The sequence below is a fragment of the Macaca thibetana genome, chromosome 14, assembly GCF_024542745.1.
Source record: "Macaca thibetana thibetana isolate TM-01 chromosome 14, ASM2454274v1, whole genome shotgun sequence".
NCBI classification, from domain to species: Eukaryota; Metazoa; Chordata; class Mammalia; order Primates; family Cercopithecidae; genus Macaca; species Macaca thibetana.
In genome coordinates, this window is record NC_065591.1 from 78,157,495 (window position 1) to 78,224,738 (window position 67,244).

At 38.6% G+C, this 67,244-nt stretch overlaps 1 protein-coding gene across 1 annotated transcript; it reads left to right on the forward strand.

Annotated features, from left to right (window-relative positions):
* The first annotated feature begins 2,048 nt into the window (after positions 1-2,048).
* Positions 2,049-42,806, forward strand: HIKESHI (heat shock protein nuclear import factor hikeshi). Its single transcript, XM_050755908.1, has 5 exons — positions 2,049-2,286; positions 6,041-6,278; positions 34,439-34,590; positions 41,681-41,799; positions 42,727-42,806. Exons 1-5 carry the CDS (start codon positions 2,257-2,259, stop codon positions 42,779-42,781), a joined length of 594 nt encoding a protein of 197 aa, XP_050611865.1. The 5' UTR covers positions 2,049-2,256; the 3' UTR covers positions 42,782-42,806.
* The last annotated feature ends 24,438 nt before the right edge of the window (positions 42,807-67,244 follow it).

The following is a 67,244-nucleotide window of genomic DNA, read 5'->3' on the forward strand; positions in this document are numbered from 1 at the left end:
GGAAGTACCTCTGAAGTTTTCAGCCAATTTCCCGAATTTTCCGTAAGTCTCCTCAACAATGTAAGTGGATTTCAGCATTGGTTAAAATATCAATGTGAATGGGAGCATTCACTCTATTCCATGACTATCTATTCTTATTTCAGAGAGCTCTGATTATTGGAAAGATTTTTTCCCTGAAACATTTTTTCTTCACTTCTTCACACTGTATCTCGTTCTGCCCACAGAAGTTACAAAGAACTACTGTATGTACAAATAATATAGTTTGGTAGCTGGAATACTGGCTACTCTAGAGATATGATACTATACTCACTGCCTCTATGTACAATCTATAACTAAGACAGTTCACCAGCAAAATGGAGAAAAAGCTCAACTCTCACATAACAGAGATTGAGACAATTAATAAACAGCAACTGTAATTAAAAAAAAAATTCTAAGCTAGCTAGTTCTCAATCCATTAAATAAGATTGCTGGGTAGGAGAAGAAATGACTATCAGGTGGGTCATAGGAAGATTAGTGAAGAAAACTGAGAGGATATGTAAGAAATAACCAAGTGAATACTACAGGGAGATAAAACAAGTTGTATAAGCACATACAAATTTAAAAGTAGGAGTTGCTCAGAGAATTCAAAAGTATGGCTAGTGCACAAGGTGGGTATGAAGAAGACATGGAAAATTAGTTAGGAAAGGCAATAATGCTAAATATTAACATTTATTGAGTAAGCTACATTCTGGCCACTACTGGGTACTTTACATGTAAGAACCCTCGAAACAACTTTATGAGGTAGATACTATTATTACTTCATTTTAAAGATGGGGAAAAGGAGGTATGGGAGTGTTAGGTTAACTTGCCTAAGATTATGTAACTAATAAATGGCAGAGATGGGTTCTGAAGCCAGGTAGTGGGTGCCTTAATTTATGAAGTGGTCTTCATATGAATGGCCTTTTTATTCGGAAGGTTCTAGGACTTTTTAGGTAGCAAGTTGGAGACATTGGTAGATCCTTTCCTACCTCTTCATCTTTGGCTCAGCTATCTCAAAGGAGTATCAGTGATAAGATAGGTGATCAGTTTAGGGATCCACAGTGGAGGCCAGAAGACTGTTCCAAACACTGATCCCCCGTATATAAACTAAGGACAGGGAAGACAGACCTGCTTTATGGCTGGTGGCCAAGCTCAGATATTTAAATTGGACAGAGACCCTTTACTATCCTATTCAAGATGAAAAGAAATTGGAGCTGTGAAAGGGAGAGTATTGGTGGCAATCAGTACTTGATGCCAGTTTTTTTTTTTTTTTTTTTTTGGCTATTGTTTTGTATTTCCTATGAACCTTTTCTGCAAATGCATATAGAAAAAAAAATAGATATTTTTACAACAAAACTCCCACTAATTAAGCACAGCCAGGCACTATGCTAAGTGTTTTATACATATTAGCTCATTTAATCCTCACAGCAACCCTAGGAGATAGGCTCATTATTTTTCTTTTGCAAAGGAGGGACACTGAAGCACAAAGACATCTACAACTTTTCCACAATTGTACAGCAAATGAGCGTGACAACTAAGTGAAGCTGGAAAGAACTATAAACTGTAGACAAGTACAAAACAATTGGTTAAAGATTAGTACTTGTGAGATACTGTGTAGCAGAAAGAAACCCGGATTTGGATTAGGACTTGAAATCAGCCTCCAACATTTACTGCTGTGTAAAGATTTGAGGTTGCTCACTCCTATAAAATTTGGATTATAATACTTACCTCATAGGGTTTTTGTAAAGATCTAGTGACGTGATTATTGTAAAAGTGCACTATCTCTCAGATGTTACAGAAACGTTAGAAGTATCTCCTCCCAGGATTGTACATGGAAATGAGAGATCCACAGATGGTGTGGCTATAGAACACTCGGACTACCGATCCCAGTGTGCAAAGCCTCCGGGCTTACTTTCCCGGAAACCGGCGCAGTGCCCTCTGGGACTTGTTCTGGGACTTGTAGTCTTGACCGGCGCTGGCCCACCTTTCTTCCTCAGTGGGGAAACCGGGTGTAAGCCCCGGAAGTACTTGTTGCCTGAGCAGCGTGCTGCTTAGGAAGAGAAGGTCAGAGGTCGCGGGGCAGAGGCGTTCCAGCCGCTGGCCCAGTCACTATGTAGTGGAGGGGCAGACACCCTCTCACAAATTCTGGAAGGTTCTTAGTCTCGACTAGGGCAGTAGCCCCAGGACTCCTAGTCGCCGGCTTCAGGTCACTGCCGGCTGAACGGAGCTGCCGTCGCCATGTTTGGCTGCTTGGTGGCGGGGAGGCTGGTGAGGATGGGACCGAGTGGTATCAGGAAGGGGTCAGGATATCGAGGGCGAAGCCCTGCGGCGGGGAGGGTACGCAGGCTCTAGGGATGCGGGGAAGCCCACTTAACTGTATTTTGGCTGGGTATGTGAGGATGGAGCGTGGGAAGCTGGGTGCTCTCCTATGCCCAGCTCCGTTCAGATTCTTTCGAATAGTAGTCACAGTATTAGTTGGCGTTTATTAAGTGTGCATTTTGTACAAGTACTGGGCTAAGTGCAGTGTACGCCTTTGGTCACTCAGCCTTATGTGTGGCGCTTATTTGGCACTTTGAACTTAATCCTCATAACTCGTGAGATGGTCTTTATCTTTGACATTTTGCAGTTAAGGAACTAAGTTCAATCGCCAGTATAAATGCCTCCCTTATTACCGTGAGGTAGAGGTGAATTTGGGATTGAATCTGGTCTATAGCAAACGGTTTTTCAAAGATTAAGGTGCTCAGGCAGTGTATATCTGCTGGGTCCCTTTGGAAGAACCCCAGTAAAAATATGCTTAATTTAATTGGAAGTTGGCAGAAACTTAACGTGTGAACCGTATCTGAGATAACCAGAGAAGGATGCAAGTAGTGTGTTTCCTTATTGGTCAAAATAGATAACCTACATTGCCAAATTGTTAGAGTAAATGAGATCAGCACCTGGAATTCTTTAGGAATAATCTGGAAGGTGAATCTTTTTTGTTTCCTTAGAAACCACACAGACATCAATTTTCAGGCCTGACTCCTTTCCCCTAGAAGTATTTTTCCTTCTTTTTTCTTCTGGCTTTTTTAAATGTTGCAATCCCTTTGTTGAATTGTCTTTTTTTCTCATCAAGTTTTGATAATGTATTGTATTCTGTACATATAAAGTTCTAAGAAGCCAGAAAGATAAATTGGAGATGACTAGCCTCATAAAGTTTGTCTCTTGAATGACTGTGAGACCCCTGTGGTGATGGTGGTAATTCATAATCCTGGTGAGATAATTCTACCCTGCTCTTAATAGGGAAAAAGAAAGGACAACCCTGGAATGATTGTGTGACTCAGACGAGTGAGTGTTATTAATTAATGACATTAAAATTGTGTTTCTCAGAGAATAAAAAACCTATTTGGAATCCATGTATCTCTCATGTTGTCAACTAATTTGGAAGGAAATTCAATTATAGTAATACCTGTCTCTATATATTAGAGATACTTGGTCCTTTAATTATGGGGTATTAGGACATATCAAAGTGAAGGACAAATAGACCTAGTGGCATCTCAAAACTTAACTACATTACTCTGTTATAAGAAAAATTTACTTATCTAAACTTACGAACCCAGTTTTTATTTCTTGAGATTTTTTTCTTAAAGAGATAATACCTTTTCTTAATGTGAAAAATTAGAGTGTGATGATACAGATTTGCAGACTGTTCAGTACCCATACAAAGTTGACACTTAAGAAATACTTATTTTGCCTGGTGGTTATTTCAAGACTCACAAATAATAGTTTCCCACGCTTTTTAGGTTATATGCATGCCAAAGACTGGTGAAATTGAATTTAATACTAATACTGGCCATTTGGTTTATGTTCTTCCTTTGTTTTATTCTTTGTACTAAAGCTGGAGGATTTTAAATTGGGTCAGAATACTTCTGAAGAGGGAATCAGAATTTGACTTTAGGAACTCTCAGCCTTTGTATCTTGGGACTTAATTTAGGGCAGGCAGTTGATACTACTTTATAACTAATAGGTAGTTGAAATTACATAGCAGTATATTTTTCTTAAGTTTCTTTGTATCAGTAGATAGGATATTATAGAAGGAAAACTTACCTAACACACATATTTTCTCTGTAAGGCATGCCATGGCCTTCTTGCACTTAGGAAGGCTAGCCAGCACTTGAACTTGGTCATTTTAAACAGCACAATCACCAACAAAAATCACAAAAATGCTTTAAATAGATTAGACTGTGAAAAGGACACTTTTTCATATTATGAGGACTGAAACAAGATGGCATGTTCTACCTCAGCTGCCAGTGTGTGAGTTGCACACTTTTTTTTTTTTTTTTTTTGAGATGGAGTCTTACTCTGTCATCCAGACTGGAGTGCAATCGTATGATCTTGGCTCATTGTAACCTCCGCGTCCAGGTTCAAGCGATTCTTATGCCTCAGCCTCCTAAGTAGCTGAGACTACAGGCTTGTGCCCCCATGTTCAGCTAATATTTGTATTTTTAGTAGAGACCGCGTTTTGCCATGTTGGCCAGGCTGATCTGGAACTCCTGACCTTAGGTGATTCACCTGCCTTAGCCTCCCAAAGTGCTGGGATTACAGGCGTGAGCCTCCGTGCCAGGCCTACAACTCACATTTTTTGCTACTGTTCATATGAGTGTGTCCATGAATGACTGCAGAAATGCAGCAAGCATTGATTTGGGATTACAAATTTTAGTGAGTAGACGAATTCAGATAAAGGATTTGTGAATAAGGAGGATTGCCTAATTACTTCTGGATTGCTTACCTGTTTTAATTACCTGATATTCTTTCTTTTATTTATTTTTGGGACAGGGTCCCGCTCTGTCATCCAGGCTGGAGTGCAGTGGTGGGACCTCGGCTCACTGCAGCCTTGACATCCCAGGTTCAAGTGATTATCTGTCCTTAGCCTCCCGAGTAGCTGGGACCAAAGGTGCATGCCACTACCCCTGGCTAATTTTTGTATTTTTTGTAGAGATGGGATTTTGCTGTGTTGCCCTGGCTAGTCTCCAACTCCTGAACTCAAGCCAGCTGCCTGCCTCAGCCTCCCAAAGTGCTGGGATTACAGGCATGAGCCATCGTACCTGGCCCCTTTATCTTTAAACTGTAGGGTGAGAGCTTAGGTGATGTGTTTTGAATAACCTTTCATCTTTACAGCATTCTAAAGCTACAGTTATTTTTATTTATTTATTTTTTGAGACAGCGTTTAGTCCAGGCTGGAGTGCAATGGCGCGATCTCGGCTCACCACAACCTCCACCTCCCGGGTTCAAGTGATTCTCCTGCCTTAGCCTCCCGAGTACCTGGGATTATAGGCATGTGCCACCACACCTGGCTAATTTTGTATTTTTAGTAGAAATGGGGTTTCTCCATGTTGGCCAGACTGGTCTTGAACTCCTGACCTCAGGTGATCTGCCTGCCTTGGCCTCCCAAATTGCCAGGATTACAGGCGTGAGCTGGCACGCCTGGCCTTGTTATTTTTTATGTAAGTAGAATCCTTTCAGGGCACCTGTGAAATGATTTATTTTAATTTAATTTTTATTTTTTTAGACAGAGTTTCACTCTTGTTACCAGGCTGGAGTGCAGTGTGGTCTCAGCTCACTGCAACATCCGCCTCCTGGGTTCAAGCGATTCTCCTGCCTCAGCCTCCCAAGTAGCTGGGAATACTTGTGCATGAGCCACCATACCTGGCTAATTTTTGTATTTTTAGGAGAGATGGGGTTTGCCCTGTTGGCCAAGCTGGTTTTGAACTCCTGACCTCAGGTGATCTGCCCGCCTTGGCCTCCCAAAGTGCTGAGATTACAGATGTGAGCCACTGTGCTCGGCCTGAGTTATATTTTTAAAAGATTGCATTTAGTAGATTATGATTGTAAAACTAAGTATGTGTTTAAGACTATCAGGTTTAACATTTTATTTGGTAAAAAGACTACAATGAATTATGCTGGTAATATAACTTATAAACGATAGTGTTAAGAGTTACAGAAACTCATAGAACTATTGAACTAAGACAAGTTTCTTATTTTCTAGGTGCAAACAGCTGCACAGCAAGTGGCAGAGGATAAATTTGTTTTTGACTTACCTGATTATGAAAGTATCAACCATGTTGTGGTTTTTATGCTGGGAACAATCCCATTTCCTGAGGGAATGGGAGGATCTGTCTACTTTTCTTATCCTGATTCCAATGGAATGCCAGTATGGCAACTCCTAGGATTTGTCACGAATGGGAAACCAAGTGCCATCTTCAAAATTTCAGGTCTTAAATCTGGTAAGAATAATATGTTAAAGTAGTTTTATAATTAATCAAACCTTTTTCTTAAATAGCATAACATGGAATATGGCTTTTCCCCCTTTCGATTGTGTTTTTCTGGTTGTTGAAGTAATACAAAACATTATTTTTTATAAAAGACAATACAGAAACATTTGAAAAATAGTGAAAGACTTCATTGGTTCCTCACTCCTTCCTTCTCCCCCTAGAGAGAACCTAAGTCTTCGTTCTTTTTGTGTAGTATACACCTTCATAAAAATATTTTTTTTGGCCTGGCACGGTGTCTCACGCCTATAATCCGAGCACTTTGGGAGGCCGAGGTGGGCAGATCACGAGGTCAGGAGATCGAGACCATCCTGTCTAACAAGGTGAAACCCCGTCTCTACTAAAAAATACAAAAAAATTAGCCAAGTGTGGTGGTGGGTGCTTGTAGTCCCAGCTACTGGAGAGGCTGAGGCAGAAGAATGGTGTGAACCTGTGAGGCGGAGCTTGCAGTGAGCTGAGATTGTGCCACTGCTCTCCAACCTGAGGGACAGCAAGACTCTGTCACACACACACACACACATATATATATATATATATATATATTTTTTTTTTTTTGGTAGCCTGTGGGCATTTTAGCAAATAATGAGAGGAATCTTCTCATAATTTATAATATACACCTACATGTGTTAAGTGAGAAGATAAACCAGATAGACTTGTATAGCAAATAGAATGGAAGTACTTATTTTTTTCCTTTAAGATTGTTGAATTAGATTTGATCACCCCTCCAATGTTCTTCTTTTGGTTCTGTTGACATTTATTTATTTATTTATTTATTTTTTTATTTTTTATTATACTTTAAGTTCTAGGGTACATGTGCACAACGTGCAGGTTTGTTACATATGTATACATGTGCCATGTTAGTATGCTGCACCTGTTGACTTGTCATTTACTTAGGTATATCTCCTAATGCTATCCCTCCCCCTCTCCCCACCCCACAACAGGCCCCAGTGTGTGATGTTCCCATCCTAGGTCCAAGTGTTCTTGTTGTTCAATTCCCACCTATGAGTGAGAACATGCAGTGTTTGGTTACCTATCTTTGCAATAGTTTGCTCAGAATGATGGTTTCCACCTTCATCCATGTCCCTACAAAGGACATGAACTCATCTTTTTTTATGGCTGCATAGTATTCCATGGTGTGTATGTGCCACATTTTCTTAATCCAGTCTATCATTGATGGACATTTGGGTTGGTTCCAAGTCTTTGCTACTGTGAATAGTGCTGCAATAAACATACATGTGCATGTGTCTTTATAGCAGCATGATTTATAATCCTTTGGGAATATCCCCAGTAATGGGACTGCTGGGTCAAACGGTATTTCTAGTTCTAGATCCTTGAGGAATCGCCACACTGTCTTCCACAATGGTTCAACTAGTTTACAGTCCCACCAGCAGTGTAAAAGTGTTCCTGTTTCTCCACATCCTTTCCAGCACCTGTTGTTTCCTGACTTTTTAATGATCACCATTCTAACTGGTGTGAGATGGTATCTCATTGTGGTTTTGATTTGCATTTCTCTGATGGCCAGTGATGATGAGCATTTTTTCATGTGTCTGTTGGCTGCATAAATGGGATCTTCTTTTGAGAAGTGTCTGCTCATATCCTCTGCCCACTTTTTGATGGGGTTGATTTTTTCTTGTAAATTTGTTTAAGTTCTTTGTAGGTTCCGGATATTAGCCCTTTGTCAGATGGGTAGATGGTAAAAATTTTCTCCCATTCTGTAGGTTGCCTGTTCACACTGATGGTAGTTTCTTTTGCTGTGCAGAAGCTCTTTAGTTTAATTAGATCCCATTTGTCAATTTTGGCTTTTGTTGCCATTGCTTTTGGTGTTTTAGACATGAAGTCCTTGCCCATGCCTGTGTCCTGAATGGTATTGCCTAGATTTTCTTCTAGGGTTTTTATGGTTTTTAGTCTAGCATTTAAGTCTTTAATCCATCTTGAATTAATTTTTGTATGAGGTGTAAGGAAGGGATCCAGTATCAGCTTTCTACATATGGCTAGTCAGTTTTCCCAGCACCATTTATTAAACAGGGAATCCTTTCCCCATTTCTTGTTTTTGTCAGGTTTGTCAAAGATCAGATGGTTGTAGATGTGTGGTATTATTTCTGAGGGCTCTATTCTGTTCCATTGGTCTATATCTCTGTTTTGATACCAGTACCCTGCTGTTTTGGTTACAGTAGCCTTGTAGTATAGTTTGAAGTCAGGTAGCATGATGCCTCCAGCTTTGTTCTTTTTGCTTAGGATTGTTTTGGCAATGCTGGCTCTTACCTGGTTCCATATGAGCTTTAAAGTAGTTTTTTCCAATTCTGTGAAGAAAGTCATTGGTAGCTTAATGGGGATGGCATTGAACCTATAAATTACCTTGGGCAGTATGGCCATTTTCACAATATTGATTCTTCCTATCCATGAGCCGGAATGTTCTTCCATTTGTTTGTGTCCTCTTTTATTTCGTTGAGCAATGCTCTGTAGTTCTCCTTGAAGAGGTCCTTCACATCCCTTGTAAGTTGGATTCCTAGGTATTTTATTCTCTTTGAAGCAATTGTGAATGGGAGTTCACTCATGATTTGGCTGTTTCTCTGTTATTGGTGTATAAGAATGTTTGTGATTTTTGGACATTGATTTTATATCCTGAGACTTTGCTGAAGTTGCTTATCAGCTTAAGGAAATTTTGGGCTGAGACGATGGGGTTTTCTAAGCATATAATCATGTCACCTCCAAACAGGGACAATTTGACTTCCTCTTTTCCTAATTGAATACCCTTTATTTCTTTCTCTTGCCTGATTGCCCTAGCCAGAACTTCCAATACTGTGTTGAATAGGAGTGATGAAAGAGGGCATCCCTGTCTTGTGCCAGTTTTCAAAGGGGATGTTTCCAGTTTTTGCCCATTCAGTATGATATTGGCTGTGGGTTTGTCATAAATAGCTCTTAATATTTTGAGGTACGTCCCATCAGTAACTAATTTATTGAGAGTTTTAGCATGAAGGGCTGTTGAATTTTATCAAAGGCCTTTTCTGTATCTATTGAGATAATCATGTGGTTTTTGTCTTTGATTCTGTTTATATGATGGATTACGTTTATTGATTTGGGTATGTTGAACCAGCCTTGCATCCCAGGGATGAAGCCAACTTGATCGTGGTGGATACACTTTTTGATGTGCTGTTGGATTCAGTTTGCCAGTATTATATTGAGGATTTTTGCATCGATGTTCATCAGTGATATTGGTCTAAAATTCTTTTTTTGTGTCTTTCTGCGAGGCCTTGGTATGAGGATGATGTTGGCCTCATGAAATGAATTAGGAAGGATTCCCTCTTTTTCTGTTGATTGGAATAGTTTCAGAAGGAAAGCTCTTCTTTGTACCTCTGGTAGAATTTAGCGGTGAATCTGTCTGGTCCTGGACTTTTTTTGGTTGGTAGGCTATTGGTTATTGCCTCAATTTCAGAACCTGTTGTTGGTCTATTCAGGGATTCAGCTTCTTCCTGGTTTAGTCTTGGGAGGTTGTATATGTGTCCAGGAATTTCTCCATTTCTTCTAGATTTTCTAGTTTATTTGCGTAGAGGTGTTTATAGCGTTCTTTGATGGTAGTTTGTGTTTCTGTGGGATCGGTGGTGATATCCCCTTTATCATTTTTTATTCCATCTATTTGATTCTTCTCTCTTCTTCATTAGTCTCTCTAGTGGTCTATCAATTTTGTTGATCTTTTCAAAAAACCAGCTCCTGGATTCACCGATTTTTTTGAAGGGTTTTTTGTGTCTCTATCTTTTTCAGTTCTGCTCTGATCTTAGTTATTTCTTGCCTTCTGCTAGCTTTTGAATGTGTTTGCTCTTGCTTCTCTAGTTCTTTTAATTGTGATGTTACAGTGTCGATTTTAGATCTTTCCTGCTTTCTTTTGAGGGCAGTTAGTGCTACAAATTTCCCTCTATACACTGCTTTAAATGTGTCCCAGAGATTCTGGTATGTTGTGTCTTTGTTCTCATTGGTTTCAAAGAACATCTTTATTTCTGCCTTCATTTCGTTATGTACCCAGTAGTCATTCAAGAGCAGGTTGTTCAATTTCCATGTAGTTGAGTGGTTTTGAGCGAGTTTCTTCTTCCTGAGTTCTAGTTTGATTGCACTGTGGTCTGAGAGACAGTTTGTTATAATTTCTGTTCTTTTACATTTGCTGAGGAGTGCTTTACTTCCAACTATGTGGTCAATTTTGGAATAAGTGCTATGTGGTGCTGAGAAGAATGTATATTCTGTTGATTTGGGGTGGAGAGTTCTGTAGATGTCTATTTGGTCCACTTGGTCCAGAGCTCAGTTCACGTCCTGGATATATCCTTGTTAACTTTCTGTCTCGTTGATCTGTCTAATGTTGACAGTGAGGTGGTAAAGTCTCCCATTATTATTGTGTGGGAGTCTAAGTCTCTTTGTAGGTCTCTAAGGACTTGCTTTATGAATCTGGGTGTTCTTGTATTGGGTGCATATATGTTTAGGATAGTTAGCTCTTGTTGAATTGATCCCTTTACCAAAATGGCCTTGTCTCTTTTGATCTTTGTTGCTTTAAAGTTTGTTTTATCATAAGAGACTAGGATTGCCACCCCTGCCTTTTTTTTGTTTTCCATTTGCTTGGTAGGTCTTCCTCTATCTCTTTATTTTGAGCCTATGTGCGTCTCTGCACATGAGATGCGTCTCCTGAATACAGCACACTCATAGGTCTTGACTCTTTATCCAATTTGCCAGTCTGTGTCTTTTAATTGGAGCATTTAGCCCATTACATTTAAGGTTAATATTGTTATGTGTGAATTTGATCCTCTCATTATGATATTAGCTGGTTATTTTGCTCATTAGTTGATGCAGTTTCTTCCTAGCATTGATGGTCTTTACAATGTAGCACGTTTTTGCAGTAGCTGGTACCAGTTGTTCCTTTCCATGTTTATGCTTCCTTCAGGAGCTCTTGTAAGGCAGGCCTGGTGGTGACAAAATCTCTCAGCATTTGTTTGTCTGTAAAGGATTTTATTTCTCCTTCACTTATGAAGCTTAGTTTGGATATGAAATTCTGGGTTGAAAATTATTTTCTTTAAGAATGTTGAATATTGGCCCCCACTCTCTTCTGGCTTGCAGAGTTTTTGCCGAGAGATCTGCTATTACTCTGATGGGCTTCCCTTTGTGGGTATCCCGACCTTTCTCTGTGACTGCCCTTAACATTTTTTCCTTCATTTCAACTTTGGTGAGTCTGACAATTATGTGTGTTGGAGTTGCTCTTCTCAAGGAGTATCTTTGTGGTGTTTGCCATAATTCTTTGCTTTGATACTTTGAGGCATTTTGTGAAGAAATGTGAGAATGAAACTAGATTAGGTGCTATTTATACCTATTGAATCTCTGGTTCCCTTGAAAATCTAGATGAAGACAGACCTGAAAGTTCCTTTTTAAAAATTTTTAATTATTTTATTTATTTTTGAGATGGAGTTTCGCTCTAGTTGCCCAGGCTGAGTGCAGTGGCACAATCTTGGCTCACTGCAATTTCCGCCTCCCGGGTTCAAGTGATTCTGCTCCCTGAGGCTGCTGAGTAGTTGGGATTACAGGTGCCCACCACCACACTTGGCTAATTTTTTGTTTTTTTTAGTAAAGACAGGGTTTCACCATGTTGGCCAGGCTGGTCTTGAACTCCTGACCTTAGGTGATTCACCCGCCTCAGCCTCCCAAAGTGCTGGGATTACAGGTGTGAAAATTATTAAAATATAAATATATATTCTCCTAGAAACTGTTTATGGTGTCCAAAGTAAAATTGTATTTAGGTACCATGTAGGTAACTTGTTCATATATTTACCAAACATTTGTGTATCTATTATGGGGATATAAAGGTGATGATTAAGTTCTTGCCTGAGATAACTCATAGAGGAAGACATTTCTGTAGACCAGTAATTGGAATGGTGAAAAGTAATAGTGGATGTTTGTACAGAGTGCAGAAGGAGAATAGAAAAGGTAGCAATTAACTCGTAAGTGGGTTGGGGAAGCTTTCCTGGAAGAGGTGACATTGGAGCTCTTAGGCAGACAAGTAGGACTTTGTCAGGCCTATAAGAGATCTATTGGGTATTCTTTTCTTGGTGGAGGTAATAGGAGCATAAGGTGAAAGTTTGAAAGCGTGGTGTGCTCAGAGTGACATCAGGGTATATGTGAGAAAGACAGGCATGGATTATGAAGTTTTATGTAGCACACTGACTCATTGGAAATGTAATAGGTCAGCAGTTTTTAACATGCTTAGGTCACAGACCTATTCCATAGTATTCTAGAAAGTATGTGTACCATAATGTAAATACTCAAATATTTGCATCTACTCTGAAGCCCATTCATGTATCCCTCCCGCAAAACAACTGCTCTTGTAGGTGTAGAGAAGCCAGTGAACAATTTTGAGTAAAGGAATGATATCAGATTTTATTTTGCTGTGGGGCCTCTGTGAAGAATGAACTGCAACAGTTGTACCTCCTCACAGAGGAGGTAGCTGTTACTGTTTTATATAGTTGGTATTCTACAAGGAGAAATGGGAGGCTGGGTGTGGTGGCTCATGCCTGTAATCCTAGCATTTTGGGAGGCTGAGGAGGCGAATTGCTTGAGCTCAAGAGTTTGAGACCAGCCTAAGCAACATGGTGGAACCCCCCTATAGTAAAATACAAAAAAATTAATCAGGCGTGGTGGCATGTGCCTGTAGTCCCAGCTACTTGGGAGACTGAGGAATGAGAATCGCTTGAACCCAGGAGGTGGAGATTGCAGTTGCAGTGAGCCACGATCATGCCACTGCACTGCACTCCAGCGTGGGCGACAGAGTGAGACTTCATCTCAAAAAAAAAAAAAAAGAGAAATTGGAGAGAGCAATATTTAAAGCTAAAAATTGTTTAGAATTGTAAGGAGCAGATTAAGTCCCTATAGTCCTTCTCAGTGGGGGGTTTCATGAGATAATTATCATATATTCCTAAGGCTATGGTTCTTAAAGCAGGAGCTCCTTCCTGATCTGTAGGATCAACATCACCTGGGAATGTATTAGAAATGCCGATTCCTGGCAAGACCCCAGACCTGGTGACTCAGAAATTGGGTGTGGAATCTAGAAGTCTGTACTGTAATAAGTTCCCAAATGTTTGTGTTGCAAGCTAAAGTTTGAGAACTTCTGCTCTAGGGCATTCATGGTACACATACCCCTTATACATATGGCATAGCATTTGAACAATCTTTGGGAAAATTGCGATGGTAGTCACTCTTAAATCATTTTTTATTCTTCATTTTGGTTGTGCCTAGAAGTAAACAGTGTATCCGTAAGTAGAAAAATATAAATAGATAATTCAGTATATTCTAGTAAAATTACTGAATAAAGTAATAAAGTAATAAAGCAGCCAGAGAGAGAAAAGTCATTTATAACTGAACAGCAGTTAATTTAGCATACTTAGCAAGAGCATTAATAGAAGCCAAAACCCAATAGAATAATATCATTAAAGTGCCAAGGAAAAATAAAATAACTTTCAAAACTATCATTCTAAAGGAAGAAATATATTTTCAGATGGAGATGAAGAGTTTACCACTCATAGACCATTAGCTAAAGAACTACTTACCGGAGGTAGTTGTACTTTATAAGAGGAGGTTGAACTCAGAGCTTAGAAAATGATGCAAGACACAAAGTTAGCACAGAAATTGATAAACCTATAGACAAATTTGGACAACTTGATTGTATACAACAGCATAACAAACACACAAGAATTAATTACTGTTCTAGAAAAAAAAAATGTAAGACAGGAGGGGTGTTAATCTGAATTACTGTTTTTTGAGGTCTGGTTCTTAAAAAGGAGAGTAATAATACTGATTCTACTTACAAGTAATCCTATTAAAAATTTAAGTAAAACTAAGCTGGGTGTGGTGGCACGTGCCAATAGTCCCAGCTACTCAGGAGATCAAGGTGAGAGGATTGCTTGAGCCTAGGAGTCCAAGACGAGCTTGGGCAACATAGCAAGACTGTCTTCATTAAAAAAAAAAAAAAAGTGCACCTTCTATGTCATTAGAGTAAGTGGAGGAAAGGCAGTAGAGAAAACAGTCCACTAGAATGTAGGAAAAGAGGAAAAAGAAGGCTGGGTGCGGTGGCTCATGCCTGTAATCCCAACACTTTGGGAGGCCGAGGCAGGTGGATCACTTTAAGGTCAGAAGTTTGAGACCCACCTGGCCAACATGTTAAAACCCCGTCTCCACTAAAAATAACAAAAATTAGCCAGACGTGGTGGCGGGCGCCTGTAATCCCAGCTACTTGGCAGTCTGAGGCAGGAGAATCGCTTGAACCCAGGAGTGGAGGTTGCAGTGAGTCGAGACCCCACCACGGCACTCCAGCCTGGGCGAGAGAGTGAGATTCTGTCTTCAAAAATAAATAAATACATAAATAAAATTTAAAAAGGGGGGGCGGGAAAGCAAACACATAGTATAGTATAAACAAAGTAAGGCATTGGAAATAATTTCAACTTTATGAGTTATATAAATCAGTTTATATAAATGTAAACAGATTAAACTTACCAGAGAAAACAGAGATGCCAGAATGAGATTGTTTTATTTAAAGGCAGCAAACAAAATAATTATCTATTTATGAGTAAGGAATCTGAAACATTCTGTTTTTTTTTTTTCTTTTGAGACGGAGTCTCGCTCTGTTGCACAGGCTGGAGTGCAGTGGTGCAATCTTGGCTCACTGCAAGCTCCGCCTCCCGGGTTCATGCCATTCTCCTGCATCAGCCTCCTGAGTACCTGGGACTACAGGCGCCCACCACCGCGCCCGGCTAATTTTTGTATTTTTAGTAGAGACGGGGTTTCACCTTGTTAGCCAGGATGGTCTCGATCTCCTGACCTCATGATCTGCCTGCCTCGGCCTCCCAGAGTGCTGGGATTACAGATGTGAGCCACCATGCCCGGCCGTGAATCTGAAACATTCTAACACAAGGAACCAAAAGAAAGCTGGCATAAGTATATGAATTTTGAGAAAAATTAGACTAGGCAGAAGTATAGTCAAGGATAAAGAGATTCATTCACAAGGAATGAGATAATTTACTAGGAAGACTTAAGTATTTCTAGGAGGTTGCAGTGAGCGGAGATGGCAACACTGCACTCCAGCCTGGGCAACAGAGCAAGACTCTGTCTCAAAATCAGAAACAAAAAGAAGTGAGGTTGAAGTGAATGATCTAAGTGTTTAACATAAGCATTCCAAAGAAAGAAGAAAATGATGATGCTAAAAGTAGAGATTAATGATAGAAAACAAACAATAGAGAGGCTCAATGAAACCAAAATCTGTTTCTTTGAAAAGACTGATGAAAAGATGAGCCTCTAAAAAGATGAATCAAGGGCCAGGTGTGGTGGCTCATTCCTGTAACACCATCGCTTTGGGAGGCTGAGGCAGGTGGATCACCTGAGGTCGGGAGTTCGAGACCAGCCTGGCCAATATGATGAAACTCCATTTCTACTAAAAATACAAAAAATTAGCCAGGTGTGGTGGTGTGCGCCTGTTGTCCTAACACTTGAGAGACTGAGGCAGGAGAATCACTTGAGCCAGGGAGGCAGAGGTTGCAGTGAGCCGACATCGCGCCACTGTACTCCAACCTGGGTGATAGAAAAAAAACAAAAACAAACAACGAAGAATCAAGGAAAAAGAAGGCACAAGTAATGTTATTTAAAATGTGAAGAACAATAACTACAAGTTTAATAGAGCTTCAAATAAAATATATAAAGTTTTATGCCAGTACATTTGAAATGACATAGGAACAGACAAAATTGGCTATTTTCTAGAAAAATATACCAAACAAAACTGAAATAATTTATTTCAAGAATAGATTGAAATCCTGAATAGATGTAATATCAATAAAATTAAAATCAGTAATTAAAAATATACCTCTTCCTTCCACATACAGCCATCAGATGAGTTTACAAAGTTGTACTATACCGTTAAGACACAAATTGTTCATATTTTATATAATTTTCAAAGAATAGAGAAAGAGGAAAAGTTACTCAGTTTAATAAATTTTGAAGCCAGTATAACCCTCATACCAGCAATGGCCAAAGACAGTATGAGAGAGGATATTGGCCTTTGTCAATTTTATTTATTTAGAATTTTTATCTAGGTACCTTAGTTATAAAATAAATTTAAGTTATTTAAAAAATTTGTATTAATAGAAAATTCAAGCATATAGAAAAGCAGATCTAAGTGGAATATTGAACCCCATTCTACTCATCATCCAGCTTCAGAAATGACCACCTCATGGTTAATGTTATTTTATTTAGATGCCCATTTACTTCTCTTTTCATATTATTTGAGAGCAGATTCTACAATTACCACATGCAATCTGTAAATATTTTAATGTATGTCTTTAAAAGACAGGTAAAAAAACTATAATACTATTATTACATCTAAAGATAATTTTTTGTTTGTTTTAGAGACGGGGTCTTACTCTGTTTTCTAGGCTGGAGTGCAGTGTCCAGATTATAGCTCACTATAGCTTCAAACTCCTGGGCTCAAGCAATCCTCCTGCCTTAGCTTCCTGAGTAGCTAGGACTACAGGTTTGCACTACCCCTTTGGCTAATTTATTTTTGGTAGAGATAGGGTCTTGCCATGTTGCCCAGGCTGGTCTCAAATTCCTGGCCTCAAGTGATCCTCTTGCCTTGGCCTTCCAAAAGTGCTGGGATTATAGGCATGAGCCACTGTGCCTGGCCTAAAAATAATTATTTATTTATTTATTTATTTTTTTTGAGACCAGTCTCACTCTGTCGCCCAGGCCAGAGTGCAGTGGCAAGATTTCAGCTCACTGTAGCCTCAAGCTCCAGGGCTCAAGTGATTCTCCCACCTCAGCTTCCTGAGGAGCTGGGATCACAAGCGCTCATCACCACACCTGGCTAATTTGTGTCTTTTTTTTTTTGTAGCGATGGGGTTTTGCCATGCTGCCCAGGCTGGTCTCAAACTCCTAGGCTCAAGCAGTCCACCCCTTAACCTCTCAAAGTGCTAGGATTACAGGGCTGAGTTATCACACCTAGCCCCAAAATGATTTTTTTAAATATCAAATTGAATATCTGTAATCAGTGTTCAAATTGTCAATGGTCTCAAAAGTTTTATGTTTAAGTTTTTAAATACTTTAAATCAACATCCATGTAAGGTCCTTACAGGGCAATTGGTTGATCTCTCAAGTATCTTTTATACAAAGATAATGTATTCTCTCTTCTCCATTTCCAAGAAATTACTGGGACTTAGAGGTTTAATCAGATTTTAGTTTTTTAAGTTTTGGCAGGGTTCTTATAGGTGGTGGTGTGTTTTTCCACCAGGAATTACATATATGGATATGTTTTTGTGTGAAACTTAGCAGCCATTTGTTTGTAATTTATTAATTCAGTAGGGGTTCAAAATGATAGTGTTCTAATTTTGTCATTTTATTTATTATCTGTAAAATCTGTAAACTTGTATATCTACTGTTTTGTTACCCAGAGATGGAGTTGCCATAGGAAACGCAGGATGAATGCTTCATTCTTTCTCTTTATGTGTGAATGTTCAAAAATGAGTTGATTCCCTAGCATCCTTCAAAGCTACTTAAAACAATTTTTAAAAGAATTATGAATCATGGATATATGTGTTTAGATATATTTGGTTTATATATGATGTATTCTGACTATTGATACACCATCAGAATCCACTGGACCCAATTTTAATTTTTGAGTTTCTTTTTTAAGCAGGCTTTTATCCTGTGTTAAGAAATCTTGTAAAGAACAAAGAGGGCTGGGCACGGTGGCTCACGCCTGTAATCCCAGCACTTTGGGAGGCTGAGGCAGGTGGATCACTTGAGGTCAGGAGTTTCAGACCAGCCTGGCCAACGTGGTGAAACCCTGTCTACTAAAAATACAAAAATTAGCTGGGCATGCTGGCAGGTGCCTGTAATCCCAGCTACTCGGGAGGCTGAGGTAGGAGAATTGTTTGAACCTGGGAGGCGACGTTAGAATGAGCTGAGATTGTGCCATTGCAATCCAGCCTGGGTGACAACAGTGAAACTCTGTCTCAAGAAAACAAAGAAAATTTATTTTTTATTAACAGATTATAGTAGCTTTATTGATGTATAATTGACACACAGTTAATTGCACATATTTGAAGTGGCTTGATAAATTTTGATATATCTACACTTGTGAAACTGTCACCACAATCAATGAATGGATCTGTTTCCACCACCTTTTCTCCACTGTAGGCAACTCCTGATGTACTTTATGTCACTATAAAATAGTTTGCATTTTCTAGAGTTTTATATAGATGAAGTCATACAGTATGCACTCTTTTTTTTTGTCTGGCTTTTTTTACTCAGAATAATTATTTTTACAGTCATTCATGTTATGTGGATCCTTTGATTGTGGTGTTCATTTTTTTCACTTTTTTTTTTTTTTTTTTTTGAGACAGAGTCTCATGCTGTTGCCCAGGCTGGAGTGCAATGGTGTGATCTCAGCTCACTGCAACCTCTGCCTCCTGGGTTCAAGTGATTCTCCTGCCTCAGCCTCTTAAGTAGCTGGGATTACAGGCATGCACCACTATGCCTGGCTAATTTTTGTATTTTTAGTAGAGACGGGGTTTTACCATGTTGGCCAGGCTGGTCTCGAACTCCTGACTTCGTGATTCACCCACCTTGGCCTCCCAAACTGCTGAGATTATATAGGTGTGAGCCACCGCACCCGGCCCATTTTTTTCACTTTTATGTGGTGTTCATTCCTTTTTATTGCTGGGTAGTATTCCATTGTATGGATATGCCACAATTTGTTTAGCTGTTTGCCTGCTGATGAACATTTGGGTTGTTACTAGTTTTGGGCTCATAAAAATAAAACTACTGTGAACAGTTGTCTGTACATCTTTGTATGGACCTATGCTTTCATTTCTCTTGGGTTAATATCTAGGAATAGAATGGCTGCATCATATGGTAATTAAATGTTTTACCTTTTAAGAAATTGCCAAACTATGTTCCAACATGGTTGTTTTGTTTTACATTTCTTTTTTTTTTTTTTTGAGACCACATGTCACTGTCACCCTAATGGTATGATCTTGGTTTACCACAACCTCTGCCTCCCAGGTTCAAGTGATTCTCCTGCCTCAGCTTCCTGAGTAGTTGGAATTACTGGCACTTGCCATTACGCCTGGCTAATTTTTGTATTTTTAGTAGAGATGGGGTTTCACCATGTTGGCCAGGCTAGTCTCGAACTCCTGACCTCAGGTGATCTGCCTGCCTCAGCCTCCCAAAGTACTGGGATTACAGACATAAGTCTCCACGTCTGGCCTTGTTTTACATTTCAACCAACAGTGTATGAAAGTTCCAATTCTTCCATGTTCTCATTAACACTTGGTATGGTCAGTTTTGACCATTCTAATAGGGGTGGTAGTATGACCTTGTCGTTTTAATTTGCATTTTTCCAATGACCAGTGATACTGAGCAGTTTTTTTTTTTTTCTTTTTGAGACCGAGTCTCACTCTGTCACCCAGGCTGGAGTGCAGTGGCACCATCCCAGCTCACTGCAACCTCCATCTTCCGAGTTCAAGCAATTCTCCTGCCTTAGCCTCCCAAGTAACTGGGATTACAGGTGAGCACTGCCACACCCAGCTGATTTTTATATTTTTTTTAGTAGAGATGGGGTTTTACCATGCTGGCTAGGCTGGTCTCGAACTCCTGACTTCAAGTGATACACCCACCTCAGCCTCCCAGAGTGCTGGGATTATAGGTGTGAGCCACCATGCCTGGCCTCCGAGCATTTTTTAGTGTTGTTATTTGCTATTTATGTATCTTTTCTGGTTAATATCTAAATCATTTGCATGTTTTTAATTGGGTTGTTTTCTTAAAGTTGTTTTGAGAGATCTATATGTGTGTGTGTGTGTATGTGTATATGTGTATGTGTATATGTGTGTGTATGTATATATGTACGTGTATATTATAGTGTGTGTATATATATACTTGATACAAGTTCCTTATCAGATATGTGATTTGAAAATATTTTTTTCCCAGTCTTTGGCTGGTCTTTTTTCTAACAGTGCCCATCCCTTCTAACAGTGTTTTTTGTACAGAAGTTTTAGATTTTGATGAAGTCTAATTTTTCAGTTTGTTCTTTTCTGGGTTGTGCTTTTGATGTAAGAAATCTCTGCCTAACCCAAGGTTGCAAAGATTTTCTCCCAGAGGTTTTAGTTAGGTTTTATATTTATAACTGAGATCCAATTTGAATTAAATTTAATATTTATTCAAGGTATCTGTCAAAAAAATTTTTTTTTTCGGCAAATGGATATTTAGTGGTTCCAACATTTGTTGAAAAGACAAAATCATGAACATATTTTTCTGCATCCATCATCAAGCATGTTCTCTTGATACTCACTTGGGAGCTCTCAACTGCTTATTTTAAAGTAAAATATAGGCTGGACATGGTGACTCATGCCTGTAATCCTAGCACTTAGGGAGGCCAGGGCAGGTGGATCACTTGAATTCAGGAGTTCAAGACCAGCCTGGGCAATATAACAAAACCCCATCTCTACAAAAATTCATAAATCAGCTGGCTGTGGTGGCTCATGCCTCTGGTCCCAGCTACTTGGGAGGCTGAGGCCTCAGGAGGACTGCTTGAGCCCAGGAGGCAGAGGTTGCAGTGACCTGTGATCACACCATTGCACTCCAGCCTGGGGGACAGAGCAAGACTCTGTCTTTAAAAAAAAAAAAGTCAAATATAAATATATGAGTATTTATGTATTGATTTTAAAAGGAAAGAAATAAATGTAAATAGATACTTTTATAGCTTTTTTGACAATTAAACATGATACCAGTTGGAAAACATGATTCAGTTGGAAAACATGAAAAATTAAATGGATACTTACATCTATTTATAATAATAATCATAAGCAATAGAGTAGGAGAAGCAAGCTAATTTGTACCCAGAGTACACTGCATTGATTAAGGTGAAATTGATCACCAGCCACTAGACCAGGACAAAGTGGTTGTTTTTGGAGACATACCAATTAAATTGTCAATTTAATTGCCCCCATCTTTCCCTGTTCTTGCCACAGTTTTGCCAATGTTTTGAGTTTGGAATGGGACAAAGTATTTCTTTTTGGTTATTCCCTACAGGAGATGCTTAGGGAACAGTGAAAAGTGTTCTATCCTTTTTGTACTGCATTTGGCTGTCTTTTCTCTTGTGATACCTAAGAGATTGGGGAGGCACTTTAGGATCGTAAGAACCCAGACATTTCCTTATTGTATTATTTCATCCAATTTAAAAATTCAGTAAAAATGAGTTAATCCAATTACTGCATCTGAAACTTTAATAGTTTCTCAGTTACATATGTTTTCTGTTGTAGAGTTAAACAGTCTAAAACCCAATCCCAGGGTAATGCTTGATCCAGTAGGGGAAGATGGATTTATTTTCATTATGATAATACTAGTTCTTTTATTGTCTGCTTTTTATTTTATTTTTACATTTATTTTTATTTTTTTTTTAAGAGATGGGGTCTCACTGTGTTGCCCAGGCTGGAGTGCAGTGGCTGTTTACAGATATGATCCCACTATTGATCAGCATGAAGTTTTGAACCTGCTCCATTCCGAACTGGGCTGTTTCATCCCTTCTTAGGCAGCCTGATGGTCTCTCATTCCTAGGAGGTCACCATATTGCTACCGAACCTAGTGTGGACACCCGACCACCATAGTGCACTACAACCCAGAACTCCTGGGCTCAATCAGTACTGCCACCTCAGCTTCCCAAGTAGGTAGGACCGCAGATGGATGCCAACATGTCTGGCCCACTGGCTTTTTAAAAAATAAATTGTTTGTCATCATTTCCATTATAACAAGACTATTCATAGTTTTATTCATGAAAACAAATTTTCAAGGCAATATTTGTGATGATAAAGCACAATGCTTTATTAGAGAAAAATAAAGCAATTTAGTATAATTAGAGACTTAGTGCATACCAACATTAAACAATGATAAAATGCTATTAAAATGTTTTGAGTGGTTCTTTACTAGTTGTTTAGAAAACTTTTTGAATGTTTAAACTATCAGAATTCTTAATTTATATATAAAAGATTAGACCTAGTATTCATAGTAGGAAATGGTGTATCATTAAAATATAAGAATAGGTTAATTTGTAATAGGTTTGTATTTTCAGCCTTTCAGGTGCCCTTTCAAGCTTGTGGGTTTAAGTTTGATTATATTGGGAAAACCTAGCTAACTAGCACATCAGGGTTAGGGAAAGGCTTGCTGAAGTAACTTCAGGCAATTGATTGAACTGAGAATTTATTATGTAACAAGTCTAGCAGAATTTTATGGGAGCTGGAGAATAGAGAGTTACTCAAGTGAAACAAATTTCATGTTAAAAAATTGGGGGCCAGGCGTGGTGGCTCACGCCTGTAATTCCAGCACTTTGGGAGGTTGAGGTGGATGGATCACTTGAGCCAAGGAGTTCCAGACCAGCCTGCCTAACACAGTGAGAATCCATGTCTACAAAAAATAAAAAAACTATCCAGGCATGGTGGTACATGCCTATAGTCCCACTACTTGGGAGGCTGAGGTGGAAGGATCACTTGAGCCTAGGAGGATGAAGCTGCAGTGAGCCAAGATCGCACCACTGTACTTCAGCCTGGGTGACAGAGTGAGACCCTGTCTCAAAAAAAAAAAAAAAGAAAAAGAAAAATGTTGGCAGTGCTTATGATTCTGTACTGAATGATGTGAACAGATTTCTTAACTTCACACAGAACAGTTTTGGTTGGGGAGGTCAAGAGAGCTCTGTTGGGAGAATTACATGTATTTGTAGGGTATCTTAAAGCCAGTTACTGTGAGTTTTGTTTTGCTTGAGGGATGATTCTTTGTAACTCCTGGGTTCTGAAAAGGAGTTACGTGATAAATTGTGATAAATACATTTTACTGTGATGCTGGAACAATCTGTGGGTGATGGTTAAGAACTCAGGTAGGACTAAATTTGAAAACATAAAATAAATGTTTTGATACTAAGAAATAAGAAGAAACTTCTTTTTTTTTTTTTTTTTTTCCTTTGAACATGGGATAAGAAATCCTAAAATAACAAAAAAGTGGCACATGTGTCCTGGTGCAGTGGCTTACACCTGTAATCCCAGCACTTTGGGAGGCTAGGCAGGTGGATCACGAGGTCAGGGGTTCGAGACTGGCCTGGCCAATGTGGTGAAACCCCATCTCTACTAGAAATACAAAAATTAGCTGGGTGTGGTGGTGTGCGCCTGTAGTCCCAGCTACTCAGGAGGCTGAAGCAGGAGAATGGCTTGAACCCGGGAGGCAGAGATTGCTGTGAGCCGAGGTGGCGCCACTGCACTCCAGCCTGAGCAACAGAGCAAGACTCCGTCTCAGAAAAAAAAAAAAAAATGACACGTGCTTAGTAGATAAGGTTTGGTAGTTGGACAATTTGGGAAGGTTTAAAGAGGTTCCTTATAGTTTTGGCTTTAGATGCTGGTTTTGGTCTCTGTAATATGGAAGGGACATTTAACTAAAAACTTCAGGCCAGGCACCATGGCTCATGCCTGTAATCCCAGCACTTTGGGAGGCTGAAGGGGGCAGATCACTTGAGGTCAGGAGTTCAAGAGTAGCCTGGCCAACATGGCGAAACCCTGTCTCTACTAAAAATACAAAAATTAGCTGGGCGTGGTGGTTGCACGGTTGTAATCCCAGCTACTCGCGAGGTTGAGGCGGGAGAATCACTTGAACCCAGGTGGTGGAGGTTGCAGTGAGCCAAGATTGTGCCACCACACTCCAGCCTGGGCGACAGAGGGAGACTCCGTCTCAAAATAATAAGTAAATAAAATATAAAATAAAAAGTGGGAACCTGCAGGTACTATATGTGGCTATAAGGTATTTTGTTACATCATGTAACTATCCATGTACATTGTGAAAGCTTGGGAAGTTACTTTAGGCCTTTCTGTTAACTAAATTACAGAAGAAAAAAAGTATCTGTTTATGTAGTTAAGACGTTGTTGTGTTCTCATTCATCAGGTAATTATTGAACATCTGCCTACTTTCAGCATCTGCATGTGTGTGTGAATATTAAATATCACACCAAGACATTGTTCAGAGGAGACAGAATAGTGAGGTGAGATAAATGAGAATGTCTCTGTGGAAGATTAGACTGGAGCATGAACTTGAACTATGAGTAAGATTTGGATGGGATGGAAGTGGGTGGATGGGAATCACATTTGGAGATGATTAAATTCATAAAACTGGTAATATACAGTGCATCTTCAAGTGACAGTGAGGAGGAGACTTTTAAGGGTGGCATGATAGGTTCCTGTTTGGGTGGAGTGAAAGGTAAGGCTTTAAAGTAAATTGGGACTGTTGTATGGATGGTCATGCTATGTGGGGTTTAAATTTTTTCTTGTAAGCAAGTATTTGAGCAAGATCTTAATATGGTGTTTTACAGCTGGGCATGGTGGCTGTGCCTGTAGTCCTAACTACTCGGGAAGCTGAGGTGGGAGGATTGCTTGAGCCTAGGAGTTTGAGACTGGTGTGGGCCAACATAGTGAGATCTCATCTCTAAAACCAAACCAAAACAAAACAAAATGGTGTTTTGGGAAAATAATTGTCTGGAATGGCTTGGAGAATCTTATTAGGACTAGAGGCAGAGAAACCAATTACGAAGGTTTCATAATGATTGAAAAATGAATGAAAGGGTAGCATATATTGAATATCTGCTATGTGCAATGCAGTGTGCTAGGTTTTCATATGTATTATATATTATCTTTCACAGCAACCTTAAGAGGTTGGTGTTAATAAGCCTCTGGTTTTCAAGACACTGAATTTCAGTGAAGTTAATTTTTTTGCTCAAAGAGTCTGCTAACTTTTAGTGGGTATGCATAGATCTACTTCTTTCAAACAGGTACATGTTATATGGCAATACTGTACTTTAATTCCCTATTAATGGAAATCTGGGTTTCCATTTTTTAATTGTTTTACTAGTAATGCTACGATAAATATTCTTACACATATCTTTGTACATAGTTTCTAGTACTGTATTTCTGTGGAAGAAACTCCTAGAAGTGGAACTAAGTTCCTGGATTAAAATGGCCTTTAAAACAAATGATATAGGAGGGAGTATCCTGAATGGGTAATGGATCATGATTGTTGTGACAATTTTTAGAATCTTAGTTAAAGGTACAGTGTACTTGGTACTACATGAAAAACTAATAGAGCATATCCCTGCCAAGTATAACATAAAGCCATGAAATATTAGAATGAAAGGCCCTAAAATAATTAATTCCTTAATTTTACTGTTAAGGCTCTTGAAATCTAGACAGTTTTTAGTGTTCCTGAAATAGACCAGGGATTAGGATCTAGATACTCAGATTTTTCATTTACTATTCTAAGTGTAGTGTTTTCCTTTCCTAAAGTAAATTTAAGGAGAAAACAACATTTACATTTCTTTTCTTTTTTTTATTTGAGACGGAGTCTCACTTTGTCACCCAGGCTGGAGTGCAGTGGCGCGATCTCAGCTCACTGCAACTTCCGCCTCCCGGGTTCAAGTGATTCTTGTGCCTCAGCCTCCTGAGTAGCTGGGACTACAGGCACGTGCCACCATACCCAGCTAATTTTTTTTTTTTTTTTTTTTTTGAGAGGAAGTCTTGGTCTGTTGCCCAGGCTGGAGTGCAATGGCGTGATCTCAGCTCACTGCAACCTCTGCCTCCCAAGTTCAAGCAATTTTCTGCCTCAGCCACCTGAGTAGCTGGGATTACAGGTACCTGCCACCATGCCCAGCTAATTTTTGTCTTTTTAGTAGAGATGGGGTTTCACCATCTTGGCCAGGCTGGTTTGAACTCCTGACCTCATGATCCACCCACCTCGGCCTCCCAAAGTGCTGGGATTACAGGTGTAAGCCACCACACCTGACCCTATTTTGTATTTTCGGTAGAGACGAGCTTTCACCATGTTGGCCAGGCGGGTCTTGAACTCCTGGTCTTGAGTAATCCACCTGCCTTGGCCTCCCAAATTGCTGGGATTACAGGCATGAGCCACTGCGCTCAGCCCCACATTTCTTTCCACTGTGTTTGTGTGTGTGTGTGCATGTGCGCACGCCTCACATGCTTGTAAGTGCTGTTTTCTGCCATTTTTACTTAATATTACCTCATAATGGGTTATGAAATTTTGATGGATTCCAAAAGTATTATATGTTTAGTTACCCTTTCTTTTCCTCCGCTCCTTTCCTATTAACCAAGTAAAGTGATAAACAGGTACATTCTTATGTTTAGATGAGTTAAGATGGGAAAAGAAGATGAGATTTTTATCTTTATTTAAAAGGAAAACGCGATGAGTTACAAAAAAAAAAAAAGATTTCAGAAACAGTGATCTGGATGATATAGTTCACCCACTTTTTTTGCTATTTGTTTTAAATTGGTAATCTAGAATTATATTTTGTTGGTAAGGTATGGTTTAATTACCCATTCCTTATTGGGCATTTTGGCTTTTTTTCCAAATCTCAAAACATTTTAAATTTACAATTACTTGTTGCTAGTATTATAGAGGTACAATTGATTTTGGATTTGGCTTTGTATCCTGAAGGATGAAGGAAAGGGTATAATATATACCGAATATCTTGTTAAACTCCCTAATTAGCTCTAGTAGCTTTAGGATTTTCTCTACAGATGATCGTGTCTATGAAAAAAACTTTTTACTTCTCTCTTTTCAATTTTTATGCCTTTGATTTCTTTTCTTTTCTTTCTTTTTTTTTTTTTGCCTTATGGTGTTGTCTAGGCCTTCAAACCCCATTTTGAATAGAAGTGGTAAGAGTGCAATGAAGTAAAAATAAATGCATAACAATGGTTTTCTTTTCCTCTGCTTTCTGAGTTTGTATAAATTGATGAATTTTCTTTTACCAATATGAAATATCCTTTATCTCCAGTAATAATACTGATTCAAAGTCTGCTTCATCTAAAATTTACAGCTTTTCCAGCTTTCTTACAGTGTTTTTACATACTATATTTTTTCTTTTAACATAAATTTCCTTTATAACATACTTTCACCTTTACTTTTAATGTAAATCTTTGTCTCTTAAATAGCATGTAGTTTGGTGCTGCCTTTTTTAAAAAAATTTATTCTTACAGTCTCTGCTTTTTAAGTAGGGTGTTTAGTCCATTAATATTTACAGTTATTTATATGGTTAGGTTTATATTTTTATCTTGCTGTTATTTTTTTTTTCTTCCCTTTTTTGGCATTCTTTTGGATTGAGTGTTTTTTAGCCCATTAATCTTTGGTTCTTTAGCTGTATACCTTTGCATTCGTTTTTTAGTGGTTCCTCTAGGGATTACAATATACACTGCTAACTTTTCATGGTGTTCCAAGAATTAATATTACAGAAATAAACGTTTATATTTGACAACTATGAAACCAGACTATGAAACCAGGTAATTTTTATAGGGTCTCGTCTCCTACAAGCAAGTTTTCCTTGTTTGTCACCCCACTTAGTGAAGTTCTGAATATAATGACAAAAACTCTAGGGCAAAAATCTTGGTGACTTATTTTGAATTAAAGCTATTTCTCTTCATTCTCATCATATTTGTACCAAAATTCAACATTGCAGCCCTTGATAGCATGCAAGGGAGTTAGATAACAGGAAGCCAAAAGCTCTATTTAGATACTCTGCATATTTTCTTCAAAGTCTAGAATTTGCACATCCTTCAGAGTTGAATAACAAGAAGCAAAAAGGATCATTTACTCACTTTTATTTTGATTTAATCTGGTCCAGAGAAGGATTTCATGATCAGGTCCAGGTTGTCCTGAGAATTTTCTCTAAGGACTACATAAGTCTCCTCAGTGAAGTTCTTTGGCTAGCCTTAGCCTGCTTTTCTTACAAATTAGAAATCACATGTACCTAAAGTATTTTTTTCTAGTTCTATATTTGTACTGTCAGTACTTTTTGAAATTTTTTTCTTAAAATACCTTACCAAAGTTCTGAAAGTAGTTTCTAGCCTTAGCATCATAAATTGTCAGATGCATAAGAAAACTTGATAGTCTTTTCAGTATTCAGATAGAGGGTCAACTGAATATTGGTTTCCAGTTATAACAACATAAACATCTGTTAAAACCTGTAACACCTATGAACAGTGATATGCTACATTATGGATCTCAGTGATACTCATTACTGGTTGTATAATCTTGACCAAGGCCTTTAATTACAGAGGAGAATTCAGGTAAAATGGAGATAATACCTGCAGTGCAAGTTTTTTTAATTAGGGGTAATGTACACAAATGCATAGTAGTACCTTGTACACAGTGGGTACTCAATAAATGGTTATTATATCTATGTAAAATCATAGAATGTCAGCACTAGAAAGGATGTTAGAAATTACCCAGATAGGGCCGGGTGCAGTGGCTCACGCCTGTAATCCCAGCACTTTAGGAGGCCAAAGCGGGCAGATCACTTGAGGTCAGGAGCTCGAGACCAGCCTGGCCAACATGGTAAAACCCCGTCTCTACTAAAAATACAAAAATTCACTGGGCTTGGTGGCACGCACCTGTAATTTCAGCTACTCAGGAAGATGAGGCAGGAGTATCACTTGAACCTGAGAGGTGGAGGTTGCAGCGAGCTAAGATTGTACCACAGCACTCCAGCCTGGGCAACAAAGCTAGACTCTGTCTCAAAAGGAAAATAAATTACCCAGATAATGAAACCAGTTCAGAATGGTTAAGTGACTGTTACTGCCCTCCCTCCCCTGCCACATAAGGGTGTAAGCTCTTTGAGAATAGGGATGTTTTATCTTTTATTTTGTGCTTTATAGAGCACAGTGATGGACTTTAGATACTTGCTTCATTAAGTACATTTCAGACATACTACAATGTCAGATAAATTGTTTTTATTTGATTTAAAATTATTGATAAACCTTTGAGAGTCACATAGCTCTAAGAATATACATTAGTGAAAATGTAATTTCAGGCTTGTCTAGTTATTAATAGAAATGAAGCAAGGAGTTTTAGAAATATGGATTTCTAAATTTGTATATTCAGTACTAGGAATGCTTTCAAGCAGGCATATTTAAGTTGTTTCTGTGTAGTTTTTTAGCTATGTCATCATAGTCAAATGCTACTGCATGGTGAATTCCTTCCTTTTGCCATAACTGTTTTCTTTAGTCCTCATCTGTTTGCTGCTATGCACACTTACAAACATCTCAACCAGTGGACTTACTTTTAATTTTTAAATTTCCCTTTTGAGCATTTTTACCCATTAGAAGGATTGGTACTTCATGAGTTTTATTCTTTTGTAGAGGTCTTCTAAAGAACAGAGAGGAAAAAAAAATAAAGAATAGAGATAAAATTTACTTATATGTTTTTAAATAGAATAAAACTCATTTTATCTTGTAATTACCATATGGACCACTTTGTAAATCTAAGAAGCATTTGGGGATATTACTGGTCTTGTTTTACCTATATATTGAAGCATTTTGTTATTTCATCCAGGAAATTATTGTATCAGTACTCATCAAAACTGTACTTACAAAAAGGAGGCTAAAATAAAAAAAGAAAAATGTTGGAATTGGCTAGAGTAGAAGTGGACAAACTTTTTTGTGAAGGGTCAGTTAGAAAATATTGTAGGCATTGTGGGCTACATATGATCTCTGTGGCATATTATTCTTCTTAAACAACCTTTAAATATTCAAAAACCATTCTTAGCTCCCATATCATACGAAATAGGTTGTGGGACCGATTTGGCCTGTGGACCTTGGTTTGTCATTGCATTAACGTACAATTTTCATATTGCATTGCCCAAAAGATTATGCCATCTTTTAAGTCATATAAAAGGAGACTGGAGACACCATCTTTATGGTCTCTTTTTAGCTTTTATTGAACAGAATGTAAATTCATACTTTTAAATATTTTGGTCATAATGGCAAAGAGAAGAAAATTGACAGAGGAAGAAGTTTCACAATTATTAGACAAATCAGAAAATGAATACAAAACGGTAAATTCTATACTGATGACGATGGTAAAGTGGATCATATAAGCAAAAATACCTACTATGAATCTTCAAATAAGATCTCATCTTCTGAGTTTTCTCAACTAAAACTTTGATGATTGAACAGTATATTTTTAAGGATCAAGAGAAAATATGAGGCCAGGTGTGGTGGCTCATGCCTGTAATTCCTGCACTTTGGGAGGCCAAGATGGGTGGATCACTTGAGGTCAGGAGTTCCAGATTGGCCTGGCCAACATGGTGAAACCCCGTCTCCACCAAAAATTTGAAAATTAGCTGGGCGTAGTAGCATAGGCCTGTAATCCCAGCTACTCGGGAGGCTGAGGCATGAGAATTGCTTGAACCTGGGAGGTGGAGGTTGCGGTGAGCCGAGATCGTCCCACTGCACTCCAGCCTGGGCGACAGAGCGAGACTCTGTCTCAAAAAAAAAAGGAAAAAAGAAAAAAAAAGAAAAGAAAATATGGTATTCTACTCAGTCATTTAAGAGGAAGGAATTTCTCACACAATATTTTGTCATAGACAAGTAGTAAAGGATGTGTTCTGCTATTCTTTTATCTCTTATATTTGTGCTCCAAAATAGACTGGATATGGTTTTATAAGTAGACAAATGCTGAAAGCAGGGGTGTGTACAAAAGTGACTGGAAGGAAATAGGTGTCAAAATGAAAAATCACTGGCTTGATTATTCTAAATAATGGTTATAAATCTAAAAATATTTTGCAAAATATAGATCAGAGGATAGCAATCCTTACTTCAACAAATTGTGAACCATTAAAAGTTTCAAAACTTCAAGCTTTCAGGTATTATATTTTGCCAATGTAGATGCCAAAAAAAGAACAAGGTATAACTATAAGCTATAACTTATTAGATACCTGACTTATAACATTTATAAAATGGATATGTTCCATAAGATGGATGTGTTCCATGTTTATCCATGATGGTTGATGGGCAGTTGTATTCACAGGACATAGCCCATTTTGGCTCTATCTTAAAAACAAGGAAAATGTGAAATGACTATCTGGATTTGCTGTATTTAAATACTTAGAAAAAAATCTAATAATGTTTTCCACTATATCCTGATTCTTCTCAACATTCTCTGTAAAATATGTGTGTGTGTGTGTAAAGTTTCCGTTAGATGCAAATAACAAATGATGATGACTGCTTTTCCTTATATACTGAGAGTAAAGAACTAGCTCCCTGTAGGATTTTTTTCCTCTGAGTTGTGTTTTGTCTTAGGCTCTTGATTTACATGGAGGAGGGATACTTTGAGAAAGAGTCTTAAAAAAATTAGCTGCTGCATTTACTGTTACAGTGTTTTAAAGAACTTGATCTAATTTACATTTGTTTTTTATATTAAGACTAGGTCATATATTTTGCATGCTCTTCTGTTTTTGTATTATGATTTATAATTTATTATTTTTGCATTTATGTGATAATGATATGCTTTGATAATGATATGCTTTCTGGATTTTAGCATAATTCTAGATTTTAAATAAATCAAATGGTAGAGTAATAAGGAGCTCCAGAAAATCCAGTCTTCCATAAAAGCAACAACAACACTGTCAGAAGATCACAGCTCACTGTAGCCTCAATCTCCTAGGCCTAAGCGATCCTCCCACCTCAGCCTCCCTAGTAGCTAGGACCACAAGCATGCAGCACCTCGCCTGGCTACTTTTTAAAATTTTTGTAGAGATGGGGTCTCCCCATGTTGCCCAGGCTATTCTCAAACTTCTGGGCTCAAGCGATCCTCCTGCCTCAGCCTCTGAAAGTATTGGGATTACAGGATATGAGCAACTGTGTCTGACCCAGAGTCAACTTTTTTGGAACTCTGGTAACTCATCAAAAGTTTGTAGCAATCAGGGGAACGCTTAAGAAAACACACTGAATCTCAGTAAGAACAGTGAGCTTTGTGGCATTTGCCTACCCTGGTCCCATCTGCTTCTCAGCTCAGTGGTAGCCTTGAAAATAACAGTCTCCATTCCTGGTACTTATACAGGGAGCGGGATAGACCTAATTCAGAAAGAATTGTAATTAACTTGTTCTTCTATCTGGTGGCTTGCTAGAAGGCTGTTTTTAAAAAAAGAGGTCTGCCTTTATGTCACCTAACTTGGAACTCTTTTGATGGAAAAGTAACTACCTTGGGGGTGTTTGTTAAAAGTATTTACAGACATATGTTTAGTTACTGTTGCCTGAGGCAAAGGAAAACAGTTGGAGCAAACCAAAACTAATCAGAAAGGTTGGGAATGAGATGCTTTGGGGAATAAGGGCTTTGAAATTCTCTGACATATTCTTGGGAATCTTGAAGGGTACATGCATGCCCAGAGCTTTGTGCATGCTCAGGAAAGACCCGAGAAGACCCAGAGCTCTCTCTCTGGCTCACTTTAAGTCTCTGCACAAGCAGGAAGTGAAGACTAAGGTGGAGTTATAAACTGCCTGGCTGAATATTGAAGGCATGTCCCAACACGCAGAGCCCATGTGCAAAGACTGGCAGAATTTTTTGGTTGCGGAGGTTTAAGGAAATTTTCTAATCACCAGCAGACTACTAACTAATGGAACAGAGAGTTCACTGGCCACACATGACAAAGAAACAGACTTTACAAAATTAGTTCAGATAAGTCATTAAATGAGGAAACAACTACAACAAACAGCAACAACAAATCCCTAGAAGGGGGAAACATCTGATTTATAGAGTTGTCACACTGTAATATTCGAAATGGCCAGTTTTCTACAAAAAATAATGAAACATATAAATAAACAAAGTAAGGCTCTTATACAGAAGAAACGAACAAAAACTGCCCCCAAGGAAGCACAAAGACTTTAAGTAAGCTGTCATTATTATGCTCAAATTGCTAAAGGAAACCAGGAGAATGATACACCATCAAATAGAGAATATCAATATAGAAATTATAAAAAGGAACTAAACAGAGTTTATAGCTGAAAAGTACAGTAACTGAAAGGTTCACTAAAGGTTTAGATAGCAGAATTGAGTAGACAGAAGAATCAGTGATTCTGAAGGTAAATTAATTGAAATACTGTCAAGTGCACCAACATGCACACCAACACAGTGTAATGAGAGTAACATAAGGAAAGGCGAGATAGCTGGAAAGAGCATTTGCTATGGTGTGAATGTTTGTGTCTTTTTATATGATGTCTTTTAAATTTATATGATGAAATCCTAACCCCCAAGGTATTGGGAGATAGGGACCTGGGCGGTGACTGGGTCATGGGAGTAGAGCTCTCATGAATGGGATTAGCACTCTTAGAGTAGTAAGATCACTTGCCCTTCTACCATGTGAGAGCACAGTGAGAAGGCACTCTCTGTGAATCAGAAAATGGGCCTTCACCAGATAGCAAGTCTGTTGGTTTCTTGATCTTGGACTTCCCAACCTCCAGAACTGTGAGAAATAAATTTCTGTTGTTTATAAGCTACCCAGTTTATGGTGTTTTGTTATCGCAGCCTGAAGAGACTAAAACTATTTAAATAAATAATGCTCAGAAACTTCTCACATTTGAGGAAAAACATTAACCACATTTAAGCTCAAGAAACTCCAAGTAGGATAAACTATACCAAGACACATGATAATCAAATTGTCAAAAGGCAAAGAGAGAATGTTGAAAGCATCAAGAGAAGTAACTCATCACATACAAGGATCCTTGATAAGATTAATAGCTGATTTCTCATCAGAGACTCCATAGTCTTCTAGAGGGTAGTAGATTGGCATATTCAGAGTTCTGAAAGGAAAAAAAAAAAAGCCATCAACCAGGAATTTTATATTCAGCAAAACTGTCTTTAGAGATGAATGAGAAATACTTTCCCAGATAAACAAAAACTAAGTTATTGCTGGCAGACCTGCTCTATAAGAAATGCTAAAGGGAGGCTTCTCTATCTAATTATTTATTTTTTCCTACACTCTGTTACTGTCTGTGTCTAGCTGCAGTAGTTTTAATACATTTTAGAATGACAGCTATTTTTCTGGTGGGAAACTTTTAGTTCTTTTATTCTTTGTTCATATGCTAAAAACTAGCCTTTTGCATTTAGATAAAAAGAGACAAACTTGGACATAAGAAAATTTTTTCATGTATATAAATCAGAGGTTCTTTACAGATTTACAAAGGAAATTGTGTGACTACAAGTTAAATTTGAAATGTGTGGTATATGTTAATTTCTTGCAGGAGAAGGAAGCCAACATCCTTTTGGAGCCATGAATATTGTCCGAACTCCATCTGTTGCTCAGATTGGAATTTCAGTGGAATTATTGGACAGTATGGCTCAGCAGACTCCCGTAGGTAATGCTGCTGTATCCTCAGTTGACTCATTCACTCAGGTAATGCAACATGCATTTCATTCTTTATCTCCCCCCTCCACCGCTTTATTAAGGTATAATATACAAGTTAAAATCATATATAACGTATGGTATACAATACGTTTTTGATACATGTTTACATTTTGTTTTGTTTTGTTTTTGAGAGATGGAGTCTTGCTCTGTTGCCCAGGCTGGAGTGCAGTGGTGCAATCTCGGCTGACTGCCATCTCCGCCTCCTGGGTTCAAGCGATTCTCCCGCCTCAGTCTCCTGAGTAGCGGGGACTACAGGCACATGCCACCACACCTGGCTAAGTTTTGTATTTTTTTTTTTAGTAGAGACAGGGTATTGCCATGTTGGCCAGGCTGGTCTTGAACTCCAGACCTCAGGTGATCTGCCTGCCTTGGCCTCCCAAAGTGCTGGGAATACAGGTGTGAGCCACTCCACCTGGCCTGTATTTTGAAATAAAATCAAGCTACTTAACGTGTCTGTCACCTCACACAGTCATTTTTTTGTAGAGAACACTTAAGATCTAATCTCTTAAGCAAATTAAAAGTATACAATACATTATTAGTAACTGTACTCTCCATGCTGTACAATAAACTTTCAGAATTTATTCATCCTGTTGAACTGAAACTTTGTGCCCTTTGACCAACATGTCCTCATTTTCCTTTCCCCTCCACTCTTCAACCCCTGGCAACCACCATTCTACTCTCTGCTTCTGTAAGTTCAACTTTTAGATTCCACATACAAGTGAGATCAATCATGCTATTTGTCTTTCTGTTCCTGACTTACTAGCCTATTGTCGAGAGGAAAAACTGATGATGTAGGAGAGCACGGAGAACTACTAAAGCAGTGTCTTTGAGTAGAAAATAGCAGCATATATGGAGGTGTTCACTTTAGACAGTATAACGGATATATGGGTACAGATTCAGATATGGTAGATGTGGTGATGAGAACTTGTGCAGGCTGTCTCCTGATTTCTTCTTCTTTCTTAGTGAAGTAGAAAGGAAGATCATCAGCTAAGATTGAGGTAGTAGAAATTGAAATTAAAAAAGACTGTTAAATAAGTCTTCTAGCAGAGGAGGAGTGAATGGATTAGGGAAACCATATGTGTTTGCCTGGCAGTACCAGAGGAGCACTTTTGAAGGTTGTGGTCGTGAATTTAAAGGTAGATTTGTCACATCTTTGAAAATGGACTAAATTGAGAATGACAGACTCTGGGTCTCAAAAATGTTTTTTTCCCCATAATTTTACAAATAAATTGCTGTGCTGAAAAGAAAATATAAAATAATCATAGTATCCTGTGTAGACAATATTTAAAAAGTGTCTGGAAAATACACATTAAAATGTTATCCCTGGAGAAGGGTAAGAAGACTTTTTTATTGTACATGTTTATAAATTATTTGAGTTTTTTAAATAAAACTATAGTTTTAATTAAATGTATTATGAAGTATTTTAAATACAGAGAAAACAGAGTAACGTATGTATTCCACAAATAGTTATTATGTAACTACTCTGTGCCAGGCATGCCTTTTTTTTTTTTTGAGACAGAGTCTCACTCTGTCACCCACCCAGGCTGGAGTGCAGTGCAGTGGCGCGATCTTGGCTCATTGCAAGCTCCGCCTTCCGGGTTCACGCCATTCTTCTGCCTCAGCCTCCCGAGATAGCTGGGACTACAGGTGCCGGCCACCATGCCTGGCTAATTTTTTTTGTATTTTTTAGTAGAGATGGGGTTTCACTGTGTTAGCCAGGATGGTCTCGATCTCCTGACCTTGTGAGCCACCCGCCTTGGCCTCCCAAAGTGCTGGGATTACAGACGTGAGCCACCGCGCCCGGTCTGTACCAGGCATTTCTAAGCACGCATAGATACAAATAGGTCCACAAAATAGAGTAATACCTGTCTTTACAGAGCTCTCTTTATAATGGGGTATACATTAAGACTTCCATTGTCTTCCCCCTGGATTTAACTGTTATATTTTTGTCTTATTTGCCACTAATTTTTAAAAAAGAAATTAAGACGTTACAGGTATAGCCCACTGCTGCCTGCTTCTCTTCCTTTTACCTTCTAACATTTTATATCTTTCCTATTCATATTTTAGTACTTAAAACATTCCTGTGTATCCACAAACTATATATAGTACTATCTGTATGTGTTTAAACATGTTTCTAATTTAATTACTTAGTTACTCCAAATTTTTAGGAGTATTGCATGTATTTGGTTTAAATAGTCAAATAGTTTTTGTTTTTGTTTTAATTTAAGTTCTAGGGTACATGTGCACAACGTGCAGGTTTGTTACATAGGTATACATGTCCCATGTTGGTTTGCTGCACCCGTTAACTCGTCATTTACATAAGGCATTTCTCCTAATGCTATATCCCTCCCCTTGCCCCCTACCCCACGACAAGCCCCCCACCGCATGTGTGATGTTCTCCGCCCTGTTTCCAAGTGTTCTCATTGTTCAATTCCCACCTATGAGTGAGAACATGTGGAGTTTGGTTTTCTGTCCTTTTGATAGTTTGCTCAGAATGATGGTTTCCAGCTTCATCCAAGTCCCTGCAAAGGACATGAACTCATCCTTTTTCATGGCTGCATAGTATTCCATGGTGTGTATGTGCCACATTTTCTTAATCCAGTCTATCATTGATGGACATTTGGGTTTGTTCCAAGTCTTTGCTATTGTGAATAGTGCCGCATTAAACATACGTGTGCACATGTCTTTATAGTAGCACGATTTATAATCCTTTGGGTATATACCCAGTAATGGGATGGCTGGGTCAAATGGTATTTCTAGTTCTAGATCCTTGAGGAATCGCCACACTGTCCTCCACAATGGTTGAACTAGTTTATACGCCCACCAACAGTGTAAAAACATTCCTATTTCTCCACATCCTCTCTAGCACCTGTTGTTTCCTGACTTTTTAATGATCACCATTCTAACTGGTGTGAGATGGTATCTCATTGTGGTTTTGATTTGCATTTCTCTAATAACCAGTGATGATGAGCATTTTTCCCTGCATCTGTTGGCTGCATAAATGTCTTCTTTTGAGAATTGTCTGTTCATAGCCTTTTTGATGGGGTTGTTTGATTTTTTTCTTGTAAATTTGCTTAAGTTCTATGTAGATTCTGGATATTAGTCAAATGGTTTTTTTGAGACGGAGTTTCACTCTGTTGCCTAGGCTGTAGTGCAATGGTGCGATCTCGGCTCCTGCAACCTCCGTCTTCTGGGTTCAAGTGATTCTCCTGTCTCAGCCTCCCAAATAGCTGGGATTACAGGCGTGTGCCACCAGGCCTGGCTAATTTTTGTATTTTTAGTAGAGATGGGGTTTCACCATGTTGGTCAGGCTGGTCTCAACTCCTGACCTCTTGATCCACCCACCTTGGCCTCCCAAAGTGTTGGGATTGCAGGCGTGAGCCACTGCACCCGGCCTCAAATAGTTTTATATGTGAAATAGCTGTCCTCTGTTATGACTCTTACATTCTGCTTCTATTCTGCTTCTTTAGAAGCTATGATCTTCAACTCCCCTCCCTTTTTTAACCTATTTTTCCTAGTGTCTATTATTTCCATGTATCAGAAAAAACCTTGCTTAATCTATTAGTTTTTCTGTTACAGATGTTTTCTATTTATTTACTAATATAAGACATGATGAAACTCTCACTTCCCCGCTTCCCAACATGTACACACTTCTTTTCTCCCCACCTTATCAGTATACATTTTTGTTAAATCAGTATTAAAAGTTTACAATATTATGAGAAATTAAATATTTTTCAGAACTGAGCTATGTGTAGTACAATGATTAAATTTCTTGTATAACTTTTAATTTTTCCTCATTTTTCATTTTCCTCTTTTTCCTTTGCATAGATTTCTATGTTTCCACTTCTAATTTATGCTCAAACTCTACTAAGTGTAAATTCACATTCAGTTTATTATTTAAACATAGCAGTTTCAGATTGGTCTTGGAAACATTCCACTTGGAATTCTTTTTTTTTTTTTTTTTTGAGACAAGGTCTCGCTCTGTCGACTAGGCTGGAATGCAGTGGTGCGATCACAGCTCACTCACTGCAGCCTCAAACTCCTGGGTTCAAGCAATCTTCCCACGAGTAGCTGGGACTACAGGCAAGAATCACCAAACCCACAGTTAATTTTTTGTAGAGATGGGGCCTCATTATGTTGCCCAGGCTGTCCTTTCTTTTTTGTTCTACTGTTGACTGACTATTCTCTGGACCTGTCGAATAGCCTTAGACAAGGTATTATTTCCTTTCAGCATTACTACAGAAATTCTTTTTGTTTCTCTTTTGTGTTGAATCCTTTGTTTTCTGGTTCCTCTGTTTTTCCTTCTTGTTGATTTCTTCTTTTGTTTTAAAAATGAATATAAATAGTATTATTGTGTACAACTTGCTGTTGTTCACTCAACATTATTTTAATGATTTATCTATGTTGATATATGGAACAGACTTTGTTTTGATTGCTTCATAGTGTGCCATTGTATAAATGAGCCACAGTTTTTTTCATTTCCTTTTCCATATGTTCTCACTAACATTTATCAGACCTTTAAAATTTTGCCAAACTGATGAGTGAAAATTAGAATATCATATTTAGTTTGTATTTCTTGATTACTGGTGATATTGAGCATCTTTGCACACTTTTGGACTGTGTTTGTGTTTCCTTTTATAAGAATTGACTTTATATATTTTGTCCAATTTTCTGTTGTATTGCTTTTGGCACTTTTTAAATTTAGTCTTTTGGGAAAAGAACCTAAGATGCCTTTATGTGTTCTGGATAATAATCCTTTATAAATACATTGCATTTTTCTCCTTCTAGCATGGTGCTTGTCTTTTAATATTGCTTATAGTGGCTTTTACATACAGATATACTATATTTGTATATAGATAAATGTATTGTTTCTTTTATGATTTGTGGATTTGTGAGTTTTTTAATGTTTGAGAAATCCTTCTCTACCCTGATATGTAAAGATATAAAGATGTTCTCTTCTCTCTCTCCGCCCCCTTTGTGTGTGTGTCTGTGTGTGTGTGTGTGTGTGTGTGTGTGTGTGGAGATGGGGTCTTGCTATGTTGCCCAGGCTGGTCTTGAACTCCTGGCCTCAAGCAGAGCCTAAGATGTTCTCTTACAGTTCTTAAAGCCTTAAGGTTTACTTTTCGAATATGTTTGTGTGCAGTATGGTAAGGGAATTAAATTTATTTTTCCCCTTATGGAAAGCTAGTCCTAGCCCCATTAATTGAGTAATTAGTCCCTTTTTTTTTTTTTTTTTTTTTTTTTTTTTACCATGAGTAATAGCATCTTTGTCATATATGCTTAGGTTTATTTCTGGGCTCTTTTATTCCAATTAGTTTATTTGCCTGTCTCTTTGCCAGTAGGGCAAGTTCCTCCTCATGGTCATCAAAATATGTATAGGTATTCTTCATAATAATTGTGTAGGTGTTCTTCATAATTATATCAGCTTGTTGAGTTTCATGAAATAGTATTGTCAAGTTTCATGACGAACCTTGTTGGAATTTTGTTGGTAATAACATTGGATATATAGGTTTAATTTTGGGAGATTTGGCCAGCCACTTTTACCACATTGTCTTCCCATTTGTGACATATTGTATCTTTCCATTGAACATGGTATATCTTTCCATTGAATATGGTATATATAGGTCCTTTTGTTTTCTTTTCTGTCAGTAGTCTTTGTATTTTCCACAAAAATCTTATTAGTTTGTCTTAGCATTTTTTCTAGGTATTGGAGAAAATGCTTTGTTTATATTCTGAATGGAATCTTTTTAAAGTTAACTTAAAAATTATTGTCACTGGTGTGGAGGACTGCTGTTGATTTGTTTTTTTTTCCTAACATTGATCTTTTAGTTGTGACTTGAGTCTGGGTACAGTGGCACATGCCTGTAACTCCAGCTCTTTGGTAGGCTGAGTTGAGAGGATTGCTTGAGCCTAGAATTTTGAGACCAGCCTGGGTAACGTAGTGAGACCCTGTCTTTATAAAAAGATAAAAAATTACCCAGGCATGGTGGTGCATGCTTATAGTCTCAGCTACTTGGGAGGCTGAGGCAGAAGGATCACTTGAACCTGGGAGGTCAAGGCTGCAGTGAGCCATGATTGTGCCACTGCATTCCAGCCTGGGTGACAGAGTGGGATCTTCTCTCAAAAACAAACAAACTGATAGTGACTTTACTGAACTTTTGATAATAATCAAGTGCCTTCACAGTAGAGTCTCTTGGATTATACTGCCTTCATATTATTAAGCAACCAAATAAAAAAACCTAATAAGACCACTTCTCTGGTGTAGAGAAGAGAGAGCATGGCTGATTTCGTATTTTTGAGAAAGTGATGCTGGAAAGATTATTTTTGAGTGAGTAAAAGGCAGTATTACCTTCAGAAGTTCAGTTACTTTTAGGGTTAGTACTTAAGCCCATTTGATTCTCAGGAAATATGAATCCATTTACTTCTAGCTTCTACCAAGGAGACTTGGAGTATGTTAGTGAATTTGATCATTTTAGAGTCAAGGAAAAGAAACAGATTAGGAAACAGAGGAAACGGAATAGTGCTGCCTTCATCTTCTTTCCAGCAATGGAAATAACCAGTTGCTACTTTATAATATGAAAACTCTTATCTTTCTGGCAGGTAAAAGACTTCTTAGAGATGGTTACTATTTTATATGAGAAAATAGGTTGATTTGAGGAGAGTGACAGTTGAGGAGGGACATAGTGGATGGAGACGTGGAGATGAAAGAAAATATTTTGAAGAAAAAAATTTTTTTTCCCCAAAGTGAGTAGCATTGTCACAATGTCATTGTATGTATGATTACTCTTAACATTCTTTTTTATTCATTTGTTTAATTTTGTTTTTTTGAGACAGGGCCTTGCTATGTTGCACAGGCTGGTCTTGAACGCCTGGCCTCAAGTGATTCTCCTGCCTCAGCCTCCCAAAGTTTTGGGATTACAGGCATGAGCCACTGCACCCAGCCAACTTTCAGCATTAGACTGTCTTAGAACTGACACTCCTTATAAACAAGTTAATGTGAGAACATTTTTAATTTAAAAATATTGAGTTCTAAATGAAGTATTTAGTACAATCCATTAATCTATTATCAACTTTTCAGTTCACACAAAAGATGTTGGACAATTTCTACAATTTTGCTTCATCATTTGCTGTCTCTCAGGCCCAGATGACACCAAGCCCATCTGAAATGTTCATTCCAGCAAATGTGGTTCTGAAATGGTATGAGGCATTTTCTGTCTCTAATATTAAGGCTTTTGTAACTGAATATCTATTTTGCCTGTGAATATATTCCTTTTTTGACATTTAAACATATTCTTTTATTATGAACATCAGCACTGCATGCCATTGAAGTATATACTATAGAGATCTGATGAGAAACAGTTCTTACCCTAAATATTTTGTTATGAATTTATAAAGACAGGAAAATATAACTGCCTTTGTTTTAGGGACCACTATTAAAGCTTATAAATATTTGCATATTTTCACTTAGAGGTACCATCTATGAGACTTGAAATATCAATCAAAACATTTTTTCTGCTGTTTTGAAGATCTTGATCTGTAGTAAACATGTACCTTTAGGGTACAAGAGTAGTTTATACTGCACCCTGAACATGAATGGCTAATGAATCTATTTTCCAACTTTCCTGTGTTTTATAGATATTTCTTTTCACTTTGAGTATCCTAGTGATGGGAGGATGCCTAGGAAGAGTTTGTTGAGAAGTGGTACCATGGTGTAGCATGGACAGCATTGGAATGCACTAGGTTTGAATTTTGGCATAATGTAGCTATGTGACCCTGAGCAAATTTCTCTCATCTGCTCATCTATGGAATGAGGAAATAGGAGTTCAATTTGATTTTTTCCCTTAGGTCCCTTCTAGCTCTTAAATTTGCAGAAGATAAACAATTACTAAAATTTCTTATGATTTGTGCTCTCTGGTAAAAGCTAATCAAAACTGCTCTGATATTTAAATTCTATGCTTGCCATCTTTTTATAAGAATAATTACATTTCCAGATTACCTATTTAGTTTTTTTATAGCTTTTTAGAAATGACATGTAAAATTGTTTTGGATAAGTCATTTGGCAGTTAATGAAAGATCCTATTTTAATTTTCTTGTGAATATAAATATATGTGTTTTCTTTTCTAGGTATGAAAACTTTCAAAGACGACTAGCACAGAACCCTCTCTTTTGGAAAACATAATTTGAATAAAATAATTTTTAATGGATTCTGAAATTTGTCATGTTTTGAAGATAACTGACTCTATCTGAAAGTACGAAGTCAAAGGATCATGAAACCTAAGTGTAAAACTGCTTAGTGACTGAAGCTTAATTAAAAATCTTTATTAAAAATTAAAAACATTGAAAAATGAAAATATGTTCATCATTAAAGACTTTTTTCCCCTTAAGCTTAAAGTACTATTCAGGGGCAAAACATTTTGTTTTGGCTATGATTCATTTTTTTACTTAAAGCCTATGCCCAACAGTAGTGTGCCAAGTACCATTGCATGTGTAATCATTCATTTATTGAAATGAAACAGTGGTTTGCTGGAGTAGTTAACTTTTCAATTACCTATCTCAAAATTTGGGAGACTTGAAAAACATATGAAATATACATTTTTAAATATGGAAAAATTGTTTTCAGAGATTATTTCCTAAGATTGTCAGTTTTTCCAATTAATGCAGGTTGGCTGTCACTTTTTATATCTGCAGATTCATATGTGTTTAATAAAATTGCCATATTGGTGAGCTTTCATTTAACACTGGTAGGCATTTATGTGTAGAATATAGGATTCTTCTTGTTAATGGACGGTTAGTAGTTCATTTTTTGTTGATTACAACAATACCCAAAACTGGGTAATTTATTGACTTAATTTTTTTTTTTTTAGACGAAGTTTTGCTCTTGTCCCAACTGGAGCGCAGTGGCGTGATCACAGCTTATTCCAGCCATGACCTCCTGGGCTCAAGTGCTCATCCTGCTTCAGCTTTCCATGTAGCTGGGACTGCAGATGTGCACCCCCCACATCCAGCTAATTTTTTTGATGTTTTTGTTTTGTCTTACTGTGTTGCCCAGACTAGGCTCGAACTCCTGGGCTCAAGCAATCCTCCCACTTCAGCCTCCCAAAGTGCTGGGTTGGTAATTGATAAAGAAAAGGATTTTTTTTTTTTTCCTACAATGATGGAGACTGAGAATTCCAAGGCCAAGGAGCTGCAGCTGGTGAGAGCCTTCTTGCTGGTGGGGAAGAAACTCTGAAGAGTCATTAGGCAGTGCTACGTATCACACCGTGAGGGGGCTGAGCATGCTTTTGTGCCAGCTCAGGTCACTCTTCCTCTTCTTATAAAGCCACCAGTTCCCCTCCTGTGATGATAACTTATTAACCTTTGGGCAGAGCCCTCATGATCCAATCACCTCTTAAAGGCCCCACCTCTCAGTACTGCCACATTGGGGTTAAAATTTCAACATAAGTTTTGGAATCTAAAACTGCTCTTAAAAATAGTCTATTGGCCGGGCGCGGTGGCTCAAGCCTGTAATCCCAGCACTTTGGGAGGCGGAGACAGGCGGATCACGAGGTCAGGAGATCGAGACCATCCTGGCTAACACGGTGAAACCCCGTCTCTACTAAAAAGTACAAAAAACTAGCCGGGCGAGGTGGCGGGCGCCTGTAGTTCCAGCTACTCGGGAGGCTGAGGCAGGAGAATGATGTAAGCCCGGGAGGCGGAGCTTGCAGTGAGCCGAGATTGCGCCACTGCACTCCAGCCTGGGTGACAGAGCGAGACTCCGTCTCAAAAAAAAAAAAAAGTCTATTAAAAAAAGAAAAAAAGAAAATAAGGACCTTTGTGGTGAAACGACTGAACCATTAGGCTTTTATCAGGTTTTTTCAGCCATGTAAAAGTAGGTTTGCATCCATTGACAGATGAATGAATAAACAAAATGTAGTATATACATACAATGAAATTATCACTCAACCTTAAAAAGGAAGGAATTTTTGACACATGCTACATGTAAGATACACAAATGAAATTAAAATGACTTTACAAAATAATTATGCTATTTTTTAATTGATGTTTTTCCTAGAGAACTTGGAAGGCCTTTGATTATTTTTATTGGCTTTTACATTTATTTCACAAAAATTCAAAAAACCTTTTTAGTATCTGAATTGTGAAGTACAATTATGTGTACACTTAAAAGTAAAATAGCATTTTATAATTTTTAAATGCCATTACTGTTTTATGCCTGTGCTTTTGTCAGTTTCTCAGTCAAACTGTTACAGTAGGTGGCTAGTCAGGCATGAGCAGGGCAGGAGAGGGCTTCGCCTGACCAAGTATGTCAGGCAACCACGAGGTGATGGTCAAGGCATTATTAACTGTCTCTCTGAAATAATAATTGGTCACAGCCAGCACCAGGGAAAGTCAGTCTCCTTATAGATAGAAAAAAATTGAAACTGGTGATCAGTACCTTCCCAATAGGATCTCAGGAGCTGGCAAATGGGCTGAAGTTTGTGCATTGACAGGTGAAATGGCGGGGTTTAACTGGTATGTGACCTTCTGGGGGCATTCCACCAGTAAAGGGAAGAACGCCTCAGGTGAGCGTGCCTACAACTCCAATATGCACGCTGCACATGCTCACCTCCCAAGTGCTGGCAGGCCACTGTGCATGCGGCAACCCACCCCAAGGGAAGAATCAGGGGAGAAGGGATGCAAGACCCTGAAAGTATGCCAGCATATAAAACCCCAAGTCAAAAGGTCAAAGTGCACACTTGTCCTTCAAGTTGCCCACTTGGCCCTCTGCCAAGTGTACTTTCCTTCCTTTTGTTCTTGCTCTAAAGCTTTTTAATAAACTTTCACTCCTGCTCTAAAACTTGCCTTTGTTTCTCCTTCTACTTCATGCCCCACAGTCAAATTCTTTCTTCTGAGGATGCAAGAGTTGAGGTTGCTGCAGACCTGTATGGATTCGTCACCTGTAACAAAAGGGTTTGCTTATGTGATGATGATGATTCTCAATAATGACAAGCCCAAATTACAACTGACCATTTTGTCACAACTGATTATTTGTTTGTTTTTGAGATAGGATCTTGCTCTGTTGCCCAGGCTGGAGTGCAATGGTGCAGTCTCAGCTCACTGCAACTTCTTCCTCCGAGGTTCAAGGGATTCTCCTGCCGCAGCCTCCCAAGTAGCTGGGATTACAGGTGTGTGCTACCACACCCAACTAATTTTTGTAGTTTTAGTAGAGATGGGGTTTCAACATGTTGGCCAGGCTGGTCTCGAACTCCTGACCTCAAGTGATCCACTTGCCTCAGCCTCCCAAAGTGCTGGGATTACAGGCATGAGCCACTGTGCCTGGCCACAACTGATTATTTTGTTAGAGCCTGACCCAGAGAATCCATTACCAGTTTTAGTGCTGTAGGTTTTTTCTTTAATCTCCTGTTTTCATGAACTTCATCAAATACCTAATTGAGCACTGAGGTTCAGTCCCAACAAATGTTTGATGCTGTCAGAGGCATGTGAACCAGAGCAACTCCATTTTAAATAGGAACTAGGCAAAAATGGGGCTGCATTCCCAGATGGTTAAGGCATTCTTAGTCCCAGGATGAGATAGGAAGTTGGCACAAGATACAGGTCATGAAGACCTTGCTGATAAAATAGGTTGTATTAAAGAAGCTGGCTAAAACCCACCAAAACCAAGATGGCAATGAGAGTTACCTCTGGTTGTTCTCACTGCTACACTCCCACCAGTACCACGACAATGTCATGCCATGGCAACATCAGGAAGTTACCGTATATGGTCTAAAAAATGGGAGGCAGGAATAATCCACCCCTTGTTTAGCATATCATCAAGAAATAACCATAAAAATGGGCAACCAGCAGCCCTCAGGGCTGGTCTGTCTGTGGAGTAGCCATTCTTTTATTTCTTTACTTTCCTCATAAACTTGCTTTCACTTTATGGGGCTCGTCTTGAATTACTTCTTGTGGGAGATCCAAGAACCCTCTCTTGGGGTCTGGATCCAGACCGCTTTCCTGTAACAATACCCTTGTAAACCAAGAATAAAATTCTAAGCCACTCAGCTTACTGAATGGACTCCTTTTGGCTAAGGGGATCCCAAATAAAAAACTTGTTAAGGCCATGATGGGAAGTGGAGGTTGAGGTCAGACATGCTTTGTTATGCCCTCTTCCCTTTGGAGTTTAGGCACAACTGACCAGCATTAACATTAAAATAGAAATCATAAGACTGATAAAACAGGCTGTTGTTAGTAATAAGATACCCGACTCCAGCCTGACTCTCTGGTATAACATCACATGACAGTGGCCCTAAAGGAAATCAAAGTATTTTATTCCAAAATATATTTCTTTGACATATTTTGGAATGGCCCTGCAAAGCTGTCTCCTGTGGGGGAAATTTGCATTCTTTAGAGAATCCCCTTCTCTTTACAAGTCTTTTCCTAATCCAGGAGAGATTTAATATATTTTAAGGTCTGATAGACATTTATTATCTATTCTCCCAGAAGCCTGTTACTTAGAGGCTTCATCTACATAACAAGAACCTTGGCTTCCACGTGGTGAGGTAGCTCATGCTTATAATCCCAGCACTTTGGGAGGCCAAAGCAGGTGGATCACGAGGTCAGGAGCTCAAGACCAGCCTGGCCAACATAGTGAAACCCTGTCTCTACTAAAAAATACAAAAATTAGCCAGGCATAGTGGTGTGTGCCTATAGTCCTTGCTACTTGGGAGGCTGAGGCAGAAGAATTGCTTGAACCTGGGAGGTGGAGGTTGCAGGGAGCCAAGATCGCACCACTGCACTCCAGCTTGGGCAACAGAGTGAGACTTGTCTCAAAAAAAACATAATAAATAAATAAAAAGAACCTTGGCTTCCACAACCCCCCTTATCTTAAGCATTTCTTTATGTCGACTTCCATTTCTCAAGCAAAGCTTAATCCTTTTAACCAACTGTCAATCAGAAAATCTTTGAATGCATCTATGATCTGGAAGCACCCCTCCACCTGAGAGACAGGACTAGCTGGATTTCTTAGGCCAACTAAGAATCCCTAAGCCTAGCTGGGAAGGTGACCGCTTCCACCTTTAAACACTTAGGGTTTGCAAGTTAGCTCACACTCGACCAATCAGATAGTAAAGAGAGCTCACTAAATGCTAGTTAGGCAAAAGCAGGAGGTAAAGAAATAGCCAATCATCTATTGCCTGAGAGAGCACAGCGGGAGGGACAAGAATCGGGATATAAACCCAGGCATTCGAGCCAGCAAGGGCTACCCTCTTTGGGTCCCCTCCCATTGTATGGGAACTCTGTTTCCAGTCTATTTCACTCTATTAAATCTTGCAACTGCACTCTTCTGGTCTGTGTTTGTTACGGTTTGAGCTGAGCTTTCGCTCGCTGTCCACCACCGCTGTCTGCCACCATCACAGACCCGCTGCTGACTTCCATCCCTCTGGATCCGGCAGGGTGACCGCTGTGCTCCTGATCCAGCGAGGCGCTCATTGCTGCTCCTGATCAGGCTAAAGACTTGCCATTGTTCCTGCATGGCTAAGTGCCCAGGTTCTTCCTAATCGAGCTGAACACTAGTCACTGGGTTCCACGGTTCTCTTCCGTGACGGCTTCTAATAGAGCTATAACACTCACCACATGGCCCAAGATTCCATTCCTTGGAATCCGTGAGGCCAAGAACCCCAGGTCAGAGAACATGAGGCTTGCCACCATCTTGGAAGCGGCTCGCCACCATCTTGGGAGCTCTGTGAGCAAGGACCCCCGGTAACACGCCCACATCCCCTACTCCCTGCTTTGAGATAACCTGCCTTTTTTACTTTACATGTATTGATTTTTGTCTTTGCCTATAACGTCTGTCTCTCTAAAATGTATAAAACCAAGCTATAATCCAACTACCTTGGGCACATGTTTTCAGGACCTCCTGAGGCTGTGTCACAGGCCATGACACTCATATTTGGCTTAGACTAAACCACTTCAAATATTTTAGAGTTTGGCTTTTTTTTGGTCAACACCTTCAAGCCTCAAATAACAAAAGCAGTCCAATAAAGCACTGAAGTGAGGACCAGTTGTTACAGGAAAGGGGTCCCAATCCAGACCCCAAGAGAGGGTTCTTGGATATCATGCAAAAAAGAATTCAGGGCGAGTTCGCAGTACAAAGTGAAAGCAAGTTTATTAAAAAAATAAAGTGGTGACAGAGCAGCTACTCCATTGACAGAGTAGGATGTTCCTGAAAGTAAGAGGAGGAATGTGTCTGCTCTAGGTACAATGCTTGTATATATGGGGAGATGTGCTCCACTACAAGGGTTTGTGATAAAGGATTAATTTTCTTAATTACTATATTTTGCAAGAATTGATATTATCATCTTTAAAGCAAAATCAGGAATGCCTTTGTTCTCCAGATATCTGGGCATCTGGACATTCCCAAGTGTGGGTCTGTTTAGGAAACATTATTAACTTGTTCCCTTAACCGTAAACATTTCGAGGCTAGGAATGCCTAATTTTCTGAGAATGCAGCCCAGCAAGTCCCAGTCTTATTTTCCTAGCCCTCACTCAAAATGGAGTCGCTCTGGTTCAAACGTCTCTGACACGGTGACTGAGTATGCCCTTGGGTATGCGCTACTTATTTTCTAGTGTCAACTCTTTCGTTGACAGTGTATCTGTGTTTCTGAGAAAGGGATAGCCCGGGGAGTCAGAAAGGGAATCAGCCTTACAATCTCTCCAGCTACTGATACTTCTCTATAGTGAGCCACAGTGAGGGGGAGGGCAGTCGGCAGCCATATGGAGTGGGGTTCTGCTTCCCTGATCCAAAGAGGTTATTGTCTCTGTGTACAAACTAGACCTTTATAGAGCTTCAAGCTGCTCTTTACTAAAGAGTCAAGTGAACGTTCCTGAGTCACTTGGAGTCCATAGGCAGAGATCAGGCATTCAGCTTTTGGTCTAGTCTCTCCCACCTCTAAGCAAGAGGAGGGCAGGACCTCACCTCATAAGCCATCAGATGACAGGCTATCTCAGGAGCAATTCTCCGTTTCTTTTAGACAAGCCACGCTTTAGCCCTCAGAATAAAGTTTCAGCCCCTAGTTTCTTTTGCATTTCATAGATTTTCTTGCTTAATATACCCACTGAATGTACACATGTGTTCTTCCTGCTTTTTTGTCTCCATTTGTCTCTACAGGGAGAGAGATTCTGTAAAGAGAGAAGAACAGGGGGAGTGCACTGAGTGCTTTCCAGCTGCAGCTGGTTTCCCCCTAAAGTACCACAAATCAATGTGCCATTATGAGGATTAATTGAGGATTAATTTTCATTCCATCACTATGCAATCTAATCTACATTAGAAGCATCTAATCTTCCTATTGACATTTGTCCCTTTCTTTTTCTGGTTTTCATTTCAAAGGACTCACATTAATGGCACATGGCTCTACTTAAGCAACCTGGTTAACTAAAGCTAGGATTTAAATGTTTCTCTTTAATCCTCAAGTTTAATCCTCTGATAATGGGGTGGAAGGGTGGATAGTCTCCTTTTATGCCACCACACTAGTTGGATATTTAGTTGTTTTATAAACTTCTAAGCAGACAAGTCCACAGATATTAAGCAGAAGGAAATTACTGGAAGACTGTTGAGATGCTCAGAGTGATGGGAGCTAGGACAATCAGACCTGGAAATGGGCAGGAATCAAGAGGGGATCTGGGGGATTGGCCATTAGGAACCCAGGCAATTTTTTTAAAGCAAGATAGTGAAAAGTGTATACCATCCCTGTGGGAATAACTTCCACATTTTCCTGCTGTCTGCCTGTCAACAGCTCAACAGTCTGAGCCCCAGAAAGAGCATCTGATGACTGATATTAGGTCACATACCTGGCCCCCGGTCCTGCAGAGTCAAGGAGGGCAAGGGTCTGTTTCCTTCGGCTTTGGTAATGGAATGTAGTTACCAGGAATGGCAGCCCCACTAAGATTATACACAATGTAGATCTGTGAATTCCAAAAGGAAATATGGAGGCTCTTAGGGCAGCCAAAACAAAACAAATGCCAACCAAAACTGTTTTTTTCTTTTGAGACAGAGTCTAGCTCTGCCACCCAGGCTGGAGTGCAATGGCACGATCTCGGCTCACCGCAACCTCCGCCTCCTGGGTTAAAGCCATTCTCCTGCCTCAGCCTCCCAAGTAGCTGGGACTACAGGCACACACCACCACGCCAGGCTAATTTTTGTATTTTTAGTAGAGATAGGGTTTCATCAGGCTGGCCGGGCTGGTCTCGAACTTCTGACCTCAAGTGATCCACCCGCCTCAGCCTCCCAAAGTCCTGGGATTACAGGTGTGAGCCACTGTGCCTGGCCAGAACTGTGTTTTCAATGGGCCAACTGAAATGTAGGAGAAAGGAATTCAGAAATAAGCATGGAAGGAAACAGGGAGGAGGGTGGAAGAAAATGGAAGTGAGCAAGAAAGCAGGAAACATTCAGTCAAGAAAAATTGTCCTTTGGCAATAGGTACATCTCTATGCAAGTCAGCATGGCTTTTTTCCTCTAACGTGATTTTAAAAGCTCTCTGAAAGCTCAGAGAACAGAAAGCACATCTTGGTGATCTAGAAGTATAGTCATCTTCTTTCACCACCAGATGGTGCTTTATGTATAGAATGGAGGACAAGGATCCTGAGGATGTTCCCAAACACTTGCATGTTTATGAAGCTCTTTTACTTAACAATGATTCAAGAAATATTGGGTAAATGCAAGCCCAGATGAGGGACACCTAACCTAGCTGTACAGATAGGGAGGGGAGGGTTTCCTTACAACAGCTGAGGCTTGCACCCAAGGACAGGATAGAGATTGGGAGGTGAATTCCAATTTAAGAAAGAACCACCAGAAGCAGAGAGGCTTGAGAAAGCACATTGCCCTCTAGGAAACACAGGTGGTGGGCTGGGAATGGACAGTAGTTCAGGTGGAGGAAACAGAATGAACAAAGGTGTGAAAAATGTACAAACAGATTTAAACTACGGCTATTCAACTGTTTAGCTTGTTATTGGGATTGTCTCAATTCTGCATCATATGACCTGACCTTGGAAAAGTGGGCCATCTGTTTAGGGTAATGATCTGATTCTATCCCTCAGAATACTCAGTTTTCCTTAGCCAGTCCTTGCTCTTTAGCTTCCCCATTTTCTTGTCCTTTTCTGTCCTATAGGTGTGTTGAAACTGACGCATTGCAAAACTGGTATTACATTAAATACACTGAACCCCAAATGCTTATGGAACACTTACACTATTTATACAGAAGAATAAGCAAAAGTGTCCGGGCACAGTGGCTCATGCCTGTAATCTCAGCATTTTGGGAGGCCAAGGATCATGTGAGGTCAGGAGTTCTAAAACATTCTGGCCAACATGGTGAAACCCTGTCTCTACTAAAAATACAAAAATTAGCAGGCTGTGGTGGCAGGTGCCTGTAATCTCAGCTACTCAGGAGGCTGAGGCAGGGGAATGGCTTGAACCCAGGAGGTGGAGGTTGCAGTGAGCCAAGTTTGTGCTACTGCACTGCAGCCTGGGCAACATAGCGAGACTCTATCTCAAAAAATAAATAAAGAAAGAAAGAAAGAAAGAAAAGAAAGAAAGAATAAACAAAAGCCCCTACCCTATAACACTGATGCATTCTGTTTGTATCTTATTCCGTGATTTAAGCAAACATTATGTATTGTGTCCTTATATGTCAGATACTGTTAGCACTTTACATGTATCTCACTTAATCCTTAATACAATGTGGAAATAAAATAATAAACATTTTATGGATGGTGAAACAGAAATGCAGAGAAATTGAATAGCCTGCTCAGGGTTTCCAGAATAGCAAAATTAAAGGCCTAGGGTTTAGTTTTCCACTAAAGATTCTCATGACTGGCTTCACATCATTTAGGTCTCTGCTCAAATGTAATCTTAGAGAAGCTACATTATTCTATCTGAAATAGACACCTCATTGTGCATCCAATTGTCCTGCCTTATTTTTCTTTGTAACGTTATTATATTATTTATATTTGTATTGTCTGTATCTCCTACTAGACTATGGTCTCTGTTAGGGCAGGCTCTTGGTTGTGTTAGCTGCTTATTACCACACTACCCAGAACAGAGCCTGGCACATAATAAGGAGCTCAACAAATTTTTGTTAGGAATAATTGACTCTTAGATCCAAACTCTTAGCCACTATGCTATATTTTGTCCCCAGACAGGATTAAGAAGGTTTACATTTTGAATATTCTGATACCAAAGAGCATGCTGCACAAAGTCTGTGCATGGAACGTGCCAAATAGTATGTAAACTAGGCCAGGTGTGGTGACTCACACCTGCAATCCCAGCACTTTGGGAGGCCGAGGTGGGTGGATCACCAGATCAGGAGATTGAGACCATGCTCGCTAACTCGGTGAAATCCCGTCTCTACTTAAAAAAAAAAAAAAAAAAATTAGCAGGGCGTGGTGGCGTGCACCTGTAGTAGTCCCAGTTACTGGGAAGGTTGAGGCAGGAGAATGGCGTGAACCCGGGAGGCAGAGCTTGCAGTGAGCTGAGATCGTGCCACTGTACTCCAGCCTGGACGACAGAGTGAGACCCTCTCTCGGGGAAAAAAAAAAAAAAAAAGTATGTAAACTGCCAGTCTATACTCTTAAAATTCGAGTTTAATTCACATACAGTAAAATAAATAATTTTTTTTTTAGACGGAGTCTTGCTCTGTCTCCCAGGCTGGAGTGCAGTGGTGCTCTCTCAGCTCACTGCAAGCTCCTCCTCCTGGGTTCACGCCATTCTCCTGCCTCAGCCTTCCCAGTAGCTGGGACTACAGGCACACGCTGCCATGCCGGGCTGATTTTTTGTATTTTTTTCAGTAGAGATGGGGTTTCACTGTGTTAGCCAGGATGGTCTTGATCTCTTGACCTCGTGATCTGCCCGCCCATGCCTCCCAAAGTGCTGGGATTACAGGCGTTAGCCACTGTGCCCGGCCAAAATAAATAAATCTTAAGTATGTATATATTTTTACAAATGCATACTCTTGTAACCACCAATCGTATCAAGATATAGAACATTTTTTAGCCCCCAAGGAAGCTGTCTTGTAATAACTTCCAGTCAATACCCTACTTCCCAGAGATAACTACTCTACTTCTATCACATAGGTTAGGTGCTGGGTCCTGAGCTTCACATAAATGCAATCATATAGTTTGTACTCTTATGTCTCCCTTCTTTTGCTCACCATAATATTTTGGAGATTTATCTATGTTCTGTATATCAGTGGTAGTTTATTCTTTTTTATTGTTGTGTTATATTCCATTGTATAAATAAATAACAATTTGTTTATACATTCACCTGCTAGTGGATGTTTAGGTTGTTGCCAAGTTTGGGTTATTAAGTATAAAGCTCCTTTAAATATTCTTATAAATTGTACTTGGCATGTTATTTTAGGGGGTATATACTGAGGAATAGAATTGCTGCATCATAAGGTAGATGTTTGTTTAGCTTTCTTTTCTGAAAAGTGCCTGTTCAAGTGTTTTGCCCATTTAAAAAGCTTTGTTATTGATCTGTAGAGTTATTTATGTATATAATCCTTTATCAGATGTAAGTATCGCAAATATATTCTCCTACTTTGTAATTGCCTATTCAGTTTCCTGCTAATGTATTTTGATAACAGAGGTTCTCAATTTTAATGAAGTCAAATGTATCAATTTTGTCTCTTAAGGTTAGTGCTTTTTCTGTCACTGTCTACCCCAAAGTTGTGAAGTTTAAGAAATCATTGTCTACCCCAAAGTTGTGAAGTTATTCTGTTTTCTTCTAAAGCTTGGTTCATATTTCACATTTGAGTATATGTTCCACCTTGAATTAAGTTTTGGATTTGTTGTGAGTTAAGAGTTTATTTTCTTCCCCATATGGATATACAGTTGTTGAAGCACCATTTAATAAAAACACTGTCACCTCTCCATTGAATTGTAGTAACACCTTTGTTATAAACTAAATGAATATATATGTACAGGGTATTTATGGACTCCGTTTTGTTACATTGGCCTATTTGCCTAACCTTGCACCAATACCACATTGTCTTAATTGCTGCCGCTTTATACTTGGTCTCGAACTCTGATAGTAAAGTTGTCAACTTTATTCTTCTTAAAGATTATTCTTGGCTATTTTAGGTTCTTTGCATTTCCATATAAATTTAAGATTTATCCTGTTGATGTTGACCAAATATTTTAAATGAGTTTTTATAGATTGGGTTTGCATTGAATCCACTTATCAAATTGGGGGAAATTGCCATCTTATCAATTTTCAGTCATTTGATTCATGCACATGATATAGTTCTTTATTTATTTAGGTCACTTTTAATTTCTCTCAGCAGTATTTTGTAGTTTTCACTATTAGCTTTGTGGAACTCTTCTTAAATTTGTTTCTAAATATTTGATTTTTAATGTTACTATAAATTACGTTTTAAAATATTTCATTTTCTGATCATTTCTTGATAGTATACAGAAATATGCTTCGTTTTCATGTGTTGACTTTGTATCCAGAGAGTTTGCTAAATTAATTCTAATAGTCTGTATAGTTTCAGATTTTCTGTCTTCACAATCATGTAATACATAAATGAAAATAGTTTTACTTTTTGTTTTCAATCTTTATACCTTTTATTTCTCTTTCTTGCCTTACAGAACTGTCTTGGGCCTACAGCATAATGATGAACAACAGTAGTGGTAGTAGAGATCACCATCTTTTCTTGACTTTGGGGAGAAAACTTTAACCACTGATAATGACACTGCTACAGGGTTTTATTACTAGATAACCCTTTGAGATTAAGGATGTTTTATTCAATTTCTCCTTTGTTGTGGATTTTTTTTCTAAAATCACCAATGCATGTTCAGCTTTATCAAATATGTTTTCTTCACCTATTAAGATGATCTTATTGTGCCCCTTCTTTCAATATTATGCTGTTAACATGGTGAATTCTAATGACAGAATTTTAAAATGTTAAATCAATCTTTTATTCCTTGAGTACATCTTTCTTTGTTATGGTATATTATGTATTTTTTACATTCCTGGAATCCCATTTATTGATTTTTTTGGTTTTGTTTTTAGAGACAGGGTCTTGCTCTGTCACCCAGACTGGAGTGCAGTGGTATGATCATAGCCCACTATAACCACATACTCCTGGGCTCAACTGATCCTCCCACGTCAGCCTCCTGAATAGCTAGGCCTACAGAGGCATGCCACCACACACAGCTAATGTAAACACATTTTTAGAAACAGGATCTCACTATGTTGCCCAGGCTGGTCTCAAACTCATGGGCTCAAGCAATCCTCTCACTTTTGACTTCCCAAAGTACTGGGATTACAGGCATGAGCCACTACACCCTGCCAATTTATTGATATTTTGTTAGGATTTTTACATCTATGTTCAAGAGAGATTCTAGACTATAAATTTCCTTACTTGTAATGTCATATTTTGGTATCAATGTTTTGCCAATCTTAAAAAGTGAGTGCAGACATGTCCTTTCTTTTTTAATTCTCTGGAATAGTTTGTGTAAATCCAGTATTATTTGTTCTTGAATTATTTGTAAGAACTCAGCATTAAAGCCATAAAAATCTGACATTTATTTGCAGGAAGTTTTTTTTTTTTTTTTTTTAAATAAACATATGGAAGTAATTTGCTTTGTTTATGTCAGCACAAACTTAGTCATTTTCCACATACACCCTCCCAAGACTAAACCAGGAAGAAGTTGAATCCCAGAACAGACCAATAACAGGCTCTGAAATAGAGGCAATAATTACTAGCCTACCAACCAAAAAAAGTCCATGACCAGACGGATTCACAGCCAAATTCTACCAGAGGTACAAAGAGGAGCTCGTATCATTCCTTCTGAAACTATTCCAATCAACAGAAAAAGAGGGAATCCTCCCCAACTCATTTTATGAGGCCAGCATCATCCTGATACCAAAGCCTGGCAGAACACAACAAAAAAAGAGAATTTTAGACCAATATCACTGATGAACATCGATGCAAAAATCCTCAATAAAATACTGGCAAACTGAATCCAACAGCACATCAAAAAGTGTATCCACCACGATCAAGTTGGTTTCATCCCTGGGATGCAAGGCTGGTTCAACATACACAAATCAATAAACGTAATCGATCATATAAACAGAACCAAGACAAAAACCACATGATTATCTCAATAGATGCAGAAAAGGCCTTTGACAAAATTCAACAGCCCTTCATACTAAAAACTCTGAATAAACTAGGTAGTGATCGGATGTATCTCAAAATAATAAGAGCTATTTATGACAAACCCACAGCCAATATCATACTGAATGGGCAAAACCTGGAAGCATTCCCTTTGAAAACTGGCACAAGACAGGCATGCCCTCTCTCACCACTCCTATTCAACATAGTGTTGGAAGTTCTGGCCAGGGCAATGAGGCAAGAGAAAGAAATAAAGGGTATTCAGTTAGGAAAAGAGGGAGTCAAATTGTCCCTGTTTGCAGATGACATGATTGTATATTTAGAAAACCCCATCGGCTTAGCCCCAAATCTCCTTAAGCTGATAAGCAACTTCAGCAAACTCTCAGGATACAAAACCAATGTGCAAAAATCACAAGCATTCCTATACACCAATAACAAACAGAGAGCCAAATCATGAGTGAACTCCCATTCACAATTGCTTCAAAGAGAATAAAATACCTAGGAATCCAACTTACAAGAGATGTGAAGGACCTCTTCAAGGAGAACTACAAACCACTGCTCAATGAAATAAAAGAGGACACAAACAAATGGAAGAACATTCCATGCTCATGGATAGGAAGAATTAATATCATGAAAATGGCCGTATTTCCCAAGTGTAATTTAGAGATTCAATGCCATCCCCATCAAGCTACCAATGAGTTTCTTCACAGAACTGGAAAAAACTACTTTAAAGTTCATATGGAACCAAAAAAGAGCCCGCATTGCCAAGACAATCCTAAGCAAAAAGAACAAAGCTGGAGGCATCACGCTACCTGACTTCAAACTATACTACCAGGGAAAACAGCATGGTACTGGTACCAAAACAGAGATATAGACCAATGGAAGAGAACAGAGCCCTCAGAAATAATACCACACATCTACAACCATCTGATCTTTGACAAACCTTACAAAAACAAGAAATGGGAAAAGGATTCCCTATTTAATAAATGGTGCTGGGAAAACTGGCTAGTCAAATATGGAAAGCTGAAACTGGATCCCTTCCTTACACCTCATACAAAAATTAATTCAAGATGGATTAAAGACTTAAATGCTAGACTAAAAACCATAAAAACCCTAGAAGAAAACCTAGGCAATACCATTCAGGACATAGGCATAGGCAAGGAACTCATGACTAAAACACTAAAAGCAATGGCAACAAAAGCCAAAATTGACAAATGGGATCTAATTAAACTAAAGAGCACAACAAAAGAAACTACCATCAGAGTGAACAGGCGACCTACAGAATGGGAGAAAAGTTTTGCAATCTACCCATCTGACAAAGGGCTAATATCCAGAATCTACAAAGAACTCAAACAAATTTACAAGAAAAAAAACAACCCCATCAAAACGTGGGCAAAGGATATGAACAGACACTTCTCAAAAGAAGACATTTACGCAGCCAACAGACACAGGAAAAAATGCTCATCATCACTTGCCATCAGAGAAATGCAAATCAAAACCACAATGCGATACCATCTCACACCAGTTAGAATGGCGATCATGAAAAAGTCAGGAAACAACAGGTGCTGGAGAGGATGTGTAGAAAGAGGAACACTTTTACACTGTTGGTGGGACTGTAAACTAGTTCAACCATTGTGGAAAACAGTGTAGTGATTCCTCAAGGATCTAGAACTAGAAATACCATTTGACCACCCAGTGATCCCATTACTGGGTATATACCCAAAGGATTATAAATCGTGCTACTATAAAGACACATGCACATGTATGTTTATTGCAGCACAATTCACAATAGCAAAGACTTGGAACCAACCCAAATGTCCATCAATGACAGACTGGATTAAGAAAATGTGGCACATATACACCATGGAATACTATGCAGCCATAAAAAAGGACGAGTTCATGTCCTTTGCAGGGACATGGATGAAGCTGGAAACCATCATTCTGAGCAAACTATTGCAAGGACAGAAAACAAAACACTGCATGTTCTCACTCATAGGTGGGAACTGAACAATGAGAACACTTGGACACACAGTGGGGAACATCACACACTGGGGCCTGGGAGGACAGGGAGGGATAACATTAGGAGAAATACCTAATGTAAATGAAGAGTTAATGGGTGCAGCACACCAACATGGCACATGTATACATATCTAACAAACCTGCATGTTGTGCACATGTACCCTAGAACTTAAAGTATAATAAAATAAAAAATAAAAACAACAAAGGAACTCATCCCCCCATCAAAACAAAAACAAAAACAAAAACAAAACGTAGTCTTTTTCTTGTTTTTTGAGACGGAGTCTTGTTCTGTCACCCAGGCTGGAATGCTGTGGCACAATCTTGGCTCACTGCAACCTCTGCCTTCCGGGTTCAAGCGATTCTCCTGCCTCAGCCTTCCAAGTAGCTGGGATTACAGGTGTGAGTCACCATGACTGGCTAATTTTTGTATTTTTAGTAGAGATGGGGTTTCACTATGTTGGCCAGGCTGGTCTCCAACTCCTGACCTCCAGTGATCCACCCTTTTCGACCTCCCAAAGTGCTGGGATTACAGGTGTGAGCCACCATGTCTGTAATCATTTTCAACTTAGTCATTTTCTATGGCTCATTTCCTTGGTCAAGATAAAAGTTATTATTATATCTTAAGTAATAAATGTAAAGTTTATATAAAATAATAAGCTATAGATATGTCTTTGCATTAAGAAAGTTAAAAACTGTCAGGTACAGTGGCTCACACCTGTAATCCCAACACTTTGGGAGACAGAAGCAGGCAGATCGCTTGAGGTCAGGAGTTTGAGACCAGCCTGGACAATATGGCGAAACCCCATCTCTACTAAAAATATAAAAATTTGCTGAATGTGGTGGTACATGCCTGTATTCCCAGCTACTCAGGAAGCTGAGGCAGGAGAATCACTGTAACCCAGGAGGAAGAGGTTGAAGTGAGCTGAGATTACGCCACGGCACTCCATCCTGGGAGACAGAGCGAGACTGTGTCCCAAAAAAAAAAAAAAGAAAGTTAAAAATTGTTTGACTGGGCACGGTGGCTCACACCTGTAATCCCAGCACTTTGGGAGGCTGAGGCAGGCGGATCATGAAGTCAGGAGATCAAGACCATCCTGGCTAACATGGTGAAACTCCGTCTCTACTAAAAATACAAAAAATTAGCTGGGCGTGGTGGTGGGCGCCTGTAGTCCTAGCTACTTGGCAGGCTGAGGCAGGAGAATTGCTTGAACCTGGGAGGTGGAGGTTGCAGCAAGCCGAGATCATGCCACTGAACTCCAGCCTGGGCGACAGAGCAAGATTCCATCTCAAAAAAAAAAAAAAAATTGTTAATCCTCAAACTTATCCTTATCAGATTTTACTTTATGTATTTTGAGGCTCAGTTATTAGGAGAATAAATGTTTATAATTTTTATGTTTTCTTGATGAACTGAAACCTTTTTTTATTATGAAATGACACTCTTTATCTCTGGTAACACTGTTTGCTCTGAAGTCTAATGTGTCTGATATTAATATAGCCACTCCAGTTTTCTGTTGGTCAAGGTCAGCATGGTATATTTGTTATCACCCCTTGAGTTTTCATCCATTTATTTATATTTAAAATATATTTCGTGTAGGCAGTATAGTTATGTTACGCATTTTAACCAATTCAACAACTTCTGACTTTTAGTTGGGGTATTTAAACCATTTATGGGACAATTTATATTACATTTAGGGAATTTATATATCATTAACATTGATATGATTAGGTTTAAATCTACCATCTTGCTATTTGTTTTTTATTTGTCTTATCTGGTTTTTGTTCTCTTTGTTCTCTTTTTCTGTCTTGTTTTAAACTGATTATATTTTTATGACTTCATTTTATCTTCTTTGTCGGCTTATTTGCTATAAGTCTTTGTTGTATTACTTTAGTTGTTAACTACAGGGTTCATAATATACATATTTATCACCATCTATCTTGGAAAAATTTTGGTAATTATCTCTTTAAACTATTTTTCTGTCTGCAAGTTTCTCTCCTTATGCAGGGACTTGAATTGTATATATATTTGTCTTCTTTTTTTTTTTTTTTTGAGATGGAGTCTCACTCTATTGCCCAGGCTGGAGTGCAATGGTGTGATCTTGGCTCACTGCAACCTCCACCTCCCAGGTTCAAGCGATTCTCCTGCCTCAGTCTCCCAAGTAGCTGGGATTACAGACACACACAACACCCGGCTAATTTTTGTATTTTTAGTAGAGATGGGGTTTCACCATGTTGGCAAGGCTAGTCTCAAACTCCTGACCTTGTGATCCACCCACCTTGGCCTCCCAAAGTGTTGGGATTATAGGTGTGAGCCACCGCGCTTGGCCTATATTTGTTTCCTTATAAGCTGTCCCACAGCTAACTGATATTCTGTTCTTTTTTTTCAGTAGTTTTTCTCTCTGTAGTTCATTACGGATTTTTTTTTTTTACTATGTCTTCAAGTTCACCAACCTTTCTTCTGACACTAATCCCATCCAATGTATTCTTTTCATCTCAGGCATTGTGGTTTTAATGTCTGGAAGTTCTTTGTTTTTAATATCTCCAGTGTTGCCAGTTAACATGTTTAATATTTTATTTTTGCTTCTTGAACATATTAACTACTAATACGATAACTGTTTTAGTGTTCTTGTCTACTAATTCTATTATTTGTGTCATTTCTTGGTCAGGTTTAAATTGAATGATTTTCTCTTTCCTCATTATGGATCATACTTTCTTGCTTCCTTGCATGCCTGGTAATTTTTTGGGGGATGTCATACATTATGAATTTTACCTTGTTTGGTTCCTGATACTTTTGTATTCCTGTAAATATTACTGAACTTGCTTTCGGGATGCAGTCAAGTTACTTTAAAACAGGTTGGCTAAAATGAAGTTTTAGGTCTTCCTTCTAGCTTTATTGGGAAGAAATGAAGCAGTGTTTAGTCTAAGGTTAACTTTCCCCCCTACTGAGCCAAGACCATTCTTTGTACTCCTCTCCAATACCCCATGAATTATGAGGTTTTCTATTTTGGCTGTTGGGAAACGGTGTTTTCTTGGATCTCTGTGATCTATGGAAACTGTTTCCTTTGATTCTTCTGGATAGTTCTTTTCTCTGGCCATGGGTAGCTTTCTCACATGCATGTACAAATCAGTCCTCAACTGAATACTTTAGGGGACCCTCTGAAGATCTCTGGAACTTTCTCTCTCTCTCTGTGGGTTTGTGGTTTTCTCCCATCCCTGCATTGCAGCCTGAAAATTTTCTCCAGGCAGTAAGCTGGGGCAATTGTAGGATTTACCTCATGTGCTTCCCATCTCTCAGCGATTCCTTTGTTGCCTGATGCCTTATTCTGATTTTCTTGTTATATATTTTATTTTTACATGTTAAAACCTTGGATGATATAGTTATTATTATTGCTTTCAATAGCCAATTTTGTTTTATTTTTATCTATTAATTTAACCTCCCTAGAGCTGTTCATTCTTTTTTCCACTTTCATATTCTATCTGGGATCATTTTCCTTCAATCCGAAAACATCCTCTGCTTTTTTCTTATATTTTATTTGCCTGATAAAGTTTTAAAACTTTGTTCTTGACTTTGAAAAATATTTTTCCTGAGTATAAAGTACAAGTTTGGCAGTTTTTTCTTTCAGCACTTTAAAGTTATCATTACATACAGTGTTGCACTTTGATGTTTTAATTATGATGTCAGTGGCATTTCTTGTGATTGTCTTTTTTTTCTCTAGCAGCTTTAAAGGTTTTTTTTTTTTAATATTTGGTTTAATAAGTTTGACTTTTATGTACCTACATGTCATTTCCATTGTATTTATCCTATTTGGGACTTGCTAAGCTTCTTGAAGATTTTAATACTTCTCAACAATTTGGAAAATTATCATACATTTTTCCCAAATGATTACTTCTTTCTTATTCTGTCTTTCTTCTCTTCCTGGAACTTCATATATTTCACATTTCTTACTGTGTGAGGTTCTTTTTACCTTTTTCCTTTTTGAGGTTCAATTTGGATAATTTCATTAAGTTCATTTGTCTTATGTTGTTTTCTGTCTACTGTTAAAATCCTCAAGTAAGTTCTTTACTTTTTAGTCAACTTATGAATTAACTAAATTTTATTTAAGTTTGCCTTTATTAAGCTTTTAAGTTTACTTTCCTAGAATTCTTGGTTGCTTCTTTTAAAAAAAAATCTTCATCAAGATACATACAATAAGCTGTATCCATTTTGAGTGCACACTTTGACGAATTTTTACAACTGTAGGCTCCTGTGAAATCACTACCACATTCAAGATACAGAATATATCCATTACCCCAAAATATTTCCTATGCCCCCTTGGCAGTTCATTTCTCCTTCTGATCCTGGCCCCAGCCAATCACTGATTTGCTGGACTCACTATAAATTAGTTTGCATTTTCTAGAATTTATATAAATGAAACCACACAGTATGTATTCTTTCTGTCTTGTTTCTATCAGCCAGCATGATGACTCTGAGGTTCATCCATGTTACCTATGTCAGTAGTTCATTTCTTTTTATTACTAAGTAGTGTTACTTTGTATGGATATACTATTACTTGTTTATCCATTTTCCATTTGATAGACACATGGGCTGTTTTACATTTTTGGCTGCTGTGAATAAGGCTGCTATGAATATTTGCATTTAACACTTTGTGTGAACACATATTTTTTATCTCTATAGGTTGAATGCTTAGAACTAGAATGGCTGGTCATATGGTAGGTATATGTTTAACTTTATAAGAAACTGCCAGTTTTTTGAACTACTTTACATTCACACCTTGAGTATAAGGTCCAATTGTTCCACATCTTCACTAACATTTGGTATTATCAGTCTTTTTAATTGTAGCCATCCTAATGTAGTGCTGTCTCATTGTGGTTTTAATATGTGTTTTCCTAATGACTAACCATGTTGAAAACCTTTCCATCTCCTTACTGGCCATTTACATATCTGCTTTTGTAAAATGTATGTTCAAATATTTTGTCCATTAAATAAATTGAATTATTTTCTTATTACTGAGCTTTGGGAGATTTTAAAAATACATTTTGTATATCAGTTGTCAGGTATTTGTAGTGTGAATACTTTCTACGATTCTGTGACTTTTCATTTTTTAATGATGCCTTTAAAGAGCAAAAGTTTTGAATTTTGATAAAGTCCAACTTTATCATTCATGCTTTGTGTCTTAAATATTTGCTTAACCTCAAGATCACAAAATTTTTCTCTTATGTTTTATTCTAGAACTTTTATATCTTTTAGATTTAGGTCTATGCCTATCTTAAGTTAATTTTTGTATATTGTGTGAAGTGAACTGGCTGACCAACTTACCATACATTGCCTAAAGTCACTTATTTTACAATTTTTCAAAATATATTTATTTATCAGTAGTCTCCATTTTAAGTCAAGAGGCATTCTTTTGTTTATAGAATATACATTTGGTTTTGCCTACGTAAAGTGGTATAATCTTATGGTAAAATGGGGCAAGTATCTGCAGGCTTAGAATTTTGGGGCTCCAAAAAGACTTTTTTCCTATTTTTACTTTTATCATTATTTCTTTAAGTTTACTGGGATATACTTGTTAACATTTATAGTCATTATTACTACTTTAACAACAAGCAGGCTCAGAAATATTAAGATTTTATTCAGTTATAAACACAAACCTATTTATGTTAATACTAGACTTGAGCTCAGATTTCCAAATGCCGAATTCCTCACTTTAGTTTAAGTGAAATGGAAAAAAGCTGCAAAGTGTTTATAAAAGGTGTAGGTCAGATGAGTACAGTTTAAATATTAACTTTCTCTTCTATTCATAAATAGATAATGTTATATGCATGGGTATCATTATCATATTTATTATTCATTGAGATAACATCTATTAAACATGAGAAAGCCAGACTGTATGACTTTTATTCTGCAAAGAGTCCAGGTAGAATAACGATAGTGTGTTAACTCCTACTTGAAATGGTCTATTTTCAAATAGTCTGACTTGATGAGTTTTCTATATTTTTTCTTTGGGAGATCATTCCACAGCTTAATTTCAAGGTAATCTCATTTATCACCTTAGCTAATTTACCTTTTTTCATTTGTGTTGTAAGAAAATGAATGCATCTTTGCAGTTTCATCTGTCAAAAGCTTCTAAATGGCTGTCACTCAATCACATTAATCATTCCGTAGCCAGTCTTTCTGTGGTTATCCTTTTAGTTATTTGGTAGCTTTCCCCATCTCTCTGAGAAATTTCTCTGATTAGTTGTTATCTGACATATGGATTACTTATATAATGAAATTCAAGCTTCTTTTTAATATAATACAGAAGAATATAGTGGTGATTAGGTCATTTTCTTATTCAAGGCCTTCAGGAACTATCCACACCTTCCAAATAAAATTCAAGCTTCTTTGTTTAGCATTCAGGCTAATCATCCCAGTTAGAAGTTGATACAGTTTGAATATTTGTCCCCGCCAAATCTCATGTCGAATTGTAATCCCCATGTTGTATGTAGGTGGGGCCTGGCAGGGAGCATTTGGATCATGGGGGTGGATCCCTCATAACTTGGTGCTATCCTCATAATAGTGAATGAGTTCTTGTGAGATCTGGCTGTTTAAGTGTGTGGCACCTTCCCCCACCCACTCTCTCTCTTGCTCCTGCTTTCACCATGTGATGAGCCTACTCTTGCTTTGCCTTCTCTATGAGTAAAAGCTCCCTGAGGCATCCCCAGAAGCTGGACAGATGCCAGCACCATGCTTGTACAGCTGCAGAACCATGAGCCAATTAAACCTCTTTTTAAAATAAATTACCCAGTCTCAGGTATTTCTTTATAGCAATGCAAGAATGGCCTACTAGAGATATAAATTTCCTCCTGAATTCCCATTACACTGTCTTCATGTCTCAAACATGACATTAAACATACGCTATGGTTTGGATATTTGTCCCCTCCAAACCTCATGTTGAAATTTGATCCCCAATGTTGGAGATGAGGCTTAATGGCAGGTGTTTTGGTCATGGGAGCGAAACCCATGAATAGATAAGATATATGACCTCCCTAGGTAGGGAGTGCTCACTCTATTAATTCCTCAGAGCTGGCTGTTAAAAAGAGGCTGGCATCTCCCTTACCTGTCTTTTGTTTCCTCTGTCACCAAGTGATCTCTACACAGCCGGCTCCCCTTTGCCTTGGCCTTTTGCCATGAGTAGAAGCAGCCTGAGGCCCTCACCAGATGCAGATACCCAATCTTGAACCTTCCAGCCATTCTTAATTGTGAACCAAATAAATATGTTGTCTTTATAAATTACTCAGTCTCTCAGGTAGTCCTTTGCAACACAAAACAGACTAAGGTAACAAATCTTTACAATACAGTTGCAGTGCACAAACACATAATTTATGTGGATTCAAGTCTAAGTAAAACTTAAAGAGAATACTTTAAATTGAAATAGTTCAGTTTTAACTACCAGTCCTGTATCATTCAGGTTCAATCAGAGAAGCAGGACCTGTAAGAGTGATAGAAAATATAAAATTTATTATGAGCACTAGCCCTTAATAGTTGTAGGAGCTGATTAAGTCATCTCTGTCTGGTGTTGGCCTCTGTGTCTGGTGTAAGGCCTAAAGCCAGCAAGGCTAATAGGAAGAAAAGATGGTCATGAAATGGGGAAGAATAAGGAAAGATTGGAACTGGTGAGAACAATCTGGAACCCACAAGTGAAATTGCCTTTGCAAAAATTATGACAGTGAGAAAAATCTGACATAGTAAAATTATGGCAGTAAAAGAAATCTGTCCTAATTAACTCCATCTTGCTTCTAACCTCCAAGCTGCCCTTGTTCGTTCCCGGACATAGGCTGAACTAACTAACATGGGAGGAATTTATAGTTCAACTTTGAAACAAAGATGGTAACAGTCCCTCCCTGAAACAAACTTCCTCCTTTCATGGGGACCAGATTGGCCTTTGTAAAACCAACAAATTAGCCACAAGCTCAGAAACCATGGCCTAGGAGTCATGCAGCCAGAGGCCACAAGATTGCTAACCTCCCCAATTGCCCCTATAGATAACATTACTATTGTAAAACCTAAGATTGATGTTTGAGCGATTTTTCTGACCCAGCATTCTGATGGATTAGCTGGCACATCCCAGACTGAAAAACCGGCTCATCTGGTCTTGTGGCCTCCACCAGGAACTGACTCAGCACAAAAGGACAGCTTCAACTTCCTATGTTTTCATCCCTGACCCAAACTATCAGCACTCCCCATTCCCTAGCTCCTTTCCCACCAAACTAAAAAACCCTAGCCTTTGAATTTTCAAGGAGGCTAATCTGAGTAATAAGAATACTCTAGTCTTCCATTTAGCCAGCTCTACCTGTATTAAACTCTTTCTCTATTGCAACTCCCGCATCTTGATAAATTGGTTTCATTCCAGAAGGCAAGAAGAACCCATTGGGCAGTTACACACAGGCAAACTAGATCCTGTGAGGACAAATTGCAGCCTACATCTGTATTTCCTTGCATCC

Bases quoted from the DNA above. Each gene is read 5' to 3' on its own strand.
- HIKESHI (XM_050755908.1), top strand. From the start codon at position 2,257: ATGTTTGGCTGCTTGGTGGCGGGGAGGCTG. The intron at 2,287-6,040 runs GTGAGGATGGGA...CTTATTTTCTAG, and splicing joins GCTTGGTGGCGGGGAGGCTG to GTGCAAACAGCTGCACAGCA. The intron at 41,800-42,726 runs GTATGAGGCATT...TTTCTTTTCTAG, and splicing joins GCAAATGTGGTTCTGAAATG to GTATGAAAACTTTCAAAGAC.